The 71,312-nt window shown below is 47.0% G+C and overlaps 1 protein-coding gene across 4 annotated transcripts; it reads left to right on the top strand.

The window, feature by feature from the left end:
* The first annotated feature begins 12,337 nt into the window (after positions 1–12,337).
* On the top strand, positions 12,338–42,242 carry PIDD1 (p53-induced death domain protein 1). Of its 4 annotated transcripts, XR_013346317.1 has the most exons (17): positions 12,338–12,439; positions 14,516–14,881; positions 16,912–17,325; positions 18,265–18,468; positions 19,323–19,377; positions 20,018–20,219; positions 21,586–21,714; positions 23,759–23,938; positions 27,264–27,411; positions 32,119–32,254; positions 32,969–33,119; positions 34,673–34,796; positions 36,515–36,633; positions 37,105–37,212; positions 38,423–38,628; positions 39,221–39,632; positions 41,325–42,242. XR_013346317.1 is itself a non-coding variant. In XM_077818232.1 (16 exons), the coding sequence occupies exons 2-16, from the start codon at positions 14,617–14,619 to the stop codon at positions 39,456–39,458; spliced, it is 2,679 nt and encodes an 892-aa protein (XP_077674358.1). In that variant the 5' UTR covers positions 12,338–12,439; positions 14,516–14,616; the 3' UTR covers positions 39,459–39,829. The 4 variants fall into 4 exon arrangements, 3 of the variants coding, with proteins under 3 accessions (XP_077674358.1, XP_077674360.1, XP_077674359.1); XM_077818232.1 differs by lacking the exon at positions 41,325–42,242 and having other exon boundaries at positions 39,221–39,829; XM_077818233.1 differs by lacking the exons at positions 12,338–12,439; positions 41,325–42,242 and adding an exon at positions 13,723–13,802 and having other exon boundaries at positions 39,221–39,829.
* The last annotated feature ends 29,070 nt before the right edge of the window (positions 42,243–71,312 follow it).

Genomic DNA, 71,312 nt, shown 5'->3' with positions numbered 1-71,312 from the left:
AATTAATTCATTATCACGTTATCAAATCCAGAGCACCTCCAGTCATCATAAAGTCCTGGCAAGTGAGAGAAGAATCACACCCATAGTATACTTACTTTCTGGAGACCGGATGACTCAAGGAATTGACGACAGGATAAGGAAGTTTAGTTGTCTGCTTCAAATCCATCTTGAATTAGCAGTAACTGAAAATTATCACCTCCTGATGGATGTGTGCAAAAAAACGCTTGACTGTTTCTGGCAAATTTTCTAACAGCTAAGAATCCACATAGCAAGAACTGTGGCCCATCACCATGGCTGGCAATCCTGGCAAAGAAGCTAAGGACTAAAATAGGCACGGAGACTCAGTTATTAATATTGCTATAACACGCAGAAGCCCCAGTTAAGGTTGAACCACAATGATGGAAGTATTGCAGGGAAACTTATACTGCCACTGCTCATGCTGTACCTATCCTGGAGACAGGAAACAATAAAACTGATATGCAGTTATAAGCACTTCCAAGTTACATGCTGTTGGAACTAGGTGCCTCCTATAAGCAGCTCAGACACTGGGCAATTTGACTGGAGTAAAGCTTCAGAAAAGCAACATGGTAAATCAAAAAAACAATTGCCATGTGTATAACTTTGTTAGTCATAGTTAGAAGGGGCTGCAAGGGTCATCTAGTCTAACCCCCTGCCAAGATGCAGGATATGTTGTGTTTAAACCATCCAAGACAGATGGCTACCCAGTCTCCTTTTGAAAACTTCCAGGGAAGGAGATTCCACAACTTCCCTAGGCAGTTTGTTCCATTGTCCTTCTATTCTTACAGTTAGAAAGTTTTTCCTGAGATTTAATCTAAATCTGCTATGTTGTAGATTGACTCCATTGCCTCTTGTCCTGCCCTTTGTGGCAAGAGAACAATTTTTCTCCATCTTTTTTATGGCAGCCTTTCAAGTATTTGAAGACGGCTATCCTGTTGCTACCTCCAAGATCACAAACCTTCTTGGAGGCACTGCTGAACCCATGTTTAGCTCTGAACAGAAGGGGGGCTGGAACCAGGAACCATATGTCACTACATATCCCAGGTGGACAAACATTTCCCATTTGCACAGCAGTACAATGGTGGCCCATGGTATAAATGTGCTGCTCAGAAATCTGCAATTATAGGAAATCCTCCATTACTTGGCTACTTACAAGTTGATAATAACATATGTGCCATGGTTAGACTACATCAGAACATGGCATTATGCAGAGTTAACACCTATCTGATCCAGGAAAAACCCTCCAACAGCAGCTTGCGTTTACAAAGTTTTTCTTTTTTTGCATGACAAAGTTTAAAATGGAAATCCACTTCAAAAATAAAATGGTTTTTATTTTAGATTTAAAAGTTCTAAGTGAAAATAATTTTTCAAAAGAGTTCAAACTTCACAAAACAATAGGATTTCTTCAAATAATTTGTCAAAACCAAGTTGACAAAAAGTGTTGCTTTGCCCAGTTCTGATTGCAAGAATAAACTTGTAAACCTATAATGTTTTTAAAAAAAACAAACAAACAAGCAAACATTCATTTGTGAGGGCAGAACTGCACCTTAAATTTAGGAAGTGAAATAAAAAGATGCAATGTTGATTAATACCTTTTTGTTCTTTGACAAGCCTGCAAATAAACCAAGTGCAGTTCTGCTCTGAAGCTGTAAAAACTGCATTGTGGGGTTCATTCTTGCACTTAAAACTAGTCAGATTGGTTCGTGACCGATTTGATGTGTAACATTTTTTGATAGAAGATATTTTCATTATGGAGGAGTGTTTTTTAACCTACTGAAGTTAAGAATTTTTTTAGACAAATTTCCATTTTAAAGTTTGTCATAGAAAAAGAGAAGCTTTGTGAAAAGCTTGGAATGAAAGAAAAAACTTTCACTATTACATTTTACGCCCGCTCTAATAACAATGATTTCCAGAGAAAGTTTGCTCATTTTACAAAAGCTGCTTTTTCTAACTGCTAGCCCTACAAACCCAAACTGCAATCAGCATGTTCTTCCTGGATCATACATCTTGAACCAACCCCCATTGTCAGACATTACTATATCTGTGCAACTCCACTATCTTCAATTCGATTACACAGATAAACTTGGAGCAGGAAACTTGACATGATAATTGGAATTTAATTAACAGTTATTTAGATGATGCATGAGGCAGGGTAGAATTCAGGTTCTGCTCTCAGCTAGGTAGGCTCTGGAGAGTTAACATTAATTTTGACCCCTGAAGTAAACAGATCTGACCAATTAAACAGAGATCTGTTGAATAAGAAGGTAACCACTTTACAGAGTACAACTGCCTTTTACAGACTTCCCTAAAGGCAACAACAAAGAAGAAAATAGAAGGGGGAGTATAAGGGCCCTATACAGTGGTCTGATGGAAGCATGAACATGTTTCCTTGTGCAGGGGTACATTATAGAGGAGCAGATTTTTGTGGGAAAATTGAAGAGACAAAGCCAGCTCTACTGGTGTTTCACCATGGCTGTTTACTACAGCTGCTTTAGCATCAGGGCACCTAATGACACCATAGCAAGCGTCAAATAAAGTGCTTGCAGTGTCAAGCCCTGCATAAATGAGATGTAGGGGAGCATTTTGGCCCCTGAATACTGGATAAATACCTGCAAATAAACCAGTTACAGCTGAAGAATAGGTACAAGGGGTTGGAATTTGTAGGTAAAATAGAGTAAACTCTTTCCAAACCCATTTTCAAAGCACAAATCCACACAGTTTAGGTGTATTAAAGGTGCACCTAGACCATCAGACATAGCACTGGTCTGTTACAGGTACCCCCAGATGGCCCTAGAATCTAAACCTGACATCCAAAGGTGGGAACTTTGTACCCTATTTTCACAATCCACAAGGCAGGACAATGGTTTAATAAAACCAAATCAGGCCCCAATAATACTGATTGGAACTCTCAAATTTCAGCAAATGGAAAATCTCTCTATATGGTATAGATGAGGACCCAAGCCACTGAAGCCAAACACAAAGCAAATGATTTCTCACAGCCAGAGGTCAAAACATTAAGGCACTCTTGGAGTCCTCTTCTTCAAACATACAACTTTGAACTAATTTCCTCTCAAGCAGCCTTACCAGGTCCCCTACCACACAGGCAAATATATTCCCTACATTAATACCACTCTAAACAAACACCCCCCAGCCTTTCCTTTTTATACTCCCTGAATGACCAATCATCTTCTTCACCTGAGACCAGTCTCATTCTTGCCACCTACCCCTCATGGCTGAGTTGTTCCTGTTGCATTTGTTGTCCCTCTGGTCAGAGACAGAGTTTAACTCTCTCTGAATTATCACATCACACTGTTATATGGGGGCATTCAGACAGCCTTACAGTCCCTATGTCCTGTACAAATACACTCAGATGGCATTCTGGATTAGATTAGAAAGCTAAATTACATTGGAGCTGGGACCATGTTTTCCTGTGTATTTGTACAGCACCTAGCACAATAGAGCCCTGATTCTGCTTGGGACCTTTGGACATTATTAAAATGCAGATAATAGTGTTATGCTGGAAGCTATTAATTGCTGCCAATAATCATAGACCTGGTTAAAACTGATGAGTGTGCTAATAGTCCTTCATTCAGGCTTGATGGAAAGAGCAGTTCGGCCCCTTTATCTAGTGATCACTGGGAACAATAGGAAGCCACTGCCCAAGCTAATAAGCTGCATTAGAAAACCTGAGCAGAGTTAAACCATGTACCTGCAAAGAAAGGGACTAGACGGGGATTAATTGTTTGCTTACAGCTATGTGTGACTGTATGTGTGAGAGGCAGAAAGCCAAGAGACACTGCAGAGAGAGAAGTAGCAGTGAGCGTAGCCCTGGAGAAAAGCTGTGGTATAGAGCTTCTTATGGTACAGTACTTACTGAAAGGGCAGCTTTGGATTTCTGAGCAGAGACTGTCTTTTGTGATTTGTTTCTATTTGTTCAGGGAAACACGTTTGTGTAGATTCTTTGTAAATAAACAGAGTTGCACCCAAGAAATACCTGACTCATATCATTAATTGCTCTCAGCAATATTCCCTCATATCGACTAACTGCTTGGGCCACAGAAAGGGTACCAATAATAATGGCCGTTTCCCATGTAGGTGCATGGAGCTGGCTTATGAATCTAGCCCATATGACATTATGTATCCGTATGTTGTCTCTTGTCTTATACTTATTGTGACAGATATAGCAATTCCCTGCAATATCCTGGACAAACCTTGCTGAGTTAAGTTAAATATTGATTATATTGAATTATTATTGAATATTGATTAAATATTGAATACTGATTTAAGTTTAAATATTTTAGGAATAATCTTAGGAATAAGTTTAAATATCTTAGGAGTGCATTGTATTAAAAACGCAAACGTTTATATATTGCTGTGGGATTGTATGTAACTTCTTTAAGGGGGAGACAGGACTAATGTAAAGCTTGGGAAGTGTTATGAGCTTCCAAAGGACTCTCTTGAAACAACAGACCAGACAAGATTTAGGGCTAGTCTACACTGGAAGCGTTTTAACGTGGCTTGTGTGGTCACGGCAGAGCGCTGGGAGAGAGCTCTCTCAGCGCTCTAAAACACCCACCTCCACAAGGGGCATAGCTACCAGCGCTGGGGCACTGTCTACACTGGTGCTTTACAGCGCTGAAACTTGCTGTGCTCAGAGGGGTGTTTTTTCACACCCCTGCGCGAGAAAGTTGCAGCGCTGTAAAGCGCCAGTGTAGACAAGTTTTTAGTTGAGTGCATTTCCTCGGAAATACTTGGGAGGAAGGGGATGCAAAGCTGTACCTCTTGAGGAGAATCCCATTGTCTGGCTGATTACCTGTCAGTACTCTGCATGTCAAAGATCCCAGTTGGATAAAGGAGTGACTCACAGATTCATGGGGTTGCTTGTTCTGAGCCCAGGCCATTGTGAATTTGTAACCACAGGAAAATATCTTGGTGGGGTTTGAAGGATTGACTCCTAGCAGAGCCCTTGGTGGAGTTGAGGTGATCTCTGGTAAGCTTATTAGCAGGTGGGTAGCTTCTTTTATTGTTTTTAATATATTTTCTTTGTAATGGTTTTAAACTGAGAATGTGCTTCCTTAGAAAGAGCTGTGTGGCAATTTAACTGAGCAATTATACTGTTTACTGTCTCAGAGGGGAAAAAAAATAAAGCAGGCCTTACTTGTCTGACTTTGCTGAGCAACTGTGCAGCCTGGGAAAATCCCAGTCAAGAAGTAGAGATACACAGGTCACCACACAAGAGAGAAGGTGGCTGTGGAGCCTAGAGCTGATGGCCAGTATAGATGGATGGCCATTCTTATGTTCTTATAATGTCAGCAGATAATATCAATGTTTGTTTTTAAGCATTTTTATCTATTTAAATTTTCACAGTTTGGGGAAATTATGGAGGGTCAGACAATAATTATGTAATAACAGTAGACCCTGAAATTCAAAAAGTTACAGCTTTATTATTATTAAAACAAAAATTGTCAACATCACATGTCAATCTATAAAAAGTAAATAATATCCTTAAATCAAACTCTTAAGTTCTCAAGCATGGGGTTGTTTTTACTTTGCCTATCTGTAAATTTTGATTATTATCAATAGCAATATGTTTTGTTCATTTGAGTGTGTACAGTGAAATCAATGTTTACTGACATTTACCAATAAAAATCAAATCCGTCTAAGCCTATTAACACTGCAGCATTTGATTTTTGTTTGTTTGTGGCCTAAAGAAAGAGAGAAGTGTGGAGGATGCATGCAAACTATATGGAGTACCAGAATTTTGTTTGCCTTTTAAGTGTTTGGTAAAGAACACAGATGTTGCTGTTTTTTTCCTCAAGCTCAGAAGAATGCAGGTGACTACAGAGACTGAGAAATCATCTCTGAAAGAAGTTCATAGGAGATGTGTGTGTTAAAGTAGATAACTTTAACTTATGTTGGAACCATGCATTTAAATACACGTAACAGCAACAAAGTGGGGGAAGTTTATGATCTACACTACAGACCTATATTGGGATAACTATGTCACTCAGGGGTGTGAAAAATCCACACCTCTGAGCAACCAATTTAACCCTTTTCTCTTCTGTGTGGACAGTGCTCTCTCCCCCTGGTGGACAGAATCTTCGTTAAAGCAATACAGTTGCAACTTTTTAAGTTTCAGAGTAGCAGCCGTGTTAGTCTGTATCCCCAAAAAGAAAAGGACTTGTGGCACCTTAGAGACTAACCAATTTATTTGAGCATATGCTCAAATACACTTTTTAAGTGTAAACATGCCCTGTATAAGGCCTGGTAGACTTACTACCTAGCACAGGCGTTCTCAAAGTGGGGGGCGGGTCACAAGGATATTACATGGGGGGTCGTGAGCTGTCAGCCACCACCCCAAACCCCGCTTTGCCTCCAGCACTTATAATGGTGTTAAATATATAAGAAAGTGTGTTTAATGTATAAGGGGGGTCGCACTCAGAGGCTTGGTATATGACAGGGGTCACCAGTACAAAAGTCTGAGAACCCCTGACCTAGCAGCTTTTGTTTAAAAATTACGTGGGAGTACTCTAAATACTATTTTCAATGTTTTTGTGTGTGCTAATATTTGTTCACTACGGAATTGTACACCACTCACTCTTCGATGCTGAGAGGAACTTGTAACAGCTGCATGCCATTCACGCTTTCTGGAAAGGCATACCCCTGACTTGTGCTCCAGTACAGAGTGAAGCTGAAGTACATGAAAAGGGGGAGCGTAAGCAATTGGAGTATGTCTACACGGACAATAATAAATGCCTGCTGGTCCATGTTAGCTGACTCCGGCTCCCCAGCTCCGGCTCTAAGTTGCAGTGTAGCTGTTCCCGCTAGGACTGGTTTCAGAGTAACAGCCGTGTTAGTCTGTATTCGCAAAAAAAAAGGAGGACTTGTGGCACCTTAGAGACTAACCAATTTATTTGAGCATAAGCTTTTGTGAGCTGCAGCTCACTTCATCGGATGCATACTGTGGAAAGTATAGATCTTTTTATACACACAAAGCATGAAAAAATGTGTGTTTACCACTACAAAAGGTTTTCTCTCCCCCTACCCCACTCTCCTGCTGGTAATAGCTTATCTAAAGTGATCACTCGCCTTACAATGTGTATGATAATCAAGGTGGGCCATTTCCAGCACAAATCCAGGGTTTAACTAGAACATCGGGGTGGGGGGGGGCGGGAGTAGGAAAAAACAAGGGGAAATAGGTTACCTTGCATAACGACTTAGCCACTCCCAGTCTCTATTCAAGCCTAAGTTAATTGTATCCAATTTGCAAATGAATTCCAATTCAACAGTCTCTCGCTGGAGTCTGGTTTTGAAGTTTTTTTGGTGTAATATCGCAACTTTCATGTCTGTAATCGCGTGACCAGAGAGATTGAAGTGTTCTCCGACTGGTTTATGAATGTTATAATTCTTGACATCTGCTTTGTGTCCATTTATTCTTTTATGTAGAGACTGTCCAGTTTGACCAGTGTATCTGGCAGAGGGGCATTGCTGGCACATGATGGCATATATCACATTGGTGGATGTGCAGGTGAACGAGCCTCTGATAGTGTGGCTGATGTGATTAGGCCCTATGATGGTGTCCCCTGAATAGATATGAGGACACAGTTGGCAACGAGCTTTGTTGCAAGGATAGGTTCCTGGGTTAGTGGTTCTGTTGAGTGGTGCATGGTTGCTGGTGAGTATTTGCTTCAGGTTGGGGAGCTGTCGGTAGGCAAGGACTGGCCTGTCTCCCAAGATTTGTGAGAGTGTTGGGTCATCCTTCAGGATAGGTTGTAGATTCTTAATAATGCATTGGAGGGGTTTTAATTGGGGGCTGAAGGTGACGGCTAGTGGCGTTCTGTTATTTTCTTTGTTAGGCCTGTCCTGTAGTAGGTGACTTCTGGGAACTCTTCTGGCTCTATCAATCTGTTTCTTCACTTCCGCAGGTGGGTATTGTAGTTGTAAGAATGCTTGATAGAGATCTTGTAGGTGTTTGTCTCTGTCTGAGGGGTTGGAGCAAATGCGGTTGTATCGCAAAGTCAGGGTGAAAGCTGGAGGCATGTAGGTAGGAATAGCGGTCAGTAGGTTTCCGGGATAGGGTGGTGTTTATGTGACCATCGTTTATTAGCACTGTAGTGTCCAGGAAGTGGATCTCTTGTGTGGACTGGACCAGGCTGAGGTTGATGGTGGGATGGAAATTGTTGAAATCATGGTGGAATTCCTCAAGGGCTTCTTTTCCATGGGGCCAGATGATGAAGATGTCATCAATATAGCGCAAGTAGAGTAGGGGCGTTAGGGGACGAGAGCTGAGGAAGCATTGTTCTAAGTCAGCCATAAAAATGTTGGCATACTGTGGGGTCATGCGGGTACCCATAGCAGTGCCGCTGATTTGAAGGTATACATTGTCCCCAAATGTAAAATAGTTATGGGTAAGGAAAAAGTCACAAAGTTCAGCCACCAGGTTAGCCGTGACATTATCGGGGATAGTGTTCTTGATGGCTTGTAGTCCATCTTTGTGTGGAATGTTGGTGTAGAGGGCTTCTACATCCATAGTGGCCAGTATGGTTGTTATCAGGAAGATCACCGATGGATTGTAGTTTCCTCAGGAAGTCAGTGGTGTCTCGAAGGTAGCTGGGAGTGCTGGTAGCATAGGGCCTGAGGAGGGAGTCTACATAGCCAGACAATCCTGCTGTCAGGGTGCCAATGCCTGAGATGATGGGGCACCCAGGATTTCCAGGTTTATGGATCTTGGGTAGTAGATAGAATAACCCAGGTCGGAGTTCTAGGGGTGTGTCTGTGCAAGGCACTGCATTTAGCCGTATGGAGTGGAAATCTATCAACTGCATGAAAAAACTTGTACAGATACAGACAGACATCATCTTCCTTTCCAAATGCAAACAGATGGACATAGTACCAAAAGGACTGAAAGTAAAAAATCCATTACAATCTACATACCACACAGACTATGCTGACAGCTTGTGCCACACGCTCTCAAAGAAACTGCAGAACCACCTGATCAACATCCTCTACAGCAAACAGGGAAAGATAAAGAATGAGCTCTCAAAAATGGATACTCTCATAAAAAAACAACCTTCCACACAAACTTCCTTGTGGCTGGACTTTACTAAAACTAGACAAGCCATTTACAACACACACTTTGCTTCTCTACAAAAGAAAAAGGACACTAAACTTTCTAAACTACTACATGCCACAAGGGGCCACACCAGTGGTTCCCTCAACCCACCCAGCAATATTGTTAACCTATCCAACTATACTCTCAGCCCAGCAGAAGCAGCTGTCCTATCTTGGGGCCTCTCCTTCTGCCCCTCCTCCCCCACGAATATGATACAGTTCTGTGGTGACCTAGAATCCTATTTTTGACGTCTCCGACTCAAGGAATATTTCCAACACACCTCTGAACAACATACTAATCCACAGAGACCTCCCTATCAAACTACAAAAAGAAGGATTCTACGTGGACCCCTCCTGAAGGTCGAGACAGCAGACTGGACTTCTACATAGAGTGCTTCCGCCGACATGCACGGGCTGAAATTGTGGAAAAGCAGCATCACTTGCCCCACAACCTCAGCCGTGCAGAACACAATACCATCCACAGCCTCAGAAACAACTCTGACATCATAATCAAAAAGGCTGACAAAGGAGGTGCTGTTGTCATCATGAATAGGTCGGAATATGAACAAGAGGCTGCTTGGCAGCTCTCCAACACCACTTTCTACAAGCCATTACCCTCTGATCCCACTGAGAGTTACCAAAAGAAACTACAGCATTTGCTCAAGAAACTCCCTGAAAAAGCACAAGATCAAATCCGCACAGACACACCCCTGGAACCCAGACCTGGGATATTCTATCTACTACCCAAGATCCATAAACCTGGAAATCCTGGGTGCCCCATCATCTCAGGCATTGGCACCCTGACAGCAGGGTTGTCTGGCTATGTAGACTCCCTCCTCAGGCCCTATGCTACCAGCACTCCCAGCTACCTTCGAGACACCACTGACGTCCTGAGGAAACTACAATCCATCGGTGATCTTCCTGATAACAACCATCCTGGCCATTATGGATGTAGAAGCCCTCTACACCAACATTCCACACAAAGATGGACTACAAGCCGTCAAGAACACTATCCCCGATAATGTCACGGCTAACCTGGTGGCTGAACTTTGTGATTTTTTCCTTACCCATAACTATTTTACATTTGGGGACAATGTATACCTTCAAATCAGCGGCATTGCTATGAGTACTCGCATGGCCCCACAGTATGCCAACATTTTTATGGCTGACTTAGAACAACGCTTCCTCAGCTCTCGTCCCCTAATGCCCCTACTCTACTTGCGCTATATTGATGACATCTTCATCATCTGGCCCCATGGAAAAGAACCCCTGGAGGAATTCCACCATGATTTCAACAATTTCCATCCCACCATCAACCTCAGCCTGGTCCAGTCCACACAAGAGATCCACTTTCTGGACACTACAGTGCTAATAAACGATGGTCACATAAACACCACCCTATCCCGGAAACCTACTGACCGCTATTCCTATCTACATGCCTCCAGCTTTCACCCTGACCACACCACACGATCCACTGTCTACAGCCATGCTCTGTGATACAACCGCATTTGCTCCAACCCCTCAGAAAAAGACAAACACCTACAAGATCTCTGTCAAGCATTCTTACAAAAGGGGGGAGGGATAGCTCAGTGGTTTGAGCATTGCCTGCTAAACCCAGGGTTGTGAGTTCAATCCTTGAGGGGGCCATTTAGGGATCTGGGGCAAAAATTGGGGATTGGTCCTGCTTTGAGCAGGGGGGTGGACTAGATGACCTCTTAAGGTCCCTTCCAACCCTGATATTCTATGATTCAAAATCTATGATTCAAACTACAATACCCACCTGCGGAAGTGAAGAAACAGATCGATAGAGCCAGAAGAGTTCCCAGAAGTCACCTACTACAGGACAGGCCTAACAAAGAAAATAACAGAACGCCACTAGCCGTCACCTTCAGCCCCCAACTAAAACCCCTCCAACGCATTATTAAGAATCTACAACCTATCCTGAAGGATGACCCAACACTCTCACAAATCTTGGGAGACAGGCCAGTCCTTGCCTACCGACAGCTCCCCAACCTGAAGCAAATACTCACCAGCAACCACACACCACTCAACAGAACCACTAACCCAGTAACCTATCCTTGCAACAAAGCCCATTGCCAGCTGTGTCCACATATCTATTCAGGAGACACCATCATAGGGCCTAATCACATCAGCCACACTATCAGAGGCTCGTTCACCTGCACATCCACCAATGTGATATATGCCATCATGTGCCAGCAATGCCCCTCTGCCAGGTACACTGGTCAAACTGGACAGTCTCTACATAAAAGAATAAATGGACGCAAAGCAGATGTCAAGAATTATAACATTCATAAACCAGTCGGAGAACACTTCAATCTCTCTGGTCACGCGATTACAGACATGAAAGTTGCGATATTACACCAAAAAAACTTCAAAACCAGACTCCAGCGAGAGACTGTTGAATTGGAATTCATTTGCAAATTGGATACAATTAACTTAGGTTACTTTGCATAATGACTTAGCCACTCCCAGTCTCTATTCAAGCCTATTTCCCCTTGTTTTTTCCTACCCCCCCCCCATGTTCTTGTTAAACCCTGGATTTGTGCTGGAAATGGCCCACCTTGATTATCATACACATTGTAAGGCGAGTGATCACTTTAGATAAGATATTACCTGCAGGAGAGTGGGGTGGGGGGAGAGAAAACCTTTTGTAGTGGTAAACACACATTTTTTCATGCTTTGTGTGTATAAAAAGATCTTCTATACTTTCCACGGTATGCATCCGATGAAGTGAGCTGTAGCTCACGAAAGCTTATGCTCAAATAAATTGGTTAGTCTCTAAGGTGCCACAAATCCTCCTTTTCCTCCTGCCAGGACTGGAGCCCGGGCTCTGGGATCTTGCGCTTCAGCATAATCACTGGCAGAAAGGAGGAGGAAGATGCAAAGGCCTTACTGGCTAAATCGGTTGGGTTTGGAAATGTAACTCCAGTGGTACTACCTCTCCCCTCCCATAAATATAAATAAATCTCCCCCCCCCACCCCGTGTGGGCGCGCGCGCGGCTTTTGGAGGGGGTCGAGCCAACAGCTCCGTGCACCAGCGTGGCTGCACATGTGGCCAAGCAACGCTGCCTGGTTCCCGCTTCCGCGAGCGGCGCACGGGTGCCTAGGCCAGCCGGGAGGGGCGGGGCCCCGGGACGCTCCACCCTGGGCTGCAGATTGTGCCCCCCCCCACCCCCGCCCCGGGACTGTCCCTTTAAGAGCGGGGCGGGCTGGAGCTCGCGGCGCTGCGGGGTGCAGTCCCGGCCCCTGGCCGCGCGGGGGGGTCCCGCCCCCGGCCCCTCCAGCCCGGGTAAGAGCCGCGCGGGGCCCCGCTGCCTGCCTGCGGCCACGTGGGGCTAAGGGGAGCCCGCGGGCTGCTCCCCCTGCGCCCCGCCCGGGGCGGGGACCGGCCGCTCCGCGCCGCCTCCCAACTTCCACCAAGTGCGCGGGGCGGCGGAAGCGGGGCTCGCGGCGGCCCCGGAGCAGGAGCCCGCTCCGCTGCCCCGGGCGGAGGCGGGGTGAAGTGGGGCGGTGTTAACGCCCGATCCCCGCAGCCTGGCCGGGCCGCTCGGGGTACAAGGGCCCAGTTGTCGGCCGCTTGGCGTTTCCTGAGTCCGCGGAGCAGATGGGGCCCCGTCCCCTCCCGCCCTGCTGTGCTGAGCGGGTTGAGTTGTCCTTTCCCTCTCCCAGCAGCCCGCGTCCCCCCCCAGCGCTGGGTGCTGCTCCCTCAAGAGCCCATCGCTGCAGCTTCTGGGCTTGCCGGGGTGTTCCCCACAGCGCTATGGGGCTAAACTCCCCATGGCTCGGGACCCTGCCTAGGGGAGGCAGCCCAGTGGGTAGCGCACTAGACTGGGGCTCCGGAGAGCCACATTCTGTTCCTGGCTCTGCCAGTGGCCTGCCCGATGATCTTGGGCAAGCTGCTTCCTTCCCTGTGCCTCACTTTCCCCCTCTGTAAAATGAGGCTGGGGGTACTGCCCTCTTTTGAAATTTAGGGCTTAACATTAACACCCGGGTAGCTGCTAGCAAAGCAGAATGACTAATTGCATTTTGGTTTCAAATCGCACTGGTATATCAGTGGTTTTCAACCTGTGGTCCTTGCAACTCAGTGTGGGGGCTGCAAACTGTCTAAAATTTCGAACATGGTCTGCACTTCATTTTGTAGGGGTTTGCAAATAAAGAAAAGGTTGAAAACCAGTAGTATAGATGACCACACAAGGTGAAGGGGGCAATGGAGAATTTATCCCACCTTGGCCTTTCCCTCTTCTCCCATAATGCAGAAGGCTGTGTGTGCTTCCCCCAGGGCACTCCCCGTCCCAGCTAGTGCATAAATGTGATGTGATTTTTTTTTTCATTACATCACTGCATAGTTACATTACAAGTTTTGTTCCTTAGTCCTTGTGCTGATGTGAGCCAACCCGCCTCTGCTTTCTCCTCTCTGCAATTTCATCCTGTTGCTCTTAATTACACAACAGTCAGTATGGCCTATTGGATCAAGTGCTGGCCTAGGAACCAAGGTCTCCTGACTTTGCCCTTGGCCTGCTGGGTGACCTTGGGCAAGTTGCTTTGTCTCTCTATGCCTTTGTTTCCCCGTCTATAAAATGGGAATAGTGATACTGACCTCCTTTGTAAGGCACTTCGAGACTTGCTGATGAAAGATGCTATAGAAGAACTAGGTATTATTATCCTAAGCAAGCCTTCTCCTTTGATTACACCCTTTAAATTCCTGGAGATGACTCTGTTTTCTGGCTAGATGGAGGAAATGCGCCAAGGTGGCTGTTCCACCTTATTGCTATACCTAGCACATAGCTGATCTACCGCTGCTAGCAGCAAAGATCTCCAATGGCCGGTGATGAGATGCTAGATGGGGAGGGCTCTGAGTTACTACAGAGAATTCTTTCTCAGATGTCTGGCTGGTGGGTCTTGCCCACGTGCTCAGGGCCTAACTGATCACCATATCTGGGGTCAGGAAGGAATTTTCCCCTGTGTCAGATTGGCAGAGATCCTGCGGGGGCTTCACCTTCCTCTGCAGCATGGGGCACAGTCATTTGCTGGTTTAAATTAGTGTAAATGGTGGATTCTCTGTAACTTAAAGTCTTCTAAATCATGATTTGAGGACTTCAGTAACTCAGCCGGAGTTCGGGGGTCTATTATAGGAGTGGGCGGGTGAGGTTCTGGGGCCTGTGATGTGCAGGAGGTCAGACTAGATGATCATGATGGTCCCTTCTGGCCTCAGTCTATACCAACTGCCCATAAAATCTTTAGTGACATACTGTATGTACAATCCCCATGCATCTTATTATGGTCGGAAGATGCTGTTTACAAGCTTCTTCTAGCTAGGCTGTGCAGGGGCAGTAGGGTTTCACTGTGTGCTCATGTTCCCTTTTAGAGCCTCCTTTCTCGTCTTCACGGCTACCTTGTGATGCTGCCAGTGCCTGCCTGCCTGGCAAGTCAAAACATGCTCCGGCCCCAGTGGACTAACAGCAGAAGATGGCAGAGCTGCCGGAGGTTGGGGCGGCTTTGGGGGAGGGCAGTTTGGAGACTGCCGCACTTGAGGGCTGCCGCCTTGCAGGCAACAGGCTGAACCTGGATGTGTACCCCGACGGCTGTCACCAGTTCCTCAAGCTGTTTGAGAAACGAAGGGAAGAGGTGGCCCAGGTGGAATTCCTGCGGCTGAACTGCAACGAGGCCCTCATAGACTCCACGCTGGGTAGCCTTCCTGTCCTGAAGTGCCTGAAGTCGCTGGTGCTCAAAGGTAAGACACGGAGAAGCATCCCTGCCCATTTGTCCAGGCTTGGCTCTTTCTCTCTGCTCCTACAGGATGGATGCGCTTTATGGTTTCCATTGTGCACTAGAGCTCCTTGCAGCGGCTTTGGGTCTGTTAGCCTTATGGGGAGCAGCAAGCAGATTGAGCAAAATCCAGCGTAGGGGCTGTTATTACCATCCTTTGTTTCCACAGCTGCTGGGGACCAATTTCCTCACCTGATTCAGTCTGACAGGTGCAGCCTTTTATTTGAATATCACTTGAATAGAGACTGGGTTAGATCTTCAGTTGTGGAGAATCTGAAATAATTTTTGGTGATTATTTTCCCCCTCATGAGACATAATTATTCCTTTCACTGCATTTCGTTCTGGTGTAGCTTTCTGAACAGACCGTCATCCTCTGCCCTGCAGTACAGGCTGGGAACATGGTTTGAGAATGAACGCAAAGAAGCCAACTTATCAGGAGCACAAAAAGTATTGGAGTGGATATGCCTAAGGCTTGCAGTCTGTGGCATGATGACATTCAATAAATACCTGTTGACCATTGTATTGCTTCTTTGGCTTCCTAGTTTTTGTATGCTAGGAGGCTGTGAATACGAATGATGTGTTTTTAGTTATCTTGGAAAAATGTTGAACCACCCAGTCTTCTGTGGGGAGCTGTGTGTGCACGTTAGGGAGGAAGGATGGTCCAGTGGTTAGGACACTAACCTGGGAGTCAGGAGACTTGGTTCATTTCCCGTGCTCCACCAGAATGTGATCTTAGGCAAATATCTCTGGCCCAGAACCACAAAGGTGTTTGAAATCAAGGGAAGTCAGAAGTCTAAATATCTTTGTGGATCTGGGCCTCAGTTCCCCCATCTGTAGAATGGGCACATTAATACTTCCCTCTATAGAGTTATGCTGTGAAGTGCTCAGATACTCTGAGTATCCTGAAGTGGGAAAAACTTGATTCACTAAGAATTCCATATTTAAGCCCTACTGTTTGCTAATCCAGAGTTGCTCAAATATTAATCTTCTATTGTACAACAAAAAAATCCAGTGGTCTCCTCTAATGTAAGCATTTAAAATTGCACTGCAGGAGGGTGGTGAGTAGGAGGAAGGGAGGATACTGGTACATTTAGGGAAGTGTGAATTTAGATCATGTGGCTGCCACATTTTTTTTCCCCACATGGGTCACTTGCCCTGGTAGTCTCAAGCAAGCCAGAAATCCTTTGAATGTGCTTGATTTATTATTTGGAGCCAGACTTGCCCTTAAATACCTGAGCACACCTCCCATCAAACCTAGACTTGTCAAAGTCAGCGATGGGGAAAGCTATTAGACCATGCAGTCCCCCTCCCTGCCAGTGTGGGTTATTACTGATGTGCTTCTGTCCAGACTAGTTTTAAAAGTCCCAAGCAGTGAAGCTTCTATCCTTTCCCTTGGGGAAACTGTGCCACAGCCAAATATGCCTCCCTCTCAGGGAAATTTCCCCATCTTCAGCTAAAATTGCCTCTTCCATAAGTGCATCCTGTAATTCCTAGTTCTCCGTTCACCAGAGAAATCTCTCCTCTCCTCCTCAGTTGTTAACGCACCAAAGTTTTAGGTGTCAGAGGTCCAGGGGTCAGACTGGAATGAAAAAAAGATGAGACTGTGCTAAAACAGACCCCTCGTACATACGTCCCGCTCCAAAGAACCACACACAATACAGAGTCCTCCACAGTTGATACAGCCGATTTTACGGATGGAGAAACTGAGACACGGGGAGGTGAAGTCATACAGGTGATTCACCCAGTGACGGTGCTGGGACTAGAGCCCAGGTCTCCTGAACCACACTTTAGTGCACTAGCCATTAGGCCATGCTATACACCTTACTCTTATAATCTGCGTGCATGCACCAATCTCTCCAGCCTCGTGTTCATTGTCTGAATTTCCAGTTTGCCATGCTGTTGATTTAAGAGGGAGCTGTGCGTGCCTATCTGAGGCTAGCTTAGCAGAATCCATGTAACATGGACTCCTTTTTCTCTGCTTTTCCTTGCCCCCAGGTGGGCATGCCAAGGATGAATTCGGTGCTTGTCAACAGGGTTCCCTGACAACCTTGCCACAAGATTTTAGGAATCTACTGTGTCTCACGCATCTGGATCTCAGCTTTAATAGCTTCTCCAGGTTGCCCAGCTGCGTCACTGACCTTGCCAGCCTCCGTGTACTCTTGGTGTGCCACAACAGCCTGGTGGGGCTGCCTGAAGACTTCGGCCGGCTCAGTAAACTGACTTTCTTCTCTGCCATGAAAAACCAGCTCCGGGATCTGCCACGGAGCATTGGGGAGCTGGCAGCGCTGCAGAGACTGGACCTGTCTGAAAACGCCCTGCAATCGCTTCCCGACGAGATCGGGAGTCTGTATAACTGCCTGGAGCTGGATCTCTCAGGGAATCAATTGGTGGGCGTCCCTGGCTCCCTTGGTAAGAGGTGCACCGAGAGAATGAGAATGAAAGAGAAGAGTCCCTAGCTTCTGGCATGGAATGGGTGGGTTTTAGGGGGTCTTTGAACAGGAAGGCATGTAAAACCTAAATGGGATTTAGGTGTCTGTCACTGCCCCCCTTACTTCATCACCCCCAAGCAGGGCTGTGGATTGGGAGGTATCTCTTGCACGACTTGCTAGGAGCAGGATGTTGTCTATATAGGGCCCCATCAATTTAGTCAGTAAGCAAACCGGGCACTTTGAAGATTCAGAAGACTCTGGGCCAGATCCTGAGTTGTTACAAATCAGGATAATGCCATTGCCTTCAAACTGACATAAACCAGCTGAGGATCCAGCCCTTTGGCTGGCTGGGGCACTGGCTCCTGACAGGATCCCAGCATCTCTGCAGTTGCTGATGTGAGGCAATACACTGAGGGCTAATGAGGATGATGGGTTGTTCTGTTTTAAATGACCTCTGCGTTGAGTCCAGACCAATCCAGAGAGCCGTTCAGTACTGGACTCTCAGATCTCAAACCTGTATTCTGAATGGGGCTATTTCCACAGCTTTGATTTTTGTATTACTATGCCCAGGTTTCTGCCATGGTCGTTATATTGCCGTAGCATGTTGTAGCCCCAGGCATGGACTGGAATCCCATTGTGCTAGGCACTGTACAAACAGAACAAAAGGACAGTCCCTGTCCCAAAGAACTTACTGCTCTCCCAACCTGCTAATTCTCTGAACCCACAATCTTTGTGCCCCCCTCATGATTTAAATATAGCCATGATTTGTGTGTGTGTTTAGTGGTGTGGTGCAGGCAGGCTGGGGTGGCGCTCTGGGTGCTGGCTAAGGGGAATTGGGGATGTATGTGTATGGTGGTTAGAATCACTACTCATGTATTTACTGAGAGGGGGCAATTTTTCTTCTTGTTCTAACTTGCAGCCAATTTGCGATCTCTGCAGCAGCTGCGTCTTCACAGCAATCTCCTGGTGACTGTCCCTGCATCCCTCGCCAGCCTCCCCAACTTGTCCAGGCTTGACTTGCAGAACAACAGGCTACGCTCCATCCCCCCCGAGATCCAGAGCTCTCCCTTCGTGCACCTGCGGGGCAATCCTTTAGGAGAACCTGAGATCCCCCTGCAATCTGGTAATTACGTCTCATTGGCTTGACTGCATCTCCGACAGCTGCTCCCAGGCTCTAGCAAGTGTCACAAGCTGGTGTGTGAATGTGATTGTTGGAGATGAGGGGGAGAAAATGGGTCATTATTGGTATGGCATCATTACAGGTGTATTTTGCACTGCACGGGCACATGGAAGAGTGAGCCCCTCGCCCAAAGAGTTTACAATCCACATTTGATGTGGGCTTAATTGCACTAGAGGGTGTGTAAGGGAGAGGACGGCTATCCAGAAGTTCCTACACTAGGTGCCTGTGTCTTCAATTACAGGCTGTGCTAGTTCTGTGGGAGGGATTCTCATTTTTTGAGAGTCAGTTCTAAGGTGTAAAAAAAAAAAAAGAAAAAAAATCTCTGGAGATGCTTTTGCTCAGCCTGATCATTGGAAAGGTCTTGCTGGCGATGCAGAGGTGGGGCTGTGGGGGAGTCAGTGGGCAAAAGGAAGTCGGCCTCTTGGGAAAGTCCTCAGACTGCAAGCAAAAAGATCCCAAAAAGCACCTGCTATTTAGATCATAAAGAGGCAGAGGTAGGGAAGAGTCAGCGATGACAATACAGCCAGGGCAATAGCTGCTAAGTGCAGGAAAAGAGATGCATCAAAAGTTCACTGACCTCTGTCTGTCCTCCCATGGAACCCGATCCAAAGTCCATGGGGGGGGATATGGAAAATCTCTCACTGACTTCACTGGAATTTGGATCCAGCCTGTTATGAGCACAGTGTTGCAAGAGGAATGCTCCTTTATCACCTGCACCCCTCAAATCAATGGAATGTCTGCCTCCAGTCTGCCTGCTACCCACCCCTGTTCATGTCTCTTCTTCTGATTCACTGCAGATGAATCCAGCTCAGGAGAGCTAGGAAGAGTGTTCCTTGTATCCAGTGATGACAGGTATTTCACGCAGTGTCTTTATTGTTTTTGTTACTATTTATTATTTTGTATTGCAGTAGCACCTAGATGCCCCAGTCAAGATTAGGGTCTCGTTGTGCTAGGTGCTGTATATACACATTATTAGGGGTAGTCTCTGCCCCAAATTGTTTTCAATCCCAATAGACAAGTCAGAGTTTTACTCCATTACATGCAGGGAGTTTGTGTTGCTAGTCACAAGACACAGGAAAGCAAAAGTTTAATGGCGTGTGATGTCATTGGAAGACAAGGTGGGTGAGGTAATATCTTTTATTGGACCAGTGTCTGTGAGTGAGAGCAACAAGCTTTCACGCTACACAGAGCTCTTCCTCAGGTCTGGGGAGTGTCACAGCTCCGTACAAGATGGAACAGAGAGTTTTTTGGCAAAAGTAGTTAGCGCATATTCTAAGGGACCAGTCAAGTTGAAGTGGCCCATTAATGCCCCTATAGTCATAGGCTAAAAAGGGGGGTTAGTGCATTACAGATTAAGTTGATCCAATAAAAGATATGCCCTCACCCACTTTGTCTCTCTGATATCCTGGGACCCACACAGCTACAACAACACGGTAAACACCAATGCGAGTCATTGCAAGATGTCATTCATACATTGCTTCATTTTCAAAAGCTTTACTGTGACCCCCAACGGCTGCAAAGTCATCCTGGCCTGCGGCATCCAGTTTTACTTCCCCCCGGGTGCTGCCACCTCCTCAGTAACAATCCATTTCCAAACGCTCTCGCCTGACCCACGGTGGGTGAAACTGAGGCACCATGACATCCTGCTGAGTGAAGTCCTGGAGCTGTGGCCTCACGGGGTTGAGTTCCAGCAGGTAAGCGCACGTGAGGGGCAGGACGGGGCTGGGCAGAACTCTGTTATAGCCCATCGTGTGTCCATATGTGCGAATATGACTGGCCAGAAAATCCTTGTTTGTGGCCTAAAAGGATCATGTCTTGGGGCTGTGTGCTGACTGCTGGGATCCCTGAACCACACATCCCTGCTTGCAAATAGCCCTGGGGATCAAACTTGAAAGGGATTCTCAGCACCAGGGCAAATCCCCAGAAGGGCAGTGTCTTCTCCCCTGGCAGCATGCTGTCCCCACACCTTCCCCATCCCTTCTGCCACGATGCAGGCTGTTCTCTGAATGAGAACCTCCTCCCTCCCAGCTTGTGAACCCCTCCTAGGGGGAGAGCCAGCCCCTGGGGGTGACCTCCGTCTGCTAGAAACAGGACTCGTGCCCCATTAATGGACGCTTACATGAGTAGCCCGGTGAAGCCAGTCATGGCCAACAGGAGCTCACTGGCCTTTTTGGGAGGCCAGTGCACAACACCCCCACCGAAGCATTGTCTGGAGCATAGCCAAGGAACTGGAGGCAGTGGTTCTAGCTGACTCCAGGGCTGGTGGGCTGCAGGAGAGATCAGTTTTCATAACCACCCCCCACTCTCTGCCTAAAATCTGCCTGTGGTGGATTGCGCTTACCCCTGTGAGCGTCCCCCAGCGTCTGGGCATGGTGTTGCTGCTCTTGTCAGCTCCCAGCACCCCCGGCAGGCCCTCAGCCTACCTCTGTGGGTCTTCTGTGGCTTGGCCGGGTCACCCAGCTCAGACCCCTTCTGGGGTACAGCCAACTTGGATAGAAGCAGCCCCTTGCCCTTCAGGGCCAATCAGAAATCAAATGGTTTCTTACCTTTCTGGGGTTTAATTTGCTCCCCAGAGTTAAATCAGCAGGGTTCTTCCTGAGCTCCGGCCGCCGATTTGGGGCCAGCAATGGGCCCTGGCCCAGCATGGCTCCTTTGTCTGTAGCCTAGGGAGCATCTCTCCTCAAGCCACTGGCTCCAGCCAGGAACTACCTTGCTAGCAGCAGGCAGCTCCTTCTCTTTTGCCCTTGATTGGGTGTTACTGATCCCCAGCCCTTTAGTTGCTGGAGGAGCAGCTCTCCATGGTTCCCACAATGGCTGCTCCCGGGATGCTTCTCTAGGTAAGCATTCTCTTGTGCTCACTGCTCATTTCCTCTCAGAAGGCTGTTTCCAGGGGTGGGGTGGAGCAGAGCAGTTGGGCCTCCAGCGGGGAGAGGGGAGCACGGAGGCTTGCCACGCCCTGTCACATTGGCCTCCCCTGCTTGCCCAGGTAAGAGGATGTCTCTAGAGTCGGGGTGCCGTTCTGTTGGCATCTCATGGAAACGCCCTGTTGTCCCCTGCCAGGAGGTGCAGATCTGGATGCCTTACACCTCCCCTCAAACGCAGCGTGAGCGAGAGGTGGTAGTTCGGACCTTCAATGGGCAGAGCTGGAGCGACCTGCAAACCAAGGTGGAGCGGAGAGGAAAGCCGAAGGTGAGCAGGTTGGATTAACTCCTGGTCACATGCAGGATATGTGACTTGCCCTGCGGCAGATAGCAGGGCTTAGCTTTGTCCAGTCCCCAGGGCTAGCTTGGACCTGAGCTACGGGTCCAGTTGGTATAAAGGGGTTGAGCCTGCATCCCTCCTCTCCAATACAGACGCGTGGCAGCTAGAGCAGGGGTTCTCGCAACAAATTTTTTGATGGCCTCAGAGTGTGGCCACCAACTCTCACTGGTGGCTGCACTGAGACTTTTAACCTAAAATACTTAATTAACTTTAGGAAGAACAATTAAATATGCACAGAGTCACATCCAGATCATCGGAAGGCATATCTGTAGGGTTTTTAGGCAGACTCAATAACAAAAATAATGCTGTCTCCCATTTCGGCCCTCTTCTCTACCTCGACCCACACCTGCCTCCCCTCTCCCCCCCCCCCCCCCTCGGCTTAGTGAGTCCTGGGGCTTGCTGTGAGAAGTGATATTTGTATATTAGTAGCTACCTGGGAGGCTGTGAAAAGTGATATTAACAAACATACAAGTTTCGCTTTTCTCAGATAGCTAGTCAGTCTGCTGTGAAAAGTGATATTTGCATGTTTAGTATCAGAGGGGTAACTGTGTTAGTCTGGAACTGTAAGACGCATCTGACGAAGTGGGTATTCACCCATGAAAGCTCATGCTCCAGTACGTCTTTTAGTCTGTAAGGTGCCACAGGGCTCTTTGCTGCATTTACATGTTTGTTAATATCACTTTTCTCAGCAAGCCCCAGAACCCATTACGTCCTGGAAGGGGGATGAAGCAGGGGCCCGGGGCAATTGCGGAGGGATGGAGGCAAGGCCAGGAAAGCAGCAGGGTCTGGGCCTGGTGGGGATGGATACAGGGCTGTGGGAAGTAGCTGGGGCTAAGGGTGATGGGGGTGGGTGATGAACCCCACTGTTCCCATGGCCAGAGCCAGGGCCTGGTGTCTGCTGCCAGGTGGCCAGGGCTGAGGCTCAGTGCCCACGGCCAGAACCCAGAGCTGGGAACAGGAACTGCATGGCTGAAGCCAAGGATCGCAGCCTGCTGCCATGCAGCCGGAGCTGTGGGTCAGTGCCCAGGGCTAGTGCCTGCCGCTGCACGGCCAGAGCCCGGGACTGGAGCCGGGAGCCAGCGGCTGCCACCATGCAGCTGGAACCAGGGGCAGGAGGCTGAAGCCCTGCAGCGGGAGGCCAGGGCCACATGGCCAGAGTTGTGGGGGTGGGGTGGGAGGGTCAGTACCTGCTGCCCCGCGCTCAGAGCCCAGGGCTGCACGGCCTGGTTCCTGAAGTCCCACCACTGGAGCCTGCTACTCAAACCTCCTCTACTCAAGGTCGGTCAAGAACTCACCTTGCTCCTGCAGTGTTGTGCCTCATCTCTCTCCAGAGGCGGTGCAGGGCGGCGCATTCAGGAGCAACAAGGAGGGAAGGGGAGGGGCCGATGCTTTGCCCCCTGCCATCACTGCCCAGGAGGCTGTTGTAGCTGCACGAAAAGCCCCTGGTGGCCGCATTTGAGAAATGTTGTCCTAGAGACTACAATTTTCCATCTTAATTTAGCATTGGACTGAAAGATCTGCTCGGCTGGGACCTCATCTTACTCCATGTTTTGTGAAGTGCTGTGGGGTACTGTGCTAAGGGTCAACCTGTGCTCTCCCTGCCACCCTACCAGCAATCAATCCCAGGAGCACAGCGGGTGCTGCAGGCTATCATGTCCAAAACGTCTAGGCTGCTTCTGCAGTCTGTGCAGTGTGACTCATACCAGGAGTGGGGTATGAAAGGTCACCTCAAATGCCAGCTCTAATGGTGCAAATGTCTTCTCAGGTGTTTAAAAAAATAAGCTTTATTGGTGGCGTATGTTTGCATCTAAATGTGTGTAATATATCTGCATATGTACTGATGAAACATTATGAGCCATTGATTTTTTTTCAGTGATTCCATTGACTTCAACTGGTGTCAATCTGTGTGTCTGAAAGATACTGTAACATGTCACTCAGCTGTGTTTTCTTTGTTTCCCACGTTTTGTAACAGAAGCACATGGCTTGCTGTAGCATCCCCCACTTCTCCTGGTTCCTGGTCGTCTCTCGGCTCGTGGAGAATAAATGTAGTGTCCCATCAGCGGGGACTTTGCTCTTTTCCACTGTGGATCCAAGCATCAAAGTGACCTTCCCTCCTGGAGTCACAGAGGAGACTCGGAGCATCACATTGCAGGTGTGTGTGTGTGTGTGTACGCTAAAACTAAAATGCAAGCTCTGGTAGGACTGCTGGCGTGTGCTGGAGATGAGAGCAGGCAATAGGATAGATGCACTAAATGAGAAAGAAGGATGGGCCAAGCACCAGCCAGGGAACTGGGTCTGACTTGGGCTTCTTGTGGCTTTTAGGTACGTCACAGAGCCTCCCTGCCTCGGTTTCCCCTGCTGTGAAATGGACTGGGTCATTAGCTGTCTGGCAGGGGTTAGCACTCACATACGCCGTAGGTCAAGCATTGTAACTTGTTAAGGTTCTCCTAGCAAAATTTTTGGTGGCCTCAGAATGCAGCCACCTACTGTTGCTGGGGCTGCTATGTCCATTTTTCTGAAAAACGTAGTTAAGTTGAGGAAGAACAAATAAATCTGCACCCATACAAGTCCCAATCATTGTAATTGCAAGGTGGTTTTTTTGCAGACTCAATAATAACAACAACGTACAGTGGTCTCTAGTCTTTACTGGACTTAAACAGAATAGAAACACAAAGAAGGTGCTTTGCATGTTCTTGGTTTTTTGTTGCTCTCGTTTCTTTTGCTTTTTTTGTTTTGTTTAAGAATTGCTAGCTAGTAAGTCTGCTTCTGTGAAAAGTGATATTTGTATGATTGTTACTGTCACTTTTCACAGCCGCAGACTTGTTAGCTAGCTGGGAGAAGTAAAAAGTGATAGTAACAAGCATACAAATCGCTTTTCACAGCAGACTTACTCTGTCCTGGCAAGCTGGGGGACAAATTAAGCCTTGGATGGGGAGGTGGGTAGGGAGGCAGCTGGGGCCAGGGGTGATGAGGTGGATGATTCGGGGGCCAGGGGTGATGAGGGGGTTGGTGAGCCCAAAGCCCAGCGGCCGGAGCCTGCCGCCTGCCACCCCAGGGCTGAAGCCAGAAGACTGAGCCCCACCGCCCATGGGAGAAGGGGGAACTTATACTGACTGTCTGCTCCTCTGGTGTTTGTGGCTCCAGAGGGGGAAAGAGCCCATCCCCTCCTTGCAGACCCAGGAAGGGGCTGCTGCTTTGCTCCCTGCCCTCCAAATCACCACCCAGGAGGCTGTGGCTGTAAGAAAAGCCTCTGATGGCCACATGCTGGCATGACAGCTACATATGAGAAACGCTAGCACATCTTGCTGAGGTAGGGCCTGGTTTAACACCTAGTGGAGTCAATAGATGTTTGGTTGGGCCCCGAGTACCTCACTTCTCAGAGTGCTGAATGCCTGCAGCTGCCACTGACCACAGCTGGTGTGCTGGGTGCTGAGGAGTTTTGCAAATCATTGCCATAATGCATGAGTGCAATGTTCATCTTTTGGGTCTCCCGCCACATTCCCCAAGGCTTTGACCTTTCCAGGCTATGGGGCTGGGGACAAATGTATCTGGGACTTGTGGGACAGGGGAGTTGGCAAGACTAATCATAGAATATTAGGGTTGGAAGAGACCTCAGGAGGTCATCTAGTCCAATCCCCTGCTCAAAGAAGGACCAACACCAACTAAATCCTGTACCCTGTTTAAAAACAAACAAACCTGTGTCTCTCCCCTCTCCCATACAACCTTCCTTGATACAGTCCTGGCCCCTCTGTCCTTCTCTGGGGAAGGCTGAATGGGGTTCTGCTCAGAGCTTTGCTACCAAGGCGCTTGATAAGCCAGCAGGCAGCACTGTCAAGGGACATGCAGCTTTAGCCTCTTGCTTAGTATCCAAGAACAAAAAGCATGACGGACCAGCTCAGCAAGTGAGATTCAGAGGGTTAAACTTTACCCTTATTCTAACTCTGGAGCAGCCCCATTAAAATTAGTAAAAACCATGAGAAGTCTTTGTGACACCTTAGAGACTAACAAATTTATCTGGGCATAAGCTTTTGTTGGCTAAAACCCACTTCATCAGATGCCTGGAGTCAAAGTTAGTAGGGGTGGTCGTGGTAGCTGTTTGTTTAAATGTGTGACAGTAGCACCGAGAAGACTCAATCTGGCTCAGGGCCCTGTTTGCCAAGTTTACACCAGTATAACTCTGAGCAGAATGTGGTTCAGGGATTAGGATTCACACTCCCACTTGGTAGCCAGCCTGTGCCACTGAGTCAGGCCTGGCATTTGAGCAGTTGGGGCCTGTAACCATGCCTTCTTGGGTCACAAGTGAGAGCACCAAATTCAGGACAAACTGCTGAGAAATAGAGCAGATACACCCCAAGACTGGTGGCTAATCCCACATAGGATATACCAAACCAGCAACAAAAGTAAACTTCTGTTTCACGACACTGGCTAACAAGAAGTCATAAAAGCAGTTTCCTCAGGCATTCCAGTCTTTGTATTACCACCGAAAACATTAGACTTAGAGATGAGTGGTTCTTTAAAACCAATCTCTTCAAATGAAACATTCTTCTGATCCCAAAGGACCAGCCACACACCCAGGTCAAAATATAACTTAGATCTTACCGAAAAATCACACTGGTGCCAATCCTTTAGTATCTAAAATCTAAAGGTTTTTTCATGAAAAGAAAGAAAGGTGAGAATTAAAATTGGTTAGAGGAATCAAATACATATGATAAATGAACCTCCTTGGTTCAGGCTTGCAGCAGTGATGGAATAAACTGCTGGCTTGGTAAGTCATTGGAAATCATTCCAAATCATTGGAAAGTCTTCCATCCATTGGTTAAAATGCTCCCATTAGTATCGTCCATAGTCCAGAGGTTTGGGCAGAAAAGAGGCAAAATGGAGGAGTTTCCAGGGCCTTTTATCTCTTCTGCCATGTGGTGGGAATCCCATTGTTCTTACTGTTGAAAAGTACAGTAACAAGATGGTGGTTGTAGTCACATGGACAAGTCACATGTCCATGCATTTCACCTAGTCATTGCAGGAGGCCATTACCTATATTTCAGATGGAACGTCCACAGGACAGTTCATTCAGTGCAGATGGGCGTCTCCCATGGTCCACTGTCAGTTAAGTGTTTCTTGATGAGCCACTTAATTTGAATAGTCCCTTCAAGATGTGTAGGCTAAATACCTTGTGGGCATTACCCCAGGAGCAAACATTTGAAATCCAGGTATAGAGCCAATATTCATAACTTCAAATACAAAAATGATACATGCATACAGATAGCATAATCATAACCAGCAAATCATAATCTTTTCATAGACACCTCACTTGACAACCTTTGTGCAAGATTTGTTGCAAATATATAACAGTGGTTGCAACAGTGATCTATATGGTCATATTTTAATCAGATAACGTCACAGTGCCGTTGCCCTCTTTCTGCCTCAATGAACTCGGGTATTCAGACATTAAGCTGATTTGATTATTGTTCAACCACCAGGTGTTGCCAGTGTCGGCAGAGGAGTTGGCAGAGATCACTGAGGATCCACAGTCCAGAGCCAGTCCCCTGCTCTGCCTCTCCCAGAACTCCACTGTGGATTTCCTCAGGCCAGTTAAAATTCAGCTTCCGCTACCTCCAGGGGTCACAGGTTAGTATATTCCCAGAAATGCCAATGGAAAGCTTCTGTGCTTAAAATCCTCCTACTTGGTAGATTATCTTTCAATTTCCCCCAGGCAATTGATGTAATAAACCAAACTGTGAACAAATGGCACCTTTCAGCGTTTGTGGTTAGGAACATCAGGGTCCAATGCACAAAGCTTAGTACATAAGTAGTAGAAGAACTATAATAGGCTGCTAATATTTCCCACTGCTTTCTGGAGAGTGCTGGTGGGACAGGTCCTCTTTCGTCATAAAGGAATACTGACACCAGTGCCATCCCATGGAAACAAGATATTTCTCCCTTATTCCAGAGTAACCGATCAAAAGAGGTTGGGGAGGTGGGAAAACACTTATACTTTGCCACCCACAGAAAACACACTCTTTTTGATTTAATGCCTTCTGGCTCCCTAAATGCTTCCCAAACGTTCCATCCTGTTTAAATGCACAAAAGTAAATGAAAGCAACGGTAAGGTTGTAAATTTGGTGCCTGATTCTGATCTCAGTGTGAATCATGAGTGACTCCATTGGAGTTGCAAGTCGAGTCAGGCTTTCCAACCCTAGCAATTCAGGAAATGTGAAGATGTAGGTTCCAGCAGTGCGCGGAATACTGATTGATTATATTGTGAACCAACATCAGGGACTGACAAGCTGCTGTTTAGCTGTAACATTCGCCTAATAAAGGTAAAGCAAAATTGGACTGGGTACATCCTGGTGATGCTTGGGAAGTGGTCTTTTAATACAGGATCTGGACGAATAAGGGTGATCTCTGGTACATTTAACAATGTAGTCATCAAAAATATTATGGCTGTTTTGGATTCCCAGTTCCCATTGATTTTAAGCAGTGCTTTAATATATTTTGGAAATCTCAGCCCATCATGGCAGCCAGGCTTACAATGTCTATGCGCCAGTCTTCAATTGATGGTCATTTTTTTGGATTTCAATTTTTGTAGTACTAGCCTTTGAGCAATTATTAGTGCTCTGCTTAAGCCACAGGTTTTCAGGTGCTTCCAGTTAACGTCCATTTGGTTTAAAAGCACATGTTTAGCTGGGAACCCAATTTTGTTTCACTGGAAAAAATTAACTCTGCAATTAAGTTCTGCCCAAAACATACACATTCCCAGAGCACAGGGGTTAAATTAGCACCTCTTGAATCACAGCGCCAGCATTTGTCTGATTTAGAGTCTCCTGTTTTGAACAGTGGGAGAGTGATCCAAAGCCACCTCCTGTATGATTTTCTGCTGGATTAATCTTAAATGGAGGTTCAAGGAACAGTTTGAAGCACTGGCTAAAATTTGTTTCCATTGATGAGCAGACAGTAATTGGCCTAGTCCCTCCTCCAATCTATATTTAATTCAGATTTGCTGGCCAAGTGTGCATATCGTGTTGTGCCCTAGGTCTTGGCAATTGGAGTAATATTTGGAGATATGAGAGCAGTTCAGGAGGGTCAGAGGCATTGCAGGTATCGAAGGCCAAGCAGATGGGAGATGGCTTGTTTAAGATGGATATATTGCCACTCCTTCTTAGACTCTAGATTGAACCTTTCTTTTAATATTGATAGTCAAAATCCCTTTCCTAATCCAGACTCTCCAAATGATGGGAGTGCCTGCTAGAGTTTCAGGTTAGATAAAGACCAGAGATCCTGGTATGTAGAAGGGGATTGTTTTTAAATTCAGTAGACTTGCTACGCTGGGGATTTTTGCCTCCACAATAGCTGGTTATTGTTTTGTAGCGAATCGGTAGTAATGTGAGTGCAGCACCGTGGGAAAGGGAAAGAGGAAAAGGAGCAACCAATTCTGCTTCCAGCTGGGGCCAGTCTGGGGCTCGACAGCATGAGGGAAGGAGCCACTGTGCTGCATGGCTAAGAATGTTTTGCCTGGTGGTAAAGTTTAAAGTTGGGAAATCTCAAACTGCATGTTTTGACAGGGAGCTGTACTCTTTGCAAGGCTGCTTTAGTTTGTTACCAGCACCGCACAGGAAGGACCTGACCCTGTTGATTTTGGTAAAATAAAAGGGAGGACTATGGAAAAGGAGGGAATTCAGAATAAAAAGGCTCCTGAGAAGGGCATTCCTTTTAATTGTTTATTTTTCCCCCAAGGGGAGAAGTAGTGCCTGCCATCTATTTAAATTGCTTATTATTTGCATGGTTAATGGGGTGAGGTTATCCTTGACTATGTTTTTAATTTCCTTAGGGAATAGGACGCCAAGATAGCTGAGGTTTGTATGTTAACATCTACATGTCCCTATAGGAGAAGCCACTTACAACTAGATCTCATGGGATTGTCACTGCTTCGAACTTGTCCCAGTTTGTCCTGTAGCCATAGAATTTGCCAACGTTTATCATTTGTAGGGTGTTTGGAATGGATCTGGAATTTTTAATATCTAGGAGAATGTCATTGGCATATAGAAAGGTTGGGGTTTGTTTTGTTTTGTTTTTTTGTCTCCTGTGTCCCTGATTTTATCCCTTGAATCCTTTGGTGTTGCTAGTCTTAGAGGGACAGCATCTCCTTGCTCAGCCATCTTGGCTGCCAGAGGGTTGTCCAATAGCTTCTGCTTTGGGGGATTTTATGGAAAATCTGGAGATGGAGCAGCATCCATAAGGGTATTGAATTAAAAGAAGAGAGTTGTAGAATAATCTCTGAATATTCGATGCGGGGGCGGGGGGGAAGCGATTCCGTTGCCGATGATTGTGGACTTGAGGAGGTGAAGGGGGGCGAGCTGTAAAGCTATGCACCCACCATTTCCCCCACTCTAGAATTATTATTATTACAGTGTCACACGAGAACCCCAATTGAGATTGTGCTAGGCGCTGTCCAAATGAGCAATAGGAAAGACAGTTCTTGCCCAAGAGCGTTAACAACCTAGCTAGAAGCCGATTTGCAGCTTTTCCCAAAGCGCCTGTTGCTGTCTGCATGGGGTTATAACGTGGTCGCTGTTCACTGAGGCTCGAACTTCACTTCCGATAGCTTAGGGCAGGAAGTGAGGCCTAATGCAGCCAACTGAAATGGCACACAATGACAATTGCCTTGACAGTTTGTCTTTGGTTAAATGGATTTCTTGCTCAGAGGCATTTGTCTGGATGAGATGGGGGTGGTGTCTAGGAGGGGACCCTGGCAAATAGAGAAGTTTCGCTTGTCTAAGCGTATTAATTCCGGTTTCCGTTTGATCTGCCTTGGCTTTCTTGTTGTTTCTGTTAGCGTAGCGCACAACGGGCTGTGACGCTTCCAGGGGTACTCAGGGTTGTGAGACACTTCGCTTCCCCCTGCCCTTAGTGTGAGGAAACCTTGTCTGTACTTGCCATGGGTCAGCTCCCCAACTCTGTCAGCCACGGGCAACACAAGCACTTCCTTGTCAGCCCATGTGGGCTTTGCTGTCCCGCTGCAGGTTAGCAATAGGCACACACCAGCCCCTGAGTCCTCTGAGCTTCCCCCTGCAGCGTCCAACCCCTGTTCCACTGCAGAGACTCAGAATTCACAGATCCACTGCTCCCAAAGGAACAGTACCCCCCAGCTTGCCAATTACACCTCATCTCACAGCTCTGCTTACCACACAGCACGTACAGATGATTACAGTGAAAACAGGTACAAGTTTATTTAACACAGAGAAGAGAGTCACATGATAGCAAGTCTCCGCATAGTAGAAACAAGCAGTTGCCTATACAGTAAAATTATAACTCGCATTCTAGAACCTAGACTTATTTAACAGGTTACTTTTATGTCTTATAGAGCTAGACTCACCCCAAATCCTTCCAGTGTATTTTAGCCAGGCTTGGCTGCACCCTTCAGTTTGCCCCCTCAGTGAAAGATCCAGGGTGTACCTCTGAAACCCCAGTGATCTCTCCCTCACCGCGCCCCCTCCCCCTCCCCCCGATTCAGTCTTTACTTATAAACAGGATGTTCCCGATGCTGATTGTTTTTTTTGTTTGCTTGTTTTTTTCCCCTTGAGATTTTTTTTTCTTGTCAACTTCATGATCTCTTGATTAGCATTTGGCTCAGTCTGTAATTAGTTCTCCACTCAGACACGGACAATACACACATGACTAGACAGATACATTTCTTCCCTTCTGCCTGATAGGAGCACATTTATCACCTTCTGGTGACCTGTCGTAAGTTACATACCTTAGGACTGTATTTTTCAGTATGGATACATAACTCCTTTGTATATACATTCACAGTAATTAGGATGACCTTTGTGTTACTGGTTGTTGGTAGAGACTTCACATGCCACCCTTTGGCACTCTATTATGTAGACATCAGGCCCAGGGAAGCCCTTTTAAAATCGTAGGCACCTCCTGTGCCCCCTGCCAGTTGGCATCAAGAGGCCCCTGGGACACATGGGCCCCCGTCAGGATTGGGGCCTCTTTGTGCCAGGTGCTGTACAAACATTTAGGAGTCAGAGGTAGAAAAATACCTCTTAGGTCATGCAACCCATCGGCTTAGGAGGTAATTAAGTGGCTGACACATTAAGGCTAGGAGTCCCACTGGAATAACAAATCAGATATTCAGGGCTGGTCTTTTTCAAAGAAGTGGCCTGGCTGAGCTGGAATTTGGCATTTCCCAAAGGTAAGCAATTGTGGCTTTAAAAAAAAACAAACCACAACTCCCCTAAGGCTCCAGCTGCTTTGCACTTGGATTTGTAAGTGCAAAAAAAAATCCATGTTCATCTAAAACTAAACCGGCTTGTGTCTCTTGATCTTTAGGTCTCACCCTAGATCGCTCCAGGCTGCATCTTCTTCACGGCAACCTGCAAGCCCAAACCTGGGATGACATCACCAATCAGGTGGTGCTGGAGTTCACCCACCTCTACGCGCGGTTTGAAGTCACCCACTTCTCCTGGTGAGCTCTGACCCACTCACGGACAGTGTTTGAAGAAAAGGCTAGAAGGTGGATGGCTGCGCTTTCCCCCAGACCAGGGGCTGTGCTGTTGCTGTTGCCAGTTTCCCTTCCAGCCCCCAGCACCTTGCCAGGGTTGGTCTTTCCCCTTAAGAAGGATGGAATGCCGAAGCTTTATACCTCCGGTTAATATTCCCAATTCCTCAGTGCACAGTACAGCTGCACTGAAAAAAAAGCTTGCTTCTGTGTCCCGGGCGGTTTCTATTTCTCCTCACTTCACATCCCACCAGATTGCATTGAGCAGATTTGTGGTTGCCCTTGTAGGCCAGGTAGCTTTAAAGAGGCCATGCTCAAGTGAGTACATTCCCACTCAGAACCTAAATCCATTCAACAGTGAGGTTCCCGTCCACCACTCCTCCCAGCTGCCGGAATCCTTCCCTCTTCCATAGGCTGCTGATGCAACCCTTCCCCCTCACTGGTAAGTTCTCTCGCTCAGTCTTGGGCTGGGAATCTGCTTTTTGGAGGATAACCTGTGTCAAGCGGACAGGATGGTGCCTTCAACTCAGCTCCCTCGAAATCCAGATTTTCCTAATTTTTGCCTTTCCCCTTCGATAGAAAGGAAGCGTCACTTTAAGGTCCACCCCTTCAGGTTCCCGTCCTTGCCCTTGGCTTCTCTGCTGGCAGATGGATCCCTCCCTCATTTGCTTCCTTCCCCAGGTACTGGCTGTGGTATACTACGAAGACCTACATCGGTGGCATCGCCAGGAAGGTGTACGAGAGGCTACGCTTGTACCAGGTGAATTTCATAGCGCTGCAGAGGAAGAAGGACCCCGAGCAAGTCTTGCTGCAGTGTGTCCCTAAGCACAAGGTACTGCACGCGCTGCCCTTCCAAGGGTCCTCAATCCAGAGCCATTGGAGAGGGGGCGATGGGAGCAATTGTGCCTGGCATATTCACCAAATGTCCCTGCCCTTTTAGCCCTCGGCTGTTTGATTGATTGAGGGTTCCTGTTGCAATGGTGGTTTTTGCACCAGGGACACTGGCCCGCTGGGAAGTGGACAGAGCTATAGCGTATTTCACAAAGCTGTTTGGTGCAACGATCACCAGTCTAGTTCAGCCTGGCGACTGAATGGTGAAAGCTGTACTGTCCCGTTATAATCCCCTGGGCTGGCTGGTCCCACTTGTGTGTAATTCTTGTGTTCCAGTATTGACATAAAACACATTCATAAACACCGGAAGGGAAACTTCAAGCCTTGGGCGTCAGGGGTGAAATCCTGGTGCCACTGAAGCCAAAACGGGAGTCTTGCTATTTTAGCTTCACTGAAGCCAGGATTTCACCCCCGGAAGTTCGTCCCAGAGGGTTCACTGGTAGGATAGTCCAAATCCATGTGCAGGGTGAGAGAGGCCGCACAGCGTTAGCCTCACTCAAACTGCCTTTGAGAAGTAAGAGCTCATAGTCTTTGGGTATTTGCATGCTGCTGCCCCAGGATGAGGCTTTCAGCAGAGAGACAACACATTTAGGCTGTGTCCTGGCCTCAGCTACGTGGCATTGCAGCACAGGAGTTGTGTGGAAAATATCTCCCCACGACTAAATGTTGGGGGGAAAAGAGAGGGAATAACTTCTTGGTTTTGAAGGGTTACTGACAGGTTACAATTAATCTGCTCTAACACCCAGACACTGAAGTGGCTAATGATGCCGAAGGAATTTTCAACCTCTGATGGCAGCATTATTGTGGTCACGTTGGTCCCAGGATATGTGAGAGACAAAGTAGGCGTGGTAATATCCTTTATTGGACCAACTTCTGTGGGTGAAAGGTACAAGCCTTTGAGCTACTCAGAGTTCTTCTTCAGGTCTGGGGAAGAAAGTCGAGAGAGTCTGAGCTAAATAGAAGTTTGGCCCAACTTGTATTTAGCTTAGACACTCTGCTTCCTTCCCCAGAGCTGAAAATGGAATTAGACCAGATAGTTTACAACTGATAGGCTTCAGCACCCTGCTAGTGTAAGAAAAGGAGGGCCAGCTAGACTTGGGCAGTACCATGCACTCTGGCACTAGGCCAGCACGGGCTGGAACAGTTCAGTCCATGCTGGTATTTAGTCCTGCTGACAGCAAGGCTAACATAAATAGTTGTTTCTCCCCCACCACAAACAGCGGAGCATATTTGTGTGCCTGGACACCATGTGTTTTATAAGCATGCCATGGGAGCCACATGATTCTTAGCTACCATCACTTTTTAATGACAGATTAGACCTTTAGGGGAATTGTGCGGTTTTGTTTTGTTTTTTTGTTTTTTCTCTTGGAAAAATAAACTCTTTGAATTGAAAGTGCAAGAGAAAAATTTCTTGGACCCTTTTTGGGGGTTGGGGGAGGGGTTGTGAATGTGCAAAGCCTAAACAGACCCCCATGTTGCTTTCATCCCTGATAGGTCGATCCTGTTCTGGGAAAGCTTCATGACCGCTACCAGGGCCCGGAGCCCTCTGACATTGTGGAGTTGTTTGAGGGAGAGCAGTTCTTTGCAGCCTTCGAGCGAGGCATCAACATCGATGCCGGTATGGCAGAGCCCTCTTGTCCAATCTGCTCTTTCTTTCCTCCGTCCGTTTCGCCTTCAGTTCCCTCCCAGCAGCTGCTGCTCTATTCTGTATTCGCTTAGCGCAGTGGTCCCCAATGCAGTGCCTGTGGGTGCCACGGCGCCCGCCAGGGCATTTTTGTGCATCCGCAGGACACCCCACCGACAAAATGCCACCGACAGAGAACCGCCTGCTGAAATGCCACAGAGAAGCATTGCCGCTTCTTGGCGGCATTCTGGCGGTCGGTTCTCTGGTGGCACACTCATCTGGCAAGGTGTCCGGCGCCCGCCACAGTCTTCTGGGAGTAGCAATAGGCAGTTCCCACAGAAAGGTTGGGAACCACTGGCTTAGCAGATTTGGCAAACGGAGCATAGCACTGCTGCCTGTGCTGATCAACTGATGGGCAATGCAGCAGTCCTTCTGCTCTCTGGAGACAGAGTGAGAGGCCGGCAGGACATGTTTTTGGTAGTGAATTCTCCCTATGGAATTGCTGCTTCCAGGACCATGCTGGACTCTGCTCTCTTCATAGCAAACCACAACAACCCCCAGAGGGGTACAGTCTAGTACAGTGTATTTATTCCGTAGGTAAGCTGAGTACATGACCTGTGTACTCCGAGCACACGCTAGCTGATCTAACAAGTCTCATCCATTTCTGATGTAGTCTACGTACAAAGCCATTTCTATGGGGAGAAAGCCCTTGGAACGGTCCAGCCCAGAGAACTCCCTGTGTGGAGTTTAATGCCTATCTGTCTTGTTGGCCATTCTCATTTTACCTCCCTCTCTCACGAACTCAGCTTACAGGGGGTGGGACCAAAACCATAAGACTATATCCTGGGGCAGCCAGGTGGGAAGGGATGTCACAGCTGCACTCTGAGCCTCCTCCTGATCTCTAATACCCTGGTGTAATTCCACTGTGACTGTGACATCAAAGACAATAGTCCCTCTCAGTTGGCCCTGGGGAAGATGAACCCAGAATTGGACCCTTTACCGCTGACTCACACAGGACTCTGTAGCCTAGTCTCAGGGCACCAGGAACCCTCACCTACCCTTTGTCACAGGTATTTGGCAGGATGGTACAGTCCTAAGGGGGGGAGGGATAGCTCAGTGGTTTGAGCATTGGCCTGCTAAACCCAGGGTTGTGAATTCAATCCTTGAGGGGGCCATTTAGGGATCTGGGGCAAAAATTGAGGATTGGTCCTGCTTTGAGCAGGGAGTTGGACAAGATGATCTCCTGAGGTCCCTTCCAACTCTGATATTCTATGATTCTAAGGCAACATATGCAGCATTACTTTTTCCTTTATCCCTACTCATATCTCTCTCCCCCCCACCACCCCTTTTAAGGAAATGTAAAAGAGACGGATGGTTTATTTTGTGTAAACAGGAGTCACTTTCCAGCTGGTTCCCCCTGCTCATTAGTGATCCGTTCCTGGGTAGGACAGATGCAATATTTAACCTCAACATCTTCCCCTCCCTTTGCACTCTTTGCAACTCCTCTTCCTCCGGTGGCTGGTTTCCTTTTGCTTCTGCATGATCTGCTTCCTCCATGGTCACGGGTGGCAGCCCTGTCCCAGAATGGGACGAGCCAGAAAACAGGGAGAAGTGGGTTCTGGTCTGGGAAGCTGCTGATGTAGCCCTTGCCTAGGAGTAGGAAGGTTTTCTGTACATTGATCGATTGATTGGTTTTCCCTGGCTCCGCTCAGACCGCCCAGACTGCGTGGATGGACGGATCTCCTTCATCTTTTACTCCCACTTGAAGAACATGAAGGAAATCTATGTGACTGCTGAAGTGGACAGGAAAGGCCAAGCTGTGAAAGGGCAGGTGAGTTTCTGGGGATAGTGCTCACCAGCCCAAGAGCCTCATTTTCTTTTTTCGCAGTCCTCGCCTTTCCTTTGCTGCAGCGCCCGAGCCTTGAGTATGTCAGTGAATCGAGTTTCTGTTTTTCCTCACCAGAGACTGACCCGTAAAATAAGCCCACAGGAGAGTGTGGCTTGAATATGAATGGTCACCTATCACCCAGGCTGGTGCCCAGAGTTATGAGTTAACTCTTGGCCTATTAGCAGTAAGGGAGAGGGGGCTGGACGCTGTGGTGGATCCTTGTATTATTGCCAGTGGCACCCACTCAATCAAACTGCAGATGGCACGCCAAGTGGGGAATGTGTGGTCTCCTGTAGGGACTGGGTGGGAAACTTCTTACATAATCCTTGCCAAATAGAAAACAAGCTGCATAGATAGACATGGCCGTTGAAATGGCCTCTAGGTCTTACTCTGTGATCTCGCCTGCTTGTGAAGGTCTCCTTCTATCGTGGCGAAGTTCCAGACAATGTCCCTGAAGATGCCACCAAGAAGAGGAAAGGGCCCGATTCCCACTGGCTGGCTACTCTGCCAATCAAACTGCCTGTGAGTTACTTGGTCACCTACGGGGAAGCCTAACATAGATGGGGAAATATTTGTGTCTGTCTGCTAAACTGAAGTCTCCCATGCTTCGCCCTGAAAAGAGTGGGATGGCCTACAGCCGGAGGTGTCGTCTGCAGAAACTGCATGGTGGGAAATGAAGAATTTCTTTTCCTTTGAAAAGGGGGAGCGTGTGCGCATGCAGCCATGTGACCGTCAGGGTGGAGGAGCGAATAGCTGTGCGCGTGCTTTCACGTGTCTGAAGCGTGAGGGACAGGGTGCTGGTGGTGAGATCACTGGAAGGTGACCAGGCACAATTGCTTTTGGGAGTGAAGCTCTTGTAAATGGCCATGGGCACTTTCTGTGGGTATTTTCCCACCACTGTGAGAGAGCTCCCCCTCCTCCCCAAGGAAGTGTGTAACTGGAAGTGTTCCCCATCTCTCTCTAGTTTATCCACCTTCCCGTCCTGTTCCCTTTTGCACCGTTCTGAGCTGGCACTGATGCAATGAAATGTTGTGGAGGACAGATTGTTGCTCTGAGTGAATGAGGGAGCTCAATGAGGAGGAAACTGGTTAGACCTGAGCACAGTTTCTGTCTTGCATATGAATACCCCAGTGATGGGTATTGTTGGGAAGGTGGATTTTTCCAGTGCATGGCAGCTCAAAGGCATTTTGATTAAACCGTTGTGTTGAAGTGTGCTGGAATGAGCCAGGGGTGCCTTAAAGGGACCTGGCTGGCCAAGCTGTGTCATGGCAAGTTTTATTTCTCTTGAGCTGGCTCGAACCAGTAAATATTGTTGTCTTTCTTTGAACATCACCGTAAGGCTTACCCCAGAGCAAGCACTGTGGACTGCAGTCCCACTTCTGGTACATGCACAGCCTTGGTTTGGGGCCTAGAGTAAGAGCTCCCTGAAGGCTGAGGGACATGTACTCGGGGAAACAACTGGTAATGAAAAGGGAATCTCCAAAGACAGGGCAAGGAAGGATTTCCTGCTTCAGGCTGTGATTGTGGGTGCTGAGCATCCATGGCTCTCACTGGAGTCCGCTAAACAGTGGGTGGTCAGCACTTCACACAACTGGGTCCCTAGAGTCCACGTTAAATCTACTTCCCCAAGGTGCAAAGAGGTAAAGTTCAACTAAATGACTTGGCACTGCCCCTTTAAAAGGAAATCATTCCAGCCAGGAGTACTTCTGTCACTCTCTCTCCCATCAAACAGAAACTGAAATCCCGCTCAGGTGAGCATTCAGAGCCCAAGAATGGCTTCTCCTTCCCTCCTCTGAACCTGGGGAATGCCGAGACCGGCTACCTGACACAAGCTAATCTACTTGGCATTGCTGGGCGCATTGGAGCTGACTGGCAAACCATTGGCTTGAACCTGGGGCTACCCTATCAGCAGATAGAACGAATAGGATACAACCACAGGTGAGCCATGTGTGCAGAGATTGATATGGTGGCCCCATGGACCAACACATTTCCAGGGTAGGAATATCTCCATTAGGGCTGGTGGGAAAATTGGGGTTTTGACTAAAAAAAAGTCACAAAATGTTTTGTTTTTGTTTTAAAAACCTAAAATATTTTGTCTGAAAACTGAAATATGTCAGTTTGGAAATGCTCCCATAGTGTCTCACGGGAATTGTAGTTTGGGTGCCTCCTATGCCCTATCTCTATGGGCAGGGCTGCCCGGCAGGATAATATCTCCCATCATGGTTAGGGATTCCCATGATGCACTACCCCATCTCTCCAAGAATGGAGACTCTGGTGCATCCTGGGAGATGTAGTCTGACCAGGGAGTTGATGCTGTTGACAAGAATGGGAACTTGAGGCACTGTGGCAGTATTTTCATATCAAAATAATTTAGTTTTCAGCTGAAAACTAAGGGTTGGGTAGTGAGTCCCACTGAGTCATCTTACTGTGGCATGATGGCACTTTCTGGAGTTCGGACCCAGTCACAGATTCAAGTAAATGCCGTGAGGGATGGTGGGTTTGTTATTTCTGTGCTTCTTGCTCTCCTCAGGGAGGACCTGGATAGTCAGATCCTGAACATGCTCTTCTCCTGGGCTCAGCAAAACTCTGACGACCAAAACTGCGTGGAGAAGCTGATCACAGCCATGAAGGAGAGCGGCCGCCAGGACGTTGCAGACGAGATTGAAACTGTCATCGAACTGGGAAGGCAGAAATACAGGGCGTCCATCCGCCGGGTGGGCCTGGACCAGGAGAGCAGCGCTGAAGACTCCACAATAGCCATGGTGTAGCAGCCAGCAGAAGGAACTCTGCTTCTTACTGTGGTGATCCCTCCCCTGTGCATTAGGTGGCATGGCTGCATGGGGACCTGCCAACTGATCCACATGCCACCACCTGCCATGGGAGCTGGGAGGCACCAGCTGGATTGTGATCATCCACTACTAACCCACCATGCTCTGCGAAGGGTATGCTAATGTGTGACTTCTGTTAAGTCCGTATGTGCCAACTTCCTAGTGTGTGGGAAAGGCTGGTGAGTCCCGAGTTCAGGCCCTCTGGCTTTAGGTGTTAGGGACGTGGAGAAATTCAGAGCAGTTAAATAATGGAGAACACTGCTTTTAATAATGTTGCTGTAATAGATATTTATATATAATTTATGCCTAAACCTATGTTCTGCTAATGATTTGGGATCTAAACATTCCCCACCACATCTCTTCTTTCAGCATTTCTGTAGGGACAGATTCAGTTGTGTTCTGGTGTTTGATGTAAAACTTAATGGGGGAATCCCACTATACGAGCTTGTGCTGTGATCCTCGCAGATCTCCAAGCAAAGGTTGGGTCAGTAGTTGACTGGGAGACCTCCAGCTGTCTATTTTAGGTACCTATATGGTCCCCATTACCATCGTATCTGAGCACTTCACAGTCTTTAGCGTGGGAAATTTAGAAACATTTTCCTTTCCCCTATGTTTCCTGTGAAAACAGTTTTGTCTTTTTCCTTCCACAAACAAACAAACAAACCCTGAAAGAGAATTGTTTTTTGTGGGGAGGGAGGGGAATGTTGGTGTTTGGGTAGTTTGCTTTTTTTCGTTGGTAGAAATTTTCCACTCTTTCTAATTTCTTGTTTTGTTCAAAAACCATTTTGCAATTATTACTTTTTAAAAACAATTTTTTTTTTTTTTGCCCAACTCTAGACCTCTGTGGGGCTGGAGGTCTTTTGGATGAGACATAAAACCTAGCCGCTCTTGACCGTAGGTTCCATTTTACTTTCTGCAGTGAATTAAGAGGTTGAACCCATTGTGTTGGCCAAATGCCAATTTGGATTCTAAGTTGCCTCTTTAAAGTTTCCCAGCAGTTTCAAGTGGATACTGTGTTCTTCACTTCCTCTCTTAAACTGTTTGTGCGGTGGGATTCTGCAGTAGTGGGCGGCAGGTGAGGTTCAGCTCAGAGGTCACAGCACTCACTCCTGTGTATAGTTTTCAAAGCACTTGGGATGAAAAGCACAATATTCATGTGGCATTTTAAGAGCTGATCAGGTCAGCTGCAGGACAGAGCCATTGTGGGATCTGGACGGAATGGTGCTGACCTCACCTTTAACCTTCCTAATCTGAGTATCCTGTAAATGAGAATTCCCTATTGACTTTCCCTGCTCTCCAACCCATCTCATAATTGGCCTGAAATAAAGACAATGGGAGTCTTTCCATGGACTCCCCAAAAGCCACTGGAATCCCTCTTTTATTACGGATGCTCCTTAGGAGACTGACGTGAATGGCATATACTGAATCTTGGGAGCAATACTTGAAGGGATACCGTCAACTTGAAAAATCACATTTCTGTCTAAAAATCTTATACCTACTATGACCATTGCAGCTGGAAGAAGTTAGCAAAAACCAGAGTGGTCTACCTGACACTAGTCAGGAAGACTTGATTTAATCATGGTTTTCTACATAAAAGTGCATTCTTGTTGTAACCTTAATACATATTCTTCGCAACTCAGAGATAGATGTAGATTTCATTTTTAGAAGGTACACACTATACATTTTTAAACTGATTTATTTTGAAAACTTTTCAGATTAGTTTTACAGCTATATCAGAAAATGAATGATTGTTTGGTTATTTCATTTGTCAAAGGTAATTGAAGTGAACTATCTCCAATTCAACAGGTTGATCATTAATATTTGGAGGATTTTCTTCCCATGCCGAAGGAGGAGGAGAACATCACATTTAAATTGTTTTATTTAACTAAAACAACAACATTAAGTGTTCTGAATTTTTTCTTCAACAGCACACACACATATTTTAACAAAACAAGCATATGTCCCTCGCTTCTCACATTTATCTCCAAACTTCTTCTCCTTGTCCAGATCTGTTCCACCCCCAACAATCTCCTAGTCATTGACCTTTTTTAAACTTTGCACTTTTAGAGAGGAGTAAGGGATTGACTCTGTGTACACAAATTTGCAGAGGGACAATATTGTTGAGGTCTTTTTTTCTCACCTCTATTTATTTATTTTAAACCATTTTTGCTGTTAACAAGCATATTACCTCTGGAGACACAAATCCACAGTCTGATAACTGCAAAACTAAGCATCTCTGATGGTATCTTCTAGAATGAGCACTGAGTCCCATTGGTCGATAGAAAGATTAACCTAAATGATCTATACAGAAGCCTGTGGAACCCCATAAGATTGGGTCCCTAATCCATGAACTATTGGAACTCATTTACAAAACTTTTCTTAAACATTACATGAATATATTGTCTCATACTATAGAATTAGAATTAATAATTCCTATTTGATGATGAGATACTTTTAATTAAGATATCTTTGCACTATAATGTATCTTTAGATAGTTTTTTTTTTTTTCCCCCTCAAAAAGCATTTTATCAAAAAAATCCGATTTTAAATAAAAACTTATTAAAAAAAATCATTGATTTTTATCCATCTTGGCAAAAACCAGTGATTTCTCTGGGGGGAAGGTTTTCAGCCTATTTACTTTGTGCATCATCACTTCTACTGATTACACCTCAGAGTCGGTTTGATTTGCTGAGAAGACTTATAAATAAATATTGACAAGGAAGCAGAAAAACCCTTGATCTTTTCCTTCAAAAAAAAAAAAAAAAAAAAAAAAAAATTTTTTAAAATCTCCTTAAATATATTGAGTGCTAAAGTTTAAATCAGTGGGAATTAGGAGGAAACTTCCCCTATGGTGAAGATATTCCATAATTGTCCACTTGTGTTTCTTGTATCTTTCTGAAGCAGCTGATACTAGCCAGTGTCAGAGTCAGGATGGTGGGCTAGGTAGCCCAGTGGCTTGATGTGATATGATCAATGCTACATTATTCTATAGAAATTGGAATTTAGTTGTCGTTTGGTGTTATTTGTATTAAGTAGCACTTAGGCCCCAACTGAGATTAAGTACTGTACAAACTCATAAGAAGAGCTTACAAGCTACACAGAGAAGAGGCGGGAGAGGAAACAGGCATAGAGAGAGGAAGTGATTTGCCCAAGGTCACACAGCTGGACCGTGGGAGACATGGGAATAGACCCCAGGTATCGGGGCACTAGGCCGGGAACTGTCTGCTCGACAACACTGCCTGCAAGTTCTCATTTGTTAAGTTCAAGTTTACAGTGCCGCTTTAAAACTTATTTCTTCTTCGAGTAGTGTCCCTGTGGGTGCTTCGCTTCACTTCAGGTGCACATGTGCCTCTCAAGCCCTTGATTGGAGATTTTCAGTTAGCAGTGTCCATTTGGCCCGTGCATGCGCCCTATGCTTCCTCATGCCAGAAACCGAGGCTTTATGGGGGGGTGTGAACTGCCCTCAGTTCCTTCTCAGTCACCTTGCCCTGAGAGGGAGTCTGGTGTACCCGCCTTGAGTGTGCCTTTGCTCTTCTAATATATCTGTAGTGATAGTTTATCTAGTTAGTTAGTTAGCATAGTTACAGATAGTCGGTAGAGGATTGTTTTACTCCTTTCTTACCCTTTGGGGAGACTTATTTTTTCCTGGCAGGGCATAGCTGGCTTGCCAGGTTTCAAATGTAGCCTCTCAGCAGGAGAGGCAACATCCCTGTGAGCGACGGCCGCTCTAAGGGTGTCCATTGCTTGGCGGAGTCCCACATCTCCCAGAAATACAACTTAGGCCTCGCCCTCAAATGCAGGGCAGGGAAAACCAGAAAGATTTAAACTGACTGTTACTGATGGATCGCTCCCTTCAGCTAGCTTCTGAGTAAGGTCAGAAATCACCCCACTCCCCACACCAATGTACATCTGTCTCTGGACAGATCTAACACTGCTTCTCCCTCAGCACAGGCTTCCCCTAAGAAAGGGAAGACTTTGGAGGCTTCAGGGAAGGCTCCAGAAAGAGGAGCGTGGAGACTCTCCTCAAGGAGCCAGCTCCAAGAAAGTCCAGGTCCCTGGCGAGATCTAGGGTCTCTGGACCCTCAACTTCTTTACTTGATACCGTTAAGTCAAAGGACTCTGCAGCCCTGCGAGTACTCGAGGAAAAGTCCCAGCGCACAAAGGAGAGACACTGCTGTGTTAGGGCCTCGGTACCTCCTACAGCAAGGAGAGCAAGAATAGACACTTGGGACTGGCACCATTGAATTCAGCCCAGCCTTTGGGACCCATGCATGCAGCACCCTCGGCACCAAGCAAGGGGCAGTGCCAGATACCATCAGCAGTACTGTTGGCTTCAGCAACCATGGTCATGGCTACTGCGTTGGTAGTGATCCCCTATTCAATAGCACAGGAGCTCAGATATAATAAGGACCTCTTGATAACAGAAGAACTGGAGTCTCCACGCTTCATGGGTACCAAGCATCTCTGGGTACAGAGACCCTGATCTCTGGGCTGCCATCCTCTAGCACTGCAAGACTCCCCTCCATTTTGTGCAGGTGCTCTTCCTCTGGATGAGATGGAGGAGGATGAAGGAGTCTTCCAGTTGGCTTCCTCTATTCAGAGTTCTAACATATTCCCATTTTCTGAAAGGCATAGGGAACATTGAGCTCATTATCAAGGGTGGTGGAACCAACCTTGCATACAACCCCCAGGAATCTGTACTAGGACCAGTGCTATTCAACCTATTCATAAATGATCTGGGAAAAGTGGCAAGCAGTGAGGTGGCAAATTTTGCCGACAATACAAAATTACTCAAGATAGTTAAGTCTAAAGCAGCCTGCAACGAGTTACAAAGGGATCTCACAAAACTGGGTGACCGGGCAATAACCTTGCATTTATCGACATTTAATTTCATCTGCCAAGTAATGAACACTGGAAAACATAATCCCAACTCCTTCTACAAAGTGATGGGGTCTAATTTCGCTGTTACCACTCAAAAAAGAGATCTTGGAGTCATTGTGGATAGTTCTCCGAAAACATCTGCTCAATGTGCAGCAGCAGTCAAAAAAGCGAACATGTGGTTCACCCACACCTTGAATACTGCATGCAGTTCTGGTCGCCCCATCTCAAAAATGATATATTGGAATTGGAAAAGGTGCAGAGAAGGGCAACCAAAACGATGAGGGGGATGGAACAGCTTCCATAGGAGGAGAGATTAAAAAGACTGGGACTTTTCAGCTTAGAAAAGGGGAGACTAAGAGGGGGTATGATAGAGGTCTATAAAATCATGACTGGTGTGGAGAAAGTGAACAAGGAAGTATTCTTTGTCCCTTCACATATGCAAGAACCACTGGTCACCCAAAGAAATTAATAGGGAGCAGGTTTAAAACAAACAAAAGGAAGTATTTCTTCATTCAACCCCATCAACCTGTGGAACTTGTTGTCAGGGAATGTTGTGAAGGCCTAACTATAATGGGGTTCAAAAAAGAACTAGATAAGTTCTTGGAGGAAAGGTCCATCAATGGTTATTAGCCAAGATGGTCAGGGATGCAACCCCATGCTCTGGGGCATCCCTAGCCTCTGATTGCCAGAGGCTGGGAGTGGATGATGGGGGCTGGATCGCTGGATAATTGCCCTGTTCTGTTCATTCCCTCTGAAGCACCTGGCATTGGCCACTGTCAGAAGACAGGATACTGGGCTAGATGGACCATGAGTCTGACCCAGTATGGCTGTTCTTGTGTTCTAGAACCAGCGCGGGACTCGGTTTTGCAGTACTATCTTCAGTTCTGCACTCTGTTCTGAAACTCCTCCTCCAAGCCGTCTCGCCAGATGGAAGTCACCTGGAGTGGAGCACCCATAAGGACACTCCTCAAAGAAGAGGTCACTCGCTTTTGTGCAGTAACTGTGGTTCTTTGAGATGTGTGTCTCTCTATATGGGTGCTCCACTACCCACCCTCCACCCCCTCCCCTTTCCCTCTTCTTTGGACTGTTCTTTAGGGGATGTCTGGGTGGAGAAGGAATCAAGGGCAGTTCGCTCGCACACCCCTGTAGAGCCTCAGTATCCAGCACAAGGAGGCATAGGGCGCGTGCATGGGCCGAATGGACACCGCTCACTGAAAATCTTCGATCAAGGGCTCGAGGGCTGTATGCACACCTCTAGTGGAGCACTTACTGGGGGACACGTCTCGAAGGACCAGAGTTACTGGACTATATGAGTAACCTCGTCTTCCTGTCAGTTTTGTAATATGTCGTGTGTCATTTTTGTCGGTTCTGGGGAGTTACTGTTCTTTGCTCCAGCTTTGGAGTGATGCACTTTGGCACATGGCCCTAATTTGTAATAAAAGAAACTTTAATCATGTTGTATCTTGTAAGTACGTGATGTGAAACAACTCCGCATGGGCTGCAGTATATATAGCAGCTAATCACGTAAGGACTTAGACTAGTCTATCTCACAAGTCTGTTCTGGAGAAGGCACGCTAAGGCCCTGTCTGTGCTATAGACAAACCGTTGCATTGTGGGATCTGGTTACGACATGACTTTGTCTTGTAGAGGTGAGTGAGCTATGCTTTGGCTATGTTCCTAGTCTGCGTTACAGCCCAAAGGCTGTCACATGTTTCAGGAACCCTGTTAAGTATTATTCAATCCCGTCCCTGTAATAGGTTTGTCTTCACTAGGAAAATTAGGTAGTGTTAGAACATGATTTTGATGAGTTGTGGTAACCAGCATGATGCTAAGTCCCTCTTAGCAGTCAGTATAGACAGGGCTGAGTTGTGGTGAGTAAACCCTGCTGAAACAACCTTAAACCCAACTCCTTCCTGTGTACGCTGGTTGTTAAATCTATTCTATTTAGGTTCTTATACCACCTTTTCCCTGTAAGTATCTGAGCATCTTCCGGTTGTACACTAACCACCGTGATTAATGTCTGTCATGTGTGGTTCATTTTGTCTCCCATCCCCACAACCTGAGTTATTTGTGTCACCCCTGTGTGTTGCTAGGACTTCTGGAGTCACATCCCATGTTTTTTGTGCTGCAGTGAGCTGAGCTGTTCCTACGATACTTTTCCAGTGAATTGTGGGAGACTTTGTCTGTCGTATTGGGCACACGGGAATCGTGTAAAGGGCACTGGAGGATTATTGGCACTTAAGTGACAGCCTGCATCCTCATTGCAAAGCAGGTGGGTTGCTTGCTTGAGGGAAAACAGAACCTGAGGTCTAATGAACCAAGGCCTTCCCCCCTTCCCGGCACATGCCAGCCTCTCCAGCTTTAAAGCACCACTAAATTCAGGTGAGAAGCTGTGTGTGTTTGGATGGGAGGTGGGGTTAGAAGTAATCTTCAAGCAATAGCCTGGGTTAACTATAATGAAAATATCCCCTGTAAGAACCGAACCATATTGAGGGACCATTAGGTCCTGAGGTTATTATGTGGGGGTCACGAGCGGTCAGCCTCCACCCCCAAACCTCGCTTTCCTTCCAGCATTTATAATAAATATAAAAATGTGGTTTTTAATTTAGAAGGAGGAGGGGATCACACTCAGAGGCTTGCTGTGTGAAAGGGGTCACCAATGCAGAAGCTTGAGAATCACTGCATAGCTAATCCTTTAAAATGACAAAAGCCATTACAAGTGAGACTGCTCGAAGAATAGTAGATGTTCTCCAGGAAAACTATTGCATGAAATGAAAACTTTCTGTTTTTTATTTTGTTTGTTTTTTGTTTTCAAACAAAAAAAATCATTTTAATTCTAATCTAAATGAAAAATTCTGGTCCCCATCTCCATCCACCTCCCAATTTATATTTCCACTGATAAAGGAGAAGACAAAGGGAAAAAAGATAGAGAACTGGGGGTGGGGGGGGGGAGGGGAAGGGAGGGAATTCTATAAAAAGTATTTGGTTTATTTAGAAACAAACCAAAATTTAAAATGTATGATTTGAGGTCAATTTTTGAAAACACAAGCTTTCCTTGAACCATTTTTCATCAAAGCTATTTTTCATTTAACTCCCTCCCCACCTTCTTGATGGGAATACGGCAGCCAGCTTGTTATAATTCTGTATTGGCAAAGAACATGTAACTCCCTGTGCTCTAACATGTGATCGTCAGCATCATCTGACCTGGGGTCGGCATCCTATGGCACGCATGCCAAAGGGGGGCATGCGAGCTGATTTACAGTGGCACTCTGCTGCCGGCCTGGGGTTCCGTCCGCCGGCCCCACTTAGCCCGCTGCCGGCCTGGATGGATGGAACCCCGGACCAGCAGTGGGCTGAGCAGGGCCAGCGGCTGGGACCCTGCCTGGCAGGGGCCGGCGGACGGAACCTCAGACCAGCAGTGGGCTGAGCGGCTCAGCGTGCCACCGATTTGGGGTCCTGGGTCCCGGCTGCCTGTCTGGGGTCCCGGCCGCCAGCCCCGCTCAGCCCGCTGCCAGTCTGGGGTTCCGTCCGCTGGCCCCTGTAAATGTAAAATGTATTACTGGCACACACAACCTTAAATTACAGTGAATAAATGAAGACTTGGCACGCCACTTCTGAAAGGTGGCCAACCCCTGATCTGACCTTCTGTAAAGTGCTCTGCTGTAGATGACTAGTGCAGCGCAAGTGTGCAGTGTTCCATATACAAACTGCATATAGTACAGCTGTGATTATCCAGCACCCACAACCTTCACATGACTGGGACCAGCAGAGTCTGAGGTGCTGCTAGGGTGCATCTGAGCTTGGGAGGAGCATCAGGAGCATGTGGGTCTTTGAGCCTCCCTGATCAGTTACTGAGCATCACCTCTTTGAAGTCTGCAGCTTCAAATTGGGGACCGTAGCTCTGCTTCCAAAAAGCAAGGTTTGTATAATCAAGGCTGCACTGAGAGCTCGTGAAACAACCCACCTCTTTTTCCTGTAGGAAAAAATGGTTATCCACAGGAAATGTAAAAACAGAATATTTAGGTTTGGGATTTTTGGTGAGTTTTATTCACCCCTTTTCTGACACACTTTTGACCTTTCTCGACTGCTTTTTCCAGTGGAGAAAAATGGGGTGTACAAAGGGGAGAAAGGGAGGAAATCCCCGAAACAAGAAAAGGAAAATGTTCATCTTCTAAAACTCACAACAATATTTTAAGTTGAAACAAAAATTTCCATTTAGAAATTCCCATGGGGGGGGGGGGCATTTTTGTCATAAGAATTTAAATTTTTCCACAAATTTTAGTTTTACCAAAAATCTCATTTTGGGGGCAGCAAAGCTCTCAACAAACAGCCCCCCTCCCAAAGAGTTGCCCAACCCTCATCGCATTGGCTGAAGGCTGATATCACTTGCTGAAGAGCTTTTATTTTGCTAGAGCAACAGTGCCATCTAGTGAGGTTCTAGATAAACTACTTGACTGTCTATCACCAGGCATACAATAACTTCTGCCCAGTGAAATGGGAGTATATAGGATGGAAGGCATCACTGAGGTGAAATCATTAATAATGCTAAGAGGGCTGCCAAAAACTGTGCCAAAAACTAAAGTGGCCTTCAGCCAGCTTAGCAGATTCAATGGTGGCATGAAGCCACCTTCACTGTCCCCAGGGCTTTGGGTCAAGCCCCGTCCTGGTACTGGATTGAGCTGCTCAACTTCAGTTCCAGGAGCATTAAATGCACTCACCAAAAAATGTCTCTGGTATCACTGTTCCACTAAGGATAACCCCCTACTCTGTCGCTGGTAACTGTAGTGGGGCTAGATTCATAGATTCCAATGCCAGCAGAGAACATCGCAATCATCTAGTCTGGCTTCCTGTATAATGCAAGCCATAGAACTTCCCCAAACTAATTCCTAGAGCATGTCTTTTTAGAGAAACATCCAATCCTGATTCAAAATGGACAGTGATGAAGAATCCATCACAACCCTTGATAAATTGTTCCATTGGGTAATTATGCTCACCATTAAAAATTTGTCTTGTATCTAGTCTGAGTTTGTCTCGCTTCAAGTTCCGATCATTGAATTGTGCAATACCTTTCTCTGCTAGCCAAAAGAGCCCATTATTAAATATTTGTTCCCCATGTAGTTACTTATAGACTGTAATCAAATCGCCCCTTAATTTTCTCTTTGTTAAGCTAAATTGATTGAGCTCCTTAGATCTATCATTTGTAAAGCAGATTTTCTAATCCTTTTCTTGCGGCTCTTCTGTGAACCCTCTCCAACTTATCAACATCCTTCTTGAATTGTGGACCCCAGAACAGGACACCGTATTCCAGCAGTGGTTACACCAGTGCCAAATATAGAGGTAAAATAACTGCTTTACTCCTATTTGAGATTCCCCTATTTATGCATCCCAGGATCATGTTAGCCCTTTTGGTCACAGCGTCGCACTGGGAGCTCGTGTTCAGCTGATTATCCACCACGACCCCCACATTGTTTTTCAGAGTCACTGCTTCCCAGGATAGAGTCCCCCATCGTGTAAGTATGGCTGACGTTCTTTACTCCTAGATGTGTGCATTTACATTTAGTCGTATCAAAATGCACATTGTTTGCTTGTGCTCAGGTTATCAAGTGATCCAGATTGCTCTGAATTAGTGACCTGCCTCCTCGTTATTTACCACTCCTCCAATTTTTGTGTCATCTGCAAACTTTATCAGTGATGATTTTGTCTTCTTCCAGCTCACTGGGAAAAATGTTAAATAAGATCAAGAACAGATCTCTGTGGGACCCCACTAGAAACATACCATCTCAATGATGATTACCCTGTTACAATTACATTTTGAGATCTGTCAGTTAGCCAGATTTTAATCCATTTAATATGTGCCATATTAATTTTATATTCTAGGGTTTTTTAATCAACATGTCCTGTGGTACCAAGTAAAATACCTTATGGAAATCTAAGTATATTACATTAGCACTATTACCTTTATCAACCAAACTTGTAATCCCATGGAAAAAGATATCAGGTTAATCTGGCAATCTGTCATAAACCCATGTTGATTATTAATTATATTACCCTCCTTTAAGTCTTTATTTATTAATAGAGTCCTGTTATCGCCGCTCGATTATCTTGCCCAGGATCGATGTCAGAATGGCAGACCTATAATTACCTGGGTCATCCCATTTACCCTTTTTAAATATTGGCAAAACATTAAGAACATAAAACTGGTCATACTGGGTCAGAACAACGCTCCATCTAACCCAGTATCCTTTCTTCTGACAGTGCCCAGTGCCAGATGCTTTAGAGCAAAAGAATAGAACAGAACATTAGCTTTCTTCCATTCTTCTGGTATTTCCTTAGTGTTCCAAGACTTACTGAAAATCAACATTAACAGCCCAGCAAGCTCCTCAGCCAGCTCTTTTAAAACTCTTGGATGCAAGTGATCCAGACCAAATCATTGATTTATAAATGTCTAACTGTAATAGCTGCTGTTTAACATCCTCCAGAAATTCTAGTGGAATGGAAAGTGTGTTATCATCATCACATGATGAGACTATCATCTGTTTTTTCCCAGATCCATAACAGAAATATTTATGGATTATTTTTTTTTTGCCTTTTCTGCATTATTACTGATAATTCTGCCACTTCCATTCTGTCAAGCTTCCACTGTGGGCTCTGGATCCCTATCTCTCACCCAGTGACTATACTAACTCTGCATGCAGGAATGACATCCTACTTCTTGCTTCTCAGTGCTTGTTTCCCTGCCCCCAGCAGTCTGTTACTATTCCAGTGAGGCCCATATGCTCCCAACCAACCCTTCCTATGCAAACTGCCTTGTCTCCAGCTAACTCTGAGTTAGGTTCCATTGCACCCTCATCTCTGGAAATCCATGTTAGCTGGATATTTTCCACGTGCAGGCCAGATTCTCCAAGGAGCCGATTGGGCTTCTGCCCTGAGGAGCCTCTGCTGGCCTTTTAGCAGTTGTACTGTAGGACTGCAAGGAGTAGAAAGATAGATCTGCAGGTTCTGGGAGAGGGAATCCCCACCAAGCAGAAAGATGAGGCAGGGATGGGTTCTCTGGGCTCCACATGTGTTTCCTTCTGTCATGATTTTTATCATTAAACTTTCAACAACAAAATTCCCCCCCATTTAGTTGATGCCTGGTGGGAAAAACTGCTGGAATTAGGGTGTGTGCTGAGGAGGAAAACAATGGGATCATGAAGGCATGGCTATGGAAAGCCAATTCCCCCAGAGAGCGTTAAGTGCCTCAGAATAAGGGTGGTGTTACTACTGCGGTATTCCCTGGAAGTAAGGATGGGGGAGATGAAGCCCTTCGGCGCTGTGCAGTACCTTTGCATTCAGCCCCTGTTGACGGGAAATCCCCACCTGACGCCTGTTTTTGGGGGGTCAGTGTGTGAGGCACTAGTGGCCTGGGTGCAGTTTTGAGAGAACAGGCATCCCAGTCGTTAAACTTACCGTTACAATTGCTGAACTCTCCTCTGGCCCCTAGAGGTCAAGGGTCATGCTGGCTGACACTACACATGCTGTAGATCAGAGGTGGGCAAACTACGGCCCGCGGGCCACATGTGGCCCGCGGGACTGTCCTGCCCAGCCCTTGAGCTCCCGGCCAGGGAGGCTCGCCCCCGGCCCCTCCCCCACTGTTCCCCTCTCCCCCGCAGCCTCAGTGCGACGCACCACCAGGGCGGGAGGAGGCTGCACTGCGGGGGCTGGAGAGAGCGGGGAGGGAGGCTCACCTGCAGCCACAGGGGAGCAGGCGGGCGGCGCGGGTGGCGGGAGCATGGCGAATGCGGGCGGGGGACTCAGGAGGAGCACCGGGCGGCCGCACAGCTGGCTGGACAGAAGCAGCGCTTTGAAGGGGAAACTGCTGGTTCTCTCCAGCTGCACCGCTGCCCCTGCTCCTCCTGAGTCCTTCGCCCATGTTCACAGGGCCGCATTCCGAAAGGGACTTTAGAGGGGGGGTTGGATAGGGGGCGGGGCTGTGGATAGGGGTTGGGGCAGTCAGGGAGTGGGGGGGGTTAGATAAGGGATGGGGTCCCGGGGGGGGGGCGGTTAGGGGTAAGGGGTCCCAAGAGGGGGCGGACAGGGGACAAGGAGTAGGGGGGGTTGGATGGGTCGGGGGTTCTGAGGAGTGCAGTTGGGGGGCAAAAAGTGGGAGAGAGTGGATAGGGTTAAGGTTTGGGGAGGCACAGCCTTCCCTACCTGGCCTTCCACACAGTTTTGGAACCCCAGTCTGGCCCTTAGGCCAAAAAGTTTGCCCACCCCTACTGTAGATGAATACAGGCCTTCTGGGGCCCTCAGTCTGGCACCTTTCCCCATCCTGAATACTCTGCTCGGGGCCCCCTTCTCATTCCCTTGCCTTGGCCCTTTGACCTGCCTGCCCATCCCTGTTCTGTTTCTCTTTGTCCCCTGCATTTAGCTGAATTCTGTGTTATGGCCCTGCCCCTCTGTCGAGAGGGAGGTGGTTTGTTTGTTTTTCTTTGGGGGCTCTGCCCATTTACAAGAGCTCAGATAGGCCAGGCTTGGTGAGAGTTCCGTGCTTGGAGACCCCAGTGGTTACCTTGTATTGTCCCTTTGACCCCCACACCCATTCCTGTACATTTGTCCCGTCCCTATTCTGAGGGGGTGACCAATGATGTTCCTGTGGGTGAGCACTTCCAGGGCCCTCCCTTCTTCTCTGAGGTCCAATAGACCAGCACCGTACTTTTCTGCACCCCCAATAGCCTCGCTTCTATGGTGATGGGGAAGCCAGAGACAATCCGATCACTGCTACATTCATTTATGAATATAGTGTAATGGGAGCAGGGGAAGGAAGAAGTTTGGCTACAGCCAGTTCTAAGCAGTGGTGCCTTAGTGAACATTAATCACAGAAGTGTAGGACTGGAAGAGACCTCAGTAGGTCATCTAGTCCAGCCCCCTGCACTGGGGCAGGATTAAGTAATAACTAGACCATTCCTAGACAGGTTTGTCTAAACTGTTCTTTAAAACCTCCAATGATGGAGCTTTACACAACCTCCCTAGGCAATTTGTTCTAGTGCTTAACTACCCTGACAGTAAAGTTTTTCTTAATGTCCAACCTGAACCTCCCTTGCTATAATTTAAGCCCATTGCTTCTTGTCCTATCCTCAGAGGTTGAGAATTTTTCACTCTCCTCCTTGTAACAATCTTTTCTGTACTTGAAAACTGTTATCATGTCTCTTCTGTTTTCCCTTCTCCAGACTAAACATACCCAGCTCTTTCAATCTTCCCTCCTAGGTTCTGTTTTCTAGACCCTTAATCATTTTTGTTGCTCTCCTCTGGACTTTCTCCAATATGTCTATATGTATATATGTCTATATCTTTCCTGAAATGTGGCACCCAGAACTAGACACAATACTCGGTTGAGGCCCAATCAGCGCAGAGTACAGTGGAAGAATTACTTCTTGTGTCTTATTACACTCCTGATACATACCAGACAGATGTTTGCTTTTTTTGCAACAGTGTTACACTGTTGACTCATATGTAGCTTGTTAGCCACTATCGCCCCAGATCCCTTTCCACAATACTCCTTTCTAGGCAGTCGTTTCCCATTTTGTATGTGTGCAACTGATTGTTCTTTCCTAAGCGAAGTACTTTGTATTTGTTCTTATTGAATTTCATCCTATTACTTCAGACCATTTCTCCAGTTAGTCCAGATCATTTTGAATTTTAATCCTATCCTCCAAAGCAACTTGCAACCCCTCCCAGCTTGGTATCATCTGCAAACTTTATCAGTGTACTCTCTATGCCATTATCTAAATCATTTATGAAAATATCAAACAGAACTGGGCCCAGGACTGATCCCTGTGGGACCCCACTCGTTATGCCCTTCCAGCATGACTATGAACCACTGATAAAGGTTTTCCAACCAGATATGTACCCACTTTATAGTAGTTCCATCCAGGTTATATTTTCCTAGTTTGTTTATGAGAAGGTCATGGGAGACCGTATCAAAAGCTTTACTATAAAGCCAAGATATATCACATCTACTGCTTCCCTGCTATCCACAAGGCTTGTTACCCTGTCAAAGAAAGCTGTTAGGTTGGTTTGACATGATTTGTTTTTGACAAATCCATGCTGACTGTTACTGATCACCTTTATTATCTTCTAGATATTTGCAAATTGGTGGTTTGATTATTTGCTCCATTTTCTTTCTGGATACTGAAGTTACGCTGACTGATCTGTAATTCCCCAGGTTGCACTATATTTACCCTCTCCCACTCCTCTGGAATTCTTCCATCTTCCATGAGTTTTTTGCTCATAATTGCTCATAATTTGCTCATAATTTCCATAATTACTCATGGCTCAGGTAGCTCCTCAGTCAGCTCCTTGAGTATTCCAGGATGTATTTCATCAGGACATGTGGACTTGAAGACATCAAACTTGTCTAAGTAATTTTTAACTTGTTCTTTCTCTATTTTAGCCTTAGTGAATGCCAGTGAAAATGAGGTAGGATCTATGTCAGATGTCCAATCACTACTAACCTTTTTGGTAAAAACGGAAACAAAAAAGGCATTTTGCACTACCGCCATTTTTCCATTTTCTGTTATTGTCTTTTCCTCCCTCATTGAGTAATGGGCCTACCCTGTCATTGGTCTTTCTCTCGTTTCTGATGTGTTTGTAGAATGTTTTCTTGTTACCCTTTATGTCTCTGGCTAGCTTAATCTTATTCTGTGCCTTGGCCTTTCTAACTTTGTCCCTACATGCTTGTGTTTGGTTTTTTTTATATTCATCCTTTATCATTTGACCTAGTTTCCACTTTTTGTAGGACTCTTCTTTGAGTTTCAGATCATTAAAGATCTCCTGGTTAAGCTGGAATGGTCTCTTGCCACACTTCCTGTCTTTCCTACACAGTGGGATAGTTTGCTCTTGTGCCCTTCATGTCTCTTGGCAGTTTTTCAAATGCTCTCGAACTGTTTTCCTCCTTAGACTTGCTTCCCATGGGATTCTACCCACCAGCTTGCTGAGTTTGCTCAAGTCTGCCTTCTTGAAATCCATTATCTTTATTCAGCTGTTTTCCCCTCCGACTGTTCCTCAGAATTGTGAACTCTACCATTTCATGATCACTTCCACCCAAGCTCGTTTCCACTTTCAAATCCTCAACCAGCTCCTGCCTGTTTGTCAAAATCAAATCTAGAACAGCCTCTCCCCTAGTTGCTTTCTCCACCTTCTGAAATAAAAAAATGGTCTCCAGTGCATTCCACAAACTTGTTGGATAATCTGTGCCCTGATGTATTATTTTCCCAAAAGAGGTCTGGGTAGATGAAGTCCCCCCTCACCACCAAGTCCTGTGCTTTGGATGATTGTTGTGGTGTGGGTTTTTTTTGTTTTTTGTTTTTTGGTTTGTTTTTTTTTTGGTTTTTTTTTTGTTTTGTTTTTTTGTTTTTAAAGCCTCATCCATCTCTCCTTCCCAGTTAGGTGGTCTGGAGTAGATCCCTATTATGACATCACCCTTGTTTTTTACCCTTTTTATCCTTATCCAGAGACTTTCAGCAAGACTATCACCTATTTCCATCTCAACCTCAGTGCAAGTGTAGATCTTTGACATACAAGGCAACGCCTCCTCCCTTTTTTCTCAGCCTGTCCTTCCTGAACAAGCTGTACTCTTCTATACCAATAATCCAGTCATATGAATTCTCCCACCATGTCTCTGTGATGCCAATTGTGCCATAATTGTGATTATTCACTAGTATTTCTAGAGTAACCATTTTTTCTTTTATTCCCCATACATCTTGTATTCGTATACAGACATCTAACATACTGCTTTGATTTCCCCGCTATGTTCCCTCTTGCCTCTCCTGTGTCCCTGCTATCACTGCTCATGCTTCCCCCAGATCCCAACACTTCACCTAGGTCTCCATGGTTTTGACTTACCTGCAAGGTTCTAGGCTGCAGTCTGGAGAAAAAGAAAAAGATTTTATTTTCTGTGCTGGGATGAGGTTGGGTTGCCCTGTAATTTGGGCTGAAAGTGAAAACCGTTTGTAACACCACTGGTGGTGGTAGTCCCACTCCCTCCTGCCTCATATGTCTCTAGCCCCCATGGAAGACGCTCTTTTGGATGCCCAGTGCAGCCTTCTGTAGTGATGTAGGAGTTTGGGGGAGGGAAGACGGCCTTTGATCCCCCAGCCATGCTTTATTCCCCCTCTCCGTATTGCTCAGTGAGCACTGAGCCAAGCAAATTCACAGTATCTCCTAACCAAAAATCCCTTACAATAATAGCCCAAGCACAGAAATGAGCACGTTACTGCTTGAACAGTACATGGTGCAACAGACAGCTGCTGAGTATCAGCAATGGCTTGAAGACGGAGATGATCACAAATGAATCCATTAGCTTCTTAAAGCAGGGGCTTGGGAGCTCAAACTAAGAGGCATTGAAATAACTGGCACCCCTTCTGTCTCACTCTTGGGCTCACTGGGACGAAGGCTGGCTTGGAGCATCAGGTGTAGCTTAGCCCCACAAAGGTACGGGTTACACTATTTCACTTTCAGAGGGTGCTTTAAACTTCTGTTTTAACAGCAGTGTGGAGAAAGCACCTCCCTGTGCCATTAACAGTGTTCAGACTGAATGCAAATTTCCCTTATTACTTATCAGCTGCTTGAATGAGAGATCCACAAACAAGCTCCAGAAAAGGATGGAGATCTGGATCTGGATGTCCTAAAGCCAAGTGGGTGGCTTGGAATGCCTGTTTGTGTAGCTCTACCCAGAATGCTTTTCAAGCTCTTTGGATAAATATGTGGACATGCATGGAGTTCTTTAATGTGTGCTTTCCAGATTGGCACTCAGTGTTGCTTCATTTGGAGCCATACAAGAGGGTAGTTAAAGGCTCACTCTGTGGGTTTAGGATTAGGACTGATGGGGTGGGGGAGTGTTTCAAAAGTGCTTACTATCCCTGCTCCTTTTGAAGTCAAGGGGCATTCTACCTTTGAAAATCCTCTCTCTTGCACTAACCACAGTGGAACTCACAGGTTGTTCTCTCCCAAAAGGAATTTCTCTCTGTTCCTTCCCCTTCTGGGAGCCACCTCCAGCTGTGGCTTAATGGTACTCCATCCTGGCTAGAGGGCCTGGATCTCCTTTTCAGAACCATCCTTCCCCTCACCTGCTACAGCACTTCTGAGGAGTAGCCAGGACGTCTGGTTTTCCTTCAGTCCTCCTGTCATCTCTCCTGCTGAGTGAAATATTGCAACACTTGACTCCCTCTCTCTGGGGTCAAGTAGAGTCGGGACAAGACAAAGTCTGGGAAAGAGGGAGGTGTTTTGGACTGCAGCTGTGGTGGAAACGTGGCCTGTGAATCGCTAATGAGTTCCTTTCCTTTCTGGTGCATGACAACAGCTAAAGAGGGCAGGATTGCGTCTGCTGCTCCACTCAGCAAAAGCCAAAGGCTTGCACTTCAGTGATCTCCATATTGGGCCTAACTGGACCTCCTATCCCTCTTCAAAGTAATAAGCCAAAAGGATGCATGTACTAACACCCTTTTGACAATAGGTGGCAGTACACTGCTTCCAGCTGCCTGGTTTGGGAATGGGAACTTGAGCCCAAATTCTCAGCCAAGACAACTCCATTCATCAGCATTCAGTAAAACAAATTGCTTAACTTCTTTATCTGGGAGATAAGAGCACAGTGGAGAACTCTGTTTATTTCTCTTTCTAACCTGCATATTGGACTCCTTGTTGGCAGCTCCCTGCATGTGGAGCAATACTTGAGAATATCAAAAGGGAAAAAATCAACCCTTTTGCTGCCCATCAAAATTTCGGTGGGAACCCAGGGGTCCCACGCAAGGCAGTCACTACAGATACTAGAGACACAATTCAAAATGGCCTTGACAAACTGGAGAGTTTGGGCTGAAATGAACAAGATGCAATTCAATAACGATAAGTGCAAAGTACTCTACTTAGGAAGGAAAAATCAAATGCACAACTACAAAATGGGGGATAACTGGCTGGGTGGTGGTACTGCTGAAAAGGATATGGGGGATTATAGTGGATCACAGATTGAATATGGGTCAACAATATGATGCAGATGCAAACAAGGCTAATCTCATTCTGGGGTGTATTAATAGGAGTGTTGTATGGGAGACACAAGAGGTAATTGTCCCTCTCTGCTCTACAGTGGTGAGGCCCCAGTTGGAGCACTGTGTCCAGTTCTGGGCACCACACTAGTAAAGATGTGGACAAACCTGAAAAGAGTCCAGAGGACAGCCACAGCCACTATATATCCACATGATATAAATGATAAAAAGTTTAGAAAATCTGACCTATGAAGAAAAGGTTTTAAAAAGGGCATGTTTAGTGCTAAGAAAAGAAGATTGAGTGGGGACCTGATAAGAGTCTATAAATATGGTTGGTGTTGTTATAAGGTGGATGGTGATCTGTTGTTCTCCATGTCCATTGAAGGTAGGATAAGAAGTGATGGGCTTAGGCTGCAGCAAGGGAGATTTAGGTTAGATATTAGGAAAAAAACTTTCTAACTGTAAAAGTAATTAAGCCAGCCAAGGGAGGTTGTGGAATCCCCACCACTGGAGGCTTGTAAGAACAGCTTGGACAAACGCGTGTCAGGGATGGTCTACGTTTACTTGGCTCTGCCTCAGCGCAGGGGGCTGGACTGGATGACCTCTCGCGGTCCCTTCCAGACCTGCATTGCTGTGGTTCTATATTCACTATCCCTTTGGAGGTGTAGGTTCTCTGGGGCAAGGGCTGCCTTTTTACTAATGTATATACAGTGCATAGTACAACGGGGGCCCTGGTCTGTAACTGGACCTATTGATGCTTCCACAATACATACTCCTGGAGATTATGGTTACATATTAAATGTTTACTTAGGTATTTGTGGTGTGCATGTTGCTCCTTCAGAGGGAGCTGCCCATTTTACAGGCCAACTTGGGTGCTACTTTTGTGGTGGTATCATGCAGGTTCATAGGGCATCCACAGTGAACTAGGATCTTGCTTGTTCAGTTTTAAAGGTCACCTACAAAGGGGAGAATATTGAAAGTCCATGCCCTTTTTTGCTGCTTTATGATCAATAAAAGAGGCCTGAAAGTGTTTTTCTTGCATTTTATTTTTCTAATTTCTTGGATATCCAGTCTTGTTTCCCTGTTTTTGTTGGAAAGAAGAGGAAGTTTCTAATCCCTTAATTGAAAGAGAGTTTCTGTTCAATCTTTCACAGAGAGCTTTTTTTCTAGTTAGGCTTTTGAATTAAATAGGTATTAATACAAATGATTCAAAAAAGAACTAGATAAGTTCATGGAGGATAGGTCCATCAATGGCCATTAGCCAGGATGGACAGGGATGGTGTTCCTAACCTCTGTTTGCCAGGAGCTGGGAATGGGCAACAGCGGATGGATCACTTGATGATTACTTGTTCTGCTCATTCCCTCTGGGCCACCTGGCATTGGCCACTGTCAGAAGACAGGTTACTGGGCTAGCTGGACCTTTGGTCTGACCCAGTATTGGCCCTTCTTATGATTCATTAATAGAGTTTAAAGGCAGAAGGGGCCATTTGTTCATCTAGTTTGCCCTAAGGTATGCTACAGGTCATTAAATTTCATCCAATCACCCCTGTCTTAAGCACCATAGGTGGCTTGGCTGAAGCATATCTTCCAGAAAGGCGTCCAAATTAGAGAATCCACCACTTCTCTGGGTAGTGTGTTTCAATGGTTAATCACCTGAATCACAGTTTAAAAATTGTGCCTTATTTTTAATGTGAATTTTTGTCTGGTTTCAGCTTCTAGGCATTGTTCCTTGTTCTCTCTTTTCTCTGCTAGATTAAGAGAGTTCTTTAGTGCTTGGTATTTTCTCCCTGTGAGGGTACTTGTTCTACTGTATCACGTCGCCTCTCCATCTTCTTTTCGATAAGGTAAACGCACCGAGCTCTTCAGGACTCTCGGGGAAGGAATTCTCGCTGCACCCGCCCCAGTTTTTCAACATCCCTTTTTAAAGTTTGGGCACCAGAACTGTATGCAGTGCTCCAACATCTATCTAACCAATGCTGTATACAGAGGTAAAATCACCTCCCTATTCCTACTGCCCTTTTTCTATATATCCACAGCTCACATTAGTGCTTTTTGCCAGTGGTGCTCTGGGTGCTCTTGCTGAGCTGCTTATCCGCTATGACTCCTAAATCCTTATCAGAGTCCATCTTTCCCAGGATCCAGTCCTCCATTCTGTACGCATGGCTGGCATTCCTTGTTCCTAGACATATAACTGTGTGTTTGGCTTTATTAAACCAGTTTGTTTGAATGGGCCTAGGTTACCAAGCAATCCAGCTCATGCTGCATGACCCCTCCCCCCATCTCATCGTCATTTACCAATCTTTGTACCCTCAACACGCATTATCAGCAATGCTTTTATATTTACTTCCAGATCATTGAGGAAAATGTTGGATAGGGGTGGGCTTAGAACCGATCTCCGTCGAACCCCACTAGAAATGCCCGCTTTCAATAATGATTCCCCACTGACAGGTACTTTTTGAGATCTGTCAGTTAGCCAGGTTTTAATCCATTTAACATGTGCTTTATTGATCATGTATCGTGCTAATTTTTTTTTAATCAAATGCCTTCCAAAAGTCTAAGTCTGTAACATCTACGCAATTACCTCTACCCACCAAACTTGTAACCTCAAAAATGAAGTAGGTTTGTCTGACCTTTTCCTTAAAACCCATGCTGAGGGTAGTAATTCTATTCTTATCCTTTAATCCCTGTCAGCTGAATTCCTCATCATGTTTTCCATTATTTTACCTGAGACTGATGTCAAGCTAAGGGGCCTTTTACCCTTGCCCTTTTTTAATCTTGGCATGACATTAGGACTCTTCCAGTCTTCTGGAATTTCCCTGGTCTCCTAAAACATACTAAAAATTGAGTGAGTTGTAAAAATATGAAATTGAAAAACGATGACTTCTGAACAGTCTCAGTAAAGCTCCTTTCTTTTCTCAATTAATCGGCATTCATTTTGTCAGTACCTGAGATGTTGTTATAGCCTTGGTTCTCTAGCCATCCATAGAGTCTTCCAGGAAAAAGTGGGGAGAAGACTTGAATTTGTAATGGGGGGAAAATAATGTGAGCTGCTTCTTCATGCCTTCATATTTTTTGTGAGTCTGAGACACATGGTTTCCCCCTGTACAAATCACATTTAACTGGACTGCCTGGACCTATCCAGTAGGTTTAACAGTAGGTAATGAAATTGATTGTTTTTCCCAAAATTGCACTACTCCAGTAGGTAGGAGATGTCCTTAAATAACTCCTAACATGGTGCTACCCCTATTACAAATAAAGATCAATCCAGAGGCTGGGTGAATTAGTTTATTTGAACATATTTGCTCTTTGACATTTAAGCTATAGAAAAGTTAGGCTTTAACATGGGTTTCCCTTTCCAGGGGTCTTGCCACCTGGGGTTGCTTGTATTACAGCAGCCCTGGAGGTCCCATTGTGCTGTGTGCTGCACGTAGCCATAGTAAGAGACCTAGTTCCTGTCCCAAAGACGCTGCAGTCTAAAGAGCCAACAGGAGAGAGAAAGGAGGGCCTACTATCCCCCTTTTAGTGCTGGGCACAGGAAGATGAAGTAACTTGCCCAAGATCATGCGCACACGGTCTGTGCCAGAGCGAGGAATCAAACCCATATCACCGGAGTCCCCATCTAATTCCTTATCTACATCATCCTTTCTCCTGAAAGTTACCTGCCCTTCAGTTTGGCTGACATGCCCTTCAGTTTGGCTGACATCTAGGGGTAGGGGCACTGCTATTGAGAGAAAGCATGCACTCAGGGAGCTTACAGAGAAGAATTGCAGAAAGCTGAACATCAGAATATTTAATATACCTCTAGTTTTTAAGTTACAAGCATGAGCTATTGAGGGGGAAATGTTTAAGTAATCCATTGAGTCCATCTCTTTTTTTCCTTAGGTGCCTTGACAATGTTCTCATGAAACTTTTAGGGCCTAATTCAATGCCTGTGGACACACATGGAAAGAACTCCAGGGCAATGATCTTAAACACAGTGACACCTTTAAAAAAAAAAAATCAAATCCATTTCAAGTTGCTACTGATCTTTAAGCTCCCCTATGTACAGAAGGGTTTAAAATTTCTCTCTCGGCTGTCAGAAGAAAGAATTCACATTCACTTAGAAAGGGAACCTTGGCAACAGCTTTGGGGTTGGCTGAATATGCATCCTCTTTCCTCTGTTTCTTTTCTTTGCAGCTGTCAGAGGAAGTGGGACGCTTGCTACATTCAAGTTTCAGACCCAGCTTGAACAGGGCTGACTTTTTATGTAGCGGAGCCAAAAAAAGAAGTACAATGACTGCAGTGTGGAGAGAGCACTTTAACTCATAACCGTTTTAACCCCTTCCTTGCTAGACAAAAGTACGTGTGGTCTCCAGGATGGCAATTGCCAGAAAAAGTAATGGCCGTAGGGCAGTATGTACGCTGAGCACAATTCATCCCTAGGCTGAGTCCACTTGGCCAAATCGATTTATGGCATTTAAAGGTGCAATGCACCTTAAGAAAGATCTCAAAGTGCTTTACGTATGAGTAATTCCCAGTTTTCAGTGTGGATCTCTGCCTCTCTCTAGGGGCAGGACTATGTAAGTGATTGGTGAGGCTGCTACCCTCGCCAAACGAATGGAGTTCCTCCTTTAGCTCAAGCAGTAGAAGTTTTAGATCCAGGCATTGGGGGATAATCCCTGCAGATGCCCCTTCAGGGGATTAACATTGAGTAAACTTCACAACACCCTTGTAAAATCGGATATTAGCTGCAGATTACAGAGCAGGAAATTGAGGAAGACTGACAGGCAGTGACCATTTGCCCTGTGCCCTGCATCAGCATCTTTGGGCCATAGAAGTCTCTCTTCCACTTTGTAATACTACACTGTATTGTGATATGACTTCAGTTTGCTCTGGAACAGGGCTGCCTAGTGAAAGCAACACTAAACACAGCTTGGGAGTACTGGTACTGGGGTGAGTCCCAGTACCCACTCACTATTGCAACAGACAAATCAGAGATGGAAAAAAACATAAGTCATTGGTTTTTAAACACCAGGTCCTAGGAGCATTAAGAATAGTGTTGTGATTACATTAACACCTAGCGGCACCAACCAAGACTGGGGCACTATTACACTAAGCACATTATATACATGGAGTGAGATAGACTGCCCCAAAACTCTTCCCGTCAAAAAGGGCACAGAAGCGATATCTCCATTTTGCAGGTGGGGAACTGAGACACAGAAATTCAGGTGAAGTCCCAGAGAGAGTCTGGGGCAGAGTAAGACTTAAACCCAGATCTCCTGAGTCCTAGCCCTGGGCCTTAACCAGAAGGCCATCCAGCCTTAGAGCAGGGCTAGTCAATTATTTTTTGTCAAGGTCCAAATTTCTTGGTCAAGGTATAGTTAAGATCCAGACTCCAGAGAAAATAACTATCATGATAAGTCAATAAAAAAGATTTTACAGTCTGTTCAAAAGTGTCTGGTAGTCCAGATTTGACCCGCGGTCCACCTATTGACTACCCCTGCTCTAGACCAGGGGTCGGCAACCTTTCAGAAGTGGTGTGCCGAGTTTTCATTTATTCACTTTTAATTTAAGGTTTCACGTGCCAATAATACATTTTAACGTTTTTTAAAGGTCTCTCTCTAAGTCTCTATATATTATATAACTAAACTATTGTCATACGTAAACAAGGTTTTCAAAATGTTTAAGAAGCTTCATTTAAAATTAAATTAAAATGCTGATCTTATGCCACTGGCCCGCTGCCAGCCTGGGGTTCCATTCACCTAGGCCGACAGCAGGCTGAGCGGGGCCTACGGCCGGGACCCCGGCTGGCAAGGGACCAGCAGCCAGAACCCCGGGCCGGCAGTGGGCTGAGCGGGGCTGGTGGCTGGGACCCCAGACTGGCAGTGGGCTGAGTGGCTCAGCCCGCTGTCCGTCTGGGGTTCCGTCCGCCGGCTCCTGCCAGCCAGGGTCCCAGCTGCCAGCCCCGCTCAGCCTGCTGCTGGTCTGGAGTCCTGGCCCTGTCCACATAGAGTAGGTACCTACCTTCTCTCTGGTTCTAGCCATTCTCTTCCTCTCTCTGCACTGAGATGAGGGTGGGAGCGTGCTGAGCACAGGGCTGGGGGTGAAGGAGCAGGCTGGGGATTGGGGTGCAGGGTCTGGCCAGGAGCTAGAATGAGGGAGGGGGCTCAGGATTGGGGCAGGAGGTTTTGGTGTGGAGTGCTTACCTGGGCAGCTCCTATTTGGTGCGAGGGGTGCAGGTGGGAATGGGGGTGTGTGTGCAGGAGCTCCTGTTTGGTGCTCAGGGTGGGAGTGGGGGCTGCAAGAGTCAGGGCATGGGGTGTGGAGGGGCCGGAGTCAGGGCACGGTTTTGTGGGGAGGGTGCATGGGTCAGGGCATGGGGCTGGGGTGTGTGGGGGTGAGGGCAGAAGGCTGGGTGTGTGTGAGGAGGGTTCAGGGGTCAGGGAAGAAGGCTGGGGGGGTGCAGGGGTCAGGGCAGAGGGCTGGGGGTTTGCCCTGAGCGGCTCACGGGAGTGCTCCCAGCCCCCTGCCCTGAGCGGCTCACGGGAGGGGGCTGGAGGGGATATGCCAATTTCACCCCCTTCCCCAAAGTCCCCAGAGCAGAGAGCGCACTGCGGCTCCGCTTTTACCTCTCCCCATCTGTAGCAAGGGCCGTCAGCTGATCAGCCACAGGGAGGGAGAGAAGGAGGGGCAGGAACCCAGTGCACTGGGGGAAGAGGTGGGTGGAGGGGGAAGCTTGCCTGCCCTGCAAGGAGAGAGCAGTGGGCGGGAGGCAGAAAAGAGCGGGCCGGGCCGGATTTTTAGTGGCACGCTGCTGTCTGCCCGGGTCTGGCAGGCAGCAGTGTGCCATTAAAAATTGGCTCGCGTGCCGTGTTTGGCATGCGTGCCCTAGGTTGCCAACCCCTACTCGAGAGTGAGCCTCTGCCTATGCATGACAGTCTTTCCACTATACTTTCTCATGCTCTGCCTGACCTGTGTTTTCCTTTTTTTAACAGCCTCCCACCACTTCTGCCCATACGCTTTTTATGCTAGAGCTGTAGCTCACGAAAGCTTATGCTCAAATAAATGTCAGTCTCTCAGGTGCCACAAGGACTCCTTTTCTCTCCCTTGTGTGTCACCATGTCAGATATTTGCAGTCCGTTATGTGCCCACCTTAGGTCCCCACTGCCTGTTGCCTCTTTAGCCTTGCAGCTATTTTCCTGCTGATACGTTCGCTCGTGTTCTCCCACACCGAGGCTTATTTTCTAGGGCTGGTGGAAATTTTTCAAAATTCAACATTTTTCAGTAAAGAAGGGATACATTTCTCACAAAAACGTTCCCGGTTTTTGAGCAGCTCTGTTAGTTTCTTAGTTTGTGTCCCCATTTCTGACTCTGACTGGGGGCCCACTGAGAGCCCAGGGACATTAATGGGAAGAATCTAGAATGACTTCAGTGGGTGTGGGTTCAAACCTGAGTCCCTGTGTACTATTTCTCTGTCCTCTGTTCACATCACCACAAAATTCAGCAACAACTCTGAATGTTATTAACATGCCATTTCACTCCCTCTTAGCGAAGATGGTAAATAAAACAGGACCTGACATCTAGGCTTGCTGCAGCTCCCTTGACACATTGCTGTTTATAGCTCTGACTGCATTCGCTCAGTTTTCAATCCACGTGACTGTGCCAGCAGAATTAATTGTGGAGGTAAGGCTTTGAGACAGACGGACTGATTTTTGCTCTCACTTCCACGGGTGTAAATCAGGAGTAAATCTACTGTCCATGGAGTTGCACTGACTGCAGAGAACCAGGCATGCAGGGGATGGAATATAGCTTGGGTCTCAGTAAGGCATTTGGTGCAGTGAGCCTTTGCAATTCTGTTTGAAAAAGCAACCCAATTTGTCTGGCATCCTTTGCGCCTCTGAAGCGATTTGTGCTTCTGAAGCGCATGCTGTGTATTGCTCACCAGCTGAAGGTCCATCACATGACGGCGGGGGGGTGTCTAATCAATACCTCATGCACCCATTGTCTTTTCTCTGCGTTCCAAGCTGCATTTCTACATGGCCAAGTCCAGACAGCAAGAGCATTTGCAGTGCTGTTTGGTGACCCCTTTCCACCTCCTCAGCACTGATCTAAGAGTTGTTATTCTCAACACATAATGAGTGTGAGAAAATCAAACTCCATCTGTTCCAATTAAAAATAGGAAAAATCAACAGAAAACTTCACTTGCCAAACGATACTTACCACCATCTCTGGCTTCATTAAAGAAACTGGTATTCAGGAGAGTTGCAAAAAGTAAATCTACCTTTTTGGTAAGATAACCACCTGATCTGCCAGTTAGTGCTTAATTTGTGCCACAGCTGAGCCTCAGCACCTCTAGGCTTGGCAGTTCATAGCCAGGCACCTCTGGGCTCGCTGCATCAGTTATAAGAAAAGGAGTACTAGTGGCACTGAATGCATCCGATGAAGTGAGCTGTAGCTCATGAAAGCTTATGCTCAAATAAATTGGTTAGTCTCTAAGGTGCCACAAGTCCTCCTTTTCTTTTTGCGAATACAGACTAACACGGCTGCTACTCTGAAACCTGCATCAGTTATGAATTTTAAAAAATTGCTTGAGCCCCGGCACCTCTTTCATTACAAATTAACCCCTGAGGCCAGTCATCCCAGTGTATCACCAGTTAACCGACAGAAGAAAACAAAAGTCGCTTCTGACTTCTACAGACCAAGAGGCAGATTCCAATGTCCGTGACACCAGTGCAAATCTGAAGTGGTCCCACTGGCATCACTCCCGGTTTACACCAGTGGAACTGACAGCAAAATCTAACCCAGGGAGCCTTTGATCAATGTGTGACACAGACACATTGGTTCAGTAGGCAAGAAGGTTTTCAGGGATCGACCAGAGGTTCTGAATTTTGCCATAAGGATGGTTTCATTATTCTACAGGTGTTTACAGGTTTGTTTCTCCTAATGTTTGTTCTGTTTTTTTACTAGGGATTGAAATTAGATTTATTGGATAGTAGTTGACATTTGTAACACTGATCTGGGGGTCCGGCAAAAGCATGACTAAATTTTCAGGGCAGGTATTAAGAGGTGGGTGGGCTAAATGGAGCCAAGTCTGAGCTGCAGAAGGAACTCCTAAAGCAAGGGAAGGCAAACTATGGCCCATGGGCCGGATCCAGCCCATGGGATTACCAGCCCTGTGGCGCAGCAGGGCTCAAGCAGGCTCCCTGCCTGCCCTGGCCCCGTGCCACTCCCAGAAGCAGCCAGCACCATGTCCCTGCAGCCCCTGGGGGAGGGGGGCAGAGGGCTCGGTGTGCTGCCCTCGCGTGTAGGCACTGCCCCCCACAGCTCCCATTGGCCGGGAATGGGGAACTGCAGCCAATGGGAGCTTTGGGGGTGGTGCCCACAGGTGAGGGCAGCACGTGGCAGAGCCGCCTATCCCACCCCACCCCCAGAAGCCACTGCGGACATGCTGGCCACTTCTGGGAGCAGCACGGGGCCACAGCAGGCAGAGAGCCTGCCTTAGCCCCACTGCATGCTGCTGCCACCCTGGAGCCGCTCAAGGTAAGTGATGCTGGGCTACAGCCTGCACCCCAAACACCAGCCCCCTACCCTGAGCCCCTGCCACACCCTGCACCCCAACTGCCTGCCCTGCTCCTGCACCCCAACCCCTTGCCCTGAGCCCCTTCCTGCACACCATGCCCCCTCCTACGCTCCTGCCCCAGCCCAACATTCATGGCCCCACATACAATTTCCCCACCCAGATGTGGCCCTCGAGCCAAAAAGTTTGCCCACCCCTGTCCTAAAGAGTCTAGGTTAAATATGAAGTGTCCTTGGAAAACAGCAAGAGATCTGAAATAGAGACAGACCGTGAGTGCTGTGGCTCCAGGCTAGACTTCTCCTACTGTAGGGTATGAGGTTTTAGAATGGTAGCCATGTTTGTCTGGTTCTAACCCATGAAAGCTTAAACTGTGAGAACATGGTCTGTACCAACAAGTAGGAGATCAGTGCTTCAGTTCACAGTTGTAGGCCCTGATTCTGAGCTGCATTTCTCAGGAGGCACAGCCCAGGCTGGCAGTGCATGTGGCCGTGGAGGAGAAGACAGCTTTGTGCTATGTTTGCATCTTTGTAATTCTGGGGCTACCAGGGCCAAATCAGCCCCAGGAGCTGCTCTAATGCGTGCCTGGGCTGCAACGGCCCCAAAGGACCATCCAGCAGCCCAGAACAGCTGGAGGTCAGAGCAGTCTGGCTAATCCCAGCACGCCTTAATACCAAGAATACAAGGCGGGGAGAAGCAAAAGGCTGTTATATCAGCCCTGTGATACCCAGAGGAATTCCATGAGGGGGAGATCCAGATCCTTTATACTGAGGTATAAAGCTAAATTCACCCCAGGTTTGCCCATGGGGAAAGGAGGAAGACTCCCTAGATGCCCTCTTCCCTATTGACATGGTGACTAAGTCCCATCAGTCAGGATAGGATTTATTGCTTTTTACTCAGAATAAACTGGTGCTGTTCAGGACCCTGCCACTAAACTTTTTCTAGTCTCTATACCTGAACAGTTCACAGAACTAGACTCCCCGCCTCAAACCAACAGTACCAGGATTGACTGGGACACTGTGCCTAGCCAGGGGGAAGCTTCCAGGAGCTGGGGGAAAGCTTTTGCAGTACAGGATGCCAACCTGTGGAACTCCCTACTGCAGGATATCAGGTTGACTTCATGTCTTGCCACTTTTAGGTCTGGATCCCAATCCCATTCAAGACCTGCATGGCATTTGGATTGGGCCCTGAGTTGCAAAAAACATCTCTTGGCAAAGCTTTCCCTCAATAGAGTCAGTGGCACATTGGCTGGCGAGTTTTTCTTCTCCCTTAGAGATCTGCCTCTGGAAAAGGCCTGTGCAATAAGACCTCAATGAAGGATCTGCAGAGAAGATGGCCATGGCCTTATTAGTCGTACTACAGTAGCAGTCAGAGTTCTGGACTGTGGCCAGAGCCCCATGATGCCAGGTGTTACACATGCACATCATGAGAGACAGTCCTGGACCCAAAGAGCTCACCATCTAAATAGAAAGGAGAGATGGAGGCCATTTTACAGACAGGAAACAGAAAGACTAAAAGCCAGATTCCTGAAAGCATTTAGACACCTAACTCCTATTGATTTCTATAGTATTAGGCACCAAATACCTTTGAGGATGTGCCTGAGGTCACACCAGCAGTCAGCAGCAAAGTCAGAAATTGGACCTGTCACCTGGGTCCCAGTCAGTGCTTTAATCACAAGCCCATTCTTCCTTTCAGGCTGGCCCAGCTCCTGCTTGGATGGTGCTAAGAAATCATGCTGATTGGTACAAGAGACATTGGTTGATTAAATTAGACAGTGTATCCAGGAAATCTGGGTCTATACAAGAGGCCGCACTGAAAGCAATGTGTTGATTTGCAGCAGATCAGTTCATTTCATCCTTCAACCCCTCTCTGCAATAATATTCTCAGTGTTTTACCTGAAAACAACGGATCTCTGACCATCTGCTGGGAAAGTATTTATTAACTGGAGTCAGGAGCTACTCCCAACGTGGGTTCAGCTAAAACACCTGTTTTGAGTGAGGTGCCTGTACATAGGCAGCCTTGGCTGCGGAGTAGCTCGTCCCACAGGCGCTGCTGATGAGAGAAAGGCAGAGTTTAGCGGATTTGTGAGTCACTCGCGCCCAGCCTATGCTAATCTGGGCACCACCCACTTTTGCAGCCGGAAAGGCTGCTTTCTGGCCGGAGTGCGCGAACGTGACTCATCCAGGGAGAATGCAGCGGCAGGTATCCAGCCTTTCGGATGCTGCCCAAACGGCTGCAGCGATATGACTCAACCCCGCGTTGGTGGGGAGTCTGAATCCGGCCAGAGCTTGACACGTGCTCTCGTGTAACTTAAATCCGGATCGCTCCGCGGGCGAACCCACCCCCCCGCGCTGTTGTCAGTAGGAAAGCACAGAATGAGTGAGCAGGAAGAGCCGCTTCAAACGAGAGAGAGCCCAGCCCGCCTTCCTGCCCCCGGGGCCCCTCTGTCACCTCCCTGGGCGGCTTCTGCTGAACAAAAAAGGAAGGCCCGCTTGCCTGCCGGGGGTTTGCTCGGTGTGGGTGTGCACGCATGGGTTCGGTCTCGGCGCTGTGTTTGCAGGAGAACCGTGCCCTGTGGCTGCTGAGAGGCTAGTTACTGTTTCTCGTCACTGCCCCAAAGATGCAGCCTGGCCGTGCTCTGCTGCAATGGCCCGGAGACCCCCTAGTGTCCCGACTGTGGGGGTGGATCCCTCTGACCCCATTCTCTCCGGCGCTGTACAGGGGCAGGGCTTGGGTGGGAGAACCGTGGAAGAGCCTTGACAGTGAGGAGCGGCTGGGGACTGGGTGTTGCAACAGCAGGATAGGTCTTCCTGTCTCACGCTCGCCTGATGTTTTGTTGGGACATGGTGGTTTTGTGTCCTGATGGGTTATCAGAGCCCTGCCTCAGTGCAGGGGGCGGGACTTGACTTCTCTAGGGCCTTTCCAGCCTTCCGCTTTTATGATTCCCTCCTAGGAGCATACAGTGAACTCCGAGAGGGGCAGGTAATGTCCTGAAATTGTAGGCAGTGATCCTCCAAGGAGGAATTCTGTGTCACGGGCCACATGCAGAATTCATGTCCACTGCAGGGTTTTTTCGTTTCCCCGCAGAACGACAGATTCTGAGGAGAAGCAAAGAGAAGCTGTGAGAGTCGCACACCATCTCCAGCAGTGGTCCCAAGCAGGCCTGTCTGTTAAGATATTAGGAGCAGCTGGGAGTGACTTAAATCGCCACTTTGGGGGGCCGGGGTTGGGCATGTGACCGAGACTCTGTCCCTCTTGCTCGCTATAGACCTACATCTGGCACCGAGGGGAAGGGTGTTTCTAGGGCAGACCCGGCCCTTGTGCTGTGTCAGGGTTGGGTGCAGC

The sequence above is a fragment of the Eretmochelys imbricata genome, chromosome 6 (genome assembly GCF_965152235.1).
Source record: "Eretmochelys imbricata isolate rEreImb1 chromosome 6, rEreImb1.hap1, whole genome shotgun sequence".
NCBI classification, from domain to species: Eukaryota; Metazoa; Chordata; order Testudines; family Cheloniidae; genus Eretmochelys; species Eretmochelys imbricata.
Note: the sequence above shows the minus strand (reverse complement) of the source record. Positions and strands in the feature narration are given on the sequence as shown.

Coding starts and splice junctions, on each gene's coding strand:
- PIDD1 (XM_077818232.1), top strand. CDS start 14,617: ATGGCAGAGCTGCCGGAGGTTGGGGCGGCTTTGGGGGAGGGCAGTTTG. Junction 23,939..27,263: donor CTCGGAGCATCACATTGCAG/GTGTGTGTGTGT, acceptor TTCAACCACCAG/GTGTTGCCAGTGTCGGCAGA. Junction 33,120..34,672: donor AGTGTGTCCCTAAGCACAAG/GTACTGCACGCG, acceptor CATCCCTGATAG/GTCGATCCTGTTCTGGGAAA.